This window comes from Brienomyrus brachyistius, unplaced genomic scaffold (genome assembly GCF_023856365.1).
Source record: "Brienomyrus brachyistius isolate T26 unplaced genomic scaffold, BBRACH_0.4 scaffold35, whole genome shotgun sequence".
NCBI lineage: Eukaryota > Metazoa > Chordata > Actinopteri > Osteoglossiformes > Mormyridae > Brienomyrus > Brienomyrus brachyistius.
This window is the reverse complement of record NW_026042310.1, coordinates 1,360,438-1,431,001: the sequence shown is the minus strand read 5'-3', so window position 1 is coordinate 1,431,001 and position 70,564 is coordinate 1,360,438. Positions and strand designations below refer to the sequence as shown.

The window sequence follows — 70,564 nt, the reverse complement described above, 5'->3', positions numbered from 1 at the left end:
GCTGCACTGCCCCGTTGCTGTGCATGCATCCTACTGGTCATGCTATGCGTCATCTGATTTCTGCGTTCATGCAGAAACAGCAAAAAGTGCCTCATCACAGTTTAGATAAGCATCTCAGCAGCGTGCTCATGTTCCTTCTGTGGTGGATTCAGTCTGACGACTTATTTGTTTAGGGCCGAGCTGTCAGTTCTCGCCAGTGAGGTCCGGTAAGTCCCACAGGGACCAGAGCGTGGTAGGACTAGGCTATTATCAGACCCAGCAGAACCGTGAATACCCCCGTCTCAGCCTGCTGGTCTTGGTCAGGTCACCCACTCAAAAGCTGTGAAGTCCAGTGGCCTTAATCAGCTTCTGTTAGCTTTGACAGTCAAGTGCCTCGTAGTGGTTGAAATGATCTGCCTCGAACCCGGGATTAGAGCATGGAAATCTTTCTTGCAAGGCTCAAACGCAACTGCTTGACATTCATGTAGCAAAAATAAGTGTGCGTGATTGGGGTGCTTGTGTTTTGATATCATTATCTTATCCATAAAGTTCTGTTAAGAATTCTAAAATATATTAAAGATGTATTTCCTAAACAAGCTTTTACCGAATACATTTTAGTGTAGATCTGTAAAGCCAAAACTTAGCATTACCGTACAGCAGTACTAGATAACGGTTCAGCGCTAATGCTAATATTTCCAATTTTGTCGCATCTAAAAGCAGTGAACTGTTTGATCTTACCGGCATTCACAGGTTGGATTTGGCCGCTGAATCCTCACCACTATTGACCGCGGTCCATTTAAGGCACTCATGATTCATTGTACCGTTAATGTAAAGAGCCAGGAGACCATTGAACAAACCATTTAATTTAGCTCAAGAAGGTCCTGGTTAGCTGGCCCTGAGGTCCAGCTGTATAAAATATAAGGGCATGTCACGTGCAGTGCACTTCACACCCGGTCATCACATATACTTGTGGGGTCTTTTAAAAAAAAAAACAAAAAAAAACTGTTGAAATGTTGTTTGAGGACATTCCTGTTGACTGTAACAGCATACAACACGTTACTGGGGAAGATCTGCGATTTTGAAGTCACTCATGCACAGAAGTGGATAGGGCAGCTCATGAAGTCGTGTTTTTTTTTTTTTTTTTTTTGGTAAATTATTACTCATTAAGGTCCGGTTATCTCTGGAGTCCAGTTTAATATTTAAGCTTGCCTGGCTGAGTCTTTTGGAGGTTTCTGAGAGTCTGTGAATATTTGTGTGTTACGTGTGTTCAGTGATCTGGTCGCTCATCTCAAGGCATGAGGGCCAATGTGATACCTGACACCTGGTGCTTGGCCAGTTTGGGGTGCCTAAAACTGATCTGGGTTCAGCTAGTCCTGGCATGTGCTTCACACCGCAGTGCTTAAAGACCATAGCTAGACCTGATTAGTCAAACTCAGAATCGGTTCCAAACGCTTTTAATGCTTATAGACGGCTCTGCTGAGTCGCTGTTCCCATCATCTTAAGAGATTTGAAGACAGTCGCTCGTCATTAGGCCTGAATGTTTATTGCAGCAAATAGTGCTAAATGCGAACCATTTTCTTTATCTCGTTTAACGTATAACTGTTTTTCCCCAGTTGTGGCGTTTTCGATTTTCATTTCATAATTGAGTTTTATATATCGTCACCTTCAATGCCGGCTTGTGACGTCTGACGCTTCAGGCACCCAAGAAAATGGTCGTCAAGAAGGAGTCGAAGGAGAAGCGAGAGAGTGAGGAGTGCAAGGAGAACCAGAAGGCAAAATCCGACGACTCCGGAGAAGAGAAGAATGGAGACGAGGACTCTCAGAAGAATGGGCAGAAGAAGAAAGGTGAGCCCCCTCCTGGCTGGTGACCTCCTGCAGGCCATAAGCACCATGCTAAACCTTTCCCCGGGACTAGTCCTCTGGAGGGGCTAAACCTTTCCCCGGGACTAGTCCTCTGGAGGGACTAAACCTTTCCCCGGGACTAGTCCTCTGGAGGGGCTAAACCTTTCCCCGGGACTAGTCCTCTGGAGGGGCTAAACCTTTCCCCGGGACTAGTCCTCTGGAGGGGCTAAACCTTTCCCTGGGACTAGTCCTCTGGAGGGGCTAAACCTTTCCCCGGGACTAGTCCTCTGGAGGGGCTAAACCTTTCCCCGGGACTAGTCCTCTGGAGGGGCTAAACCTTTCCCCGGGACTAGTCCTCTGGAGGGGGCAGCGTGTGACTCAGTGGGCTAAGCCCTTGTTCCTCTGGTTGCTGGTTCAATCCTGGCCTCAGCATGTCTGTGAGCCCTTGAGCAAGACCTTCAACCCCTAGTTCCCTGGCACTACAGCAAGTGGCTGCCCTTTGTGACCATGGTTGCTGTTATAGAGAGCAAGATGGGGTAGGTGAAGATTATTTCCCCACGGGGATCAATAGCGGTATCTATTATTATTATTTGTCTGAACCTTTACCTGGCACTAGTCCTCTGGAATGCTCACACTGCTCTCTGCATAGTTGAGCTTTAAACCCTTCATAAAGGCGCAAACAGTAGTTGCTTTGTGCCCCCTCTGACGCTTTTTGGTTGTGTCCGGGGCAAGGGAAGCTCCTCTTTAGATACCCGAGGTTTGTGGAGATTGGTGTGTCCTGCCTTTGTGAATAGCAGCAAGATGACCCACTGCTCTTTAGCGGTGGGGAGTTCGTGGAATGGCTGTAACCGGCAATAAATCGGAGATCGTGATCAGCAAGCGAGACTCTGACCCAAGTTCTCGTGGTGTACCTGTGCTCAGCGCCACGTCATTGCTAACTCTGGTCCCATGTACACCCCCGTTTGCATTTAGAGGACTACTGAGACACCCTAGAGGCCGCTGCAGGAATAGCACCTCTGCGGTCTGAGTGTCAAAAGCTGACAGGCGCCCTCCCGTTCCAGGAAACAAACACAAGTGGGTGCCGCTGATGATCGAGGTGAAGTCGGAGGGCCCCAGGGAGCGCTCGGCGTCTCGGAACAACACGCGGCAGAACGAGGTCCCCCGGGTGCCCCCCAGCAGCCGGAACGACCTGAAAGGTGAGTTGAGGGGGAGGTAGCAGGTCGAGTCCCACCACCTCAGCCTGAGGGTTTCTTAATTCATTTTACTTGTCCTTCGCTTCGGATTTTTTTCCCCTTTTCAAACGAGTGAATGCATTTATATTAATATTTTTATGAACTATGGTTGTTGAACACTTTTCCTTTCACGGCGAGTTATCGTCTGACTGTATACCTCACATGTGATGTATAAAAATCCTTGAATTCGTGTTTCTGTCTCCCGGCAGACTGGAACAGCGGCCGGTACGAGCGGGAGTGGCGGGACGACCACGACGAGGTGTCCAGCGTGAAGAGCGAGGGCGCCCCCTTTCGGGGTGGCTACAGGGGCCGCGGCCGGGGCCGAGGGAGGGGCCGGGGTCGAGGCAGGGGCGCTGGGCGAGGTATGTGGCTGCTTTTTCCATTCTCGCATTTTCTCTTAACAAAGCTCGACCAAACGTGATCCCTGTCACTGTGTGGCTTCGCTTCGTCCTTCTGCTGTCCCTAATCCCACAATCCCTTGCTCAATTTTCCCCCGCTGTGGGCAGACCTGAAAGAAATGACCTCTGTGTGCGTTTCTCTCTCTCTCTTCTGGATGAACCCGTCGGCTGTCTGACATTCGCAAGCCAAAGTTTGTACCCGGCTTGTTTACCAAAGCTGACCTCTTTTGTGAAATCGCAGTGCTGCAATCGGGGTTCCTGTGGGCCGTTGGCTTTTGGAGAAGAATCACTGGTCTAACCACTTGTTGGCTGGTGTCTGTTTTGTAGTTACCCTGTGGGGTCCTCAGTCGCTTAGAGTGAGCGATGGCTAAATCCAGAATGGTATTAAACATCCACAGGATGTTGGGGTTCTCACCTGGTGTTGCACTATGATCCAGGGACATTTGTTTGCTTTGCTTGCCCCAGTCATCCAAGGTGGAGTCACCCCTGGACTCCTGTTACGAAAATTTCGCTGGGCATGGAGACGGTTCTGAGTCTTGCATCATTGCCTCAAAGGATTTTACTTGACCTGCAGTCGGTGCTTTGGAAGGCGGAAACCGCAGACAGACTAAACGTTCCTGGGGACTCGCTGTCCCCATCCCGAGGAGGTGGTGGTGTGAGTCACAGTCTATGTGGTCTGGGAAGCCATTGCAGCATGCCTTGTTCGAGCCAGTCCCCATGGAAATGAATGGGAGGAGCCCGGACTGGTTTCCACAGGAACTCTGGAATCTAGAGCAAGGGGGTGGAAGCTTGTCACCCCTGACCCCAGATCAGGTGTCGGTTTCGCTTTGGAGCCATTCACGCAGTTGTTACTTTTCCTGTGAAAACTGCCAACCAAGTGATATGAGAGTCCATACTAGGGAGGAGGATTCCTGTATAGTTTCAGTCATGTCTGTGTCTTAGGTCTCTGTCCTGTCTATTCTTGAACTTTATGCATATATGTTGCCCTGTGGTCCTGGGAACGTTATGTCACATCTCCATGTGACTGAGTATGCCCCCCCCTTTCTTTTTAGGACATTACGATTACCACTATGGCTACAAGGCCTACGACCCTAAGGACGGGGCATACGGTCACAAGTTTGGTACCGTCACGTACTACTACGACAACCTGAGCAGCAACGACCTGTACACCGTCGACCAAGAGCTGCTGAAGGACTACATCAAGCGCCAAATGTGAGCAGAACGTCTCCTTCCTCTGCGTTAAACTTCTTGGAGGCAAAGTGCTCATCGAGGCTGTCTGTTTCTTGGCATCGGGGGCAAAGACACTTAGCTAGATTATCCATTGCGACCTGCTGTCGTTCTTGTTCTGCAGCGAGTACTACTTCAGCATCGACAACTTGGAGCGGGACTTCTTCTTGCGCAGGAAGATGGACCAGGAGGGCTTCCTGCCCGTGGCCCTGATCGCCAGCTTCCACCGGGTCCAGGCCCTGTCCACCGACATCAATCTCATACTGGAGGTGAGGCTTCCAGACTAGCGCTCTTTGACTGTACCTCTTATGATCAGTCTATGATATTCAATTAAGGGGCTTTAAAAAGCATCTGTTAAATAAATGGAATTTAAATGTACTAAAATTGGAAAAGGTGATTGATGCCACACTAGAAATGAGATTTGATGCATTGGTAAATGTGTACGAAATTTCGTGGATTATTGCAGCGGGGAATTACGAGCTGCTATATCTAGAGTGTTTGTTAAAGTCCCACGACTTCCGACAACCTCCTCCTCCTGTCTGTCTGGGCTGCCGCTCACCGGAAATGTGATTTCAGGCGCTGAAGGACAGCAAGGAGGTGGAGCTGATCGACCAGAAGATCCGCAGGAAGGTGGACCCCGAGAAGTGGCCTCTGCCTGGCCTGGCCATGCCCGATCACTCACAGACCGACTTCTCGCAGCTCGTTCACTGCCCCGAGTTTGTGCCCCGGCAGGCTTCGGAGAAGCAGTCAGGTCAGTTTGGCTGCGGAGTAGCTGTTTTGATGTAACGAATCCTCTTTGTCATTCAGAAGTTTGTTTTTTTTTTTTTTTTTTAATACATGGTTCAGTATCTTGACATGGTTTGATCTGAATGCATCTGTTGTTCTCCTGGTTTTACTCTCGCCCTTCCGGCCACTTAATGGTCTTTATTTCCGGAAATATCAAATTCCCGTTGCACGATGAGGATGCTGCGGATGGTGGCAGTTTCTCGATTTCTGCCGGATCCATGTGACCGGCCCAGTGGGCTTGGCCGCGACTGCGAACGATCCTGCTGGCCCACGTAGGCCGGAGCTTTTCCCACATCTGTGGCTTTCTAATGGACAGGGTCAGCCCCGGGTTCCCCGAGGTCCTCCACGCCCATGCAGACCAAGGCAGAAGATGTCACCAATCTTAAGACGATGCCCAAGGGGCTCTCTGCCAGCCTGCCGGACCTTGACTCTGAATCCTGGATTGAGGTGAAAAAGAGGTCCAGGCAGTCACCCTCCAGGTCAAAGGTGAGTCGGCGCTTCCAAAACTGCACGTTCCAGCTTTTATTGATATTGCTCCACCCACTCGGCAAAGCACCTCCATATATGTGTACATCAGACTTCAAAGAGCTGTTATTGGCCGGTCACCTTGACCCTATCTTTGCTCGGCCAATGACGGTCATGTGCCTCATCACAGAAGACGGAGGAGGTCCGCTCGCCGGTGCAGCCGGGCCCCCCCGCGCGAGAGGAGCAGGACGAGCCCGAGGAGCTGGACTTCATGTTCGACGAGGAGATGGAGCAGATTGACGGCCGGCGGAACACGTTCACAGACTGGTCGGACGAGGACTCGGACTGCGAAATCGATGACCGCGACGTCAACAAGATCCTAATCGTCACGCAGACGCCGCCATACCTGCGCAAGCACCCTGGGGGCGACCGCACGGGTCACCACACATCCCGCTCCAAGCTGACCAGCGAGCTGGCCAAAGTCATCAATGACGGCCTCTACTACTACGAGCAGGACCTGTGGGATGACACATACGAACCGGAGTATGCCACCATAAAGGTGAGAACGGACCGTACCCGTCTTCTCCAACCTCTTGGGGTTGGGGCTTTGCAGCGCCACCTATTGTAATTGTTAGGTAGTGATGGTCAGATTCCAGAATCTTTTCATTATTACGTAATTGCTCACTGAATCTTTTGAAAGTAACTTAAGCGGTTTATTCTCCCGGCTTCTAACGCTGAGACTATTTTTAGAATGTCACCCAAGCCCCCCCCCCAAGGCCAGCTGAAATGTAGTCTTTTTGTTGAGGCTGTCTGGATTTGTCAGGACATTCGGAGCGTGTGTTGTTGGGTCTCCCATTGTGGGCTGTTCCCTTTGAGTCACCCACGTGCCACAAGCGTAGCTGTGCATTCTGGGTAAATAAATGGCTTTGGGGAGATTGGGCCCAGGGACGGATTACAGACCGGGCCAGCGGGGCCGCTGCCCAGGGGCCCTTGGGGTGCAAGTTTGACATTTGTCTATTTTAGAGGGCCTACATTCTTTTGATCCTCTGTCTACAAGGGCCCCTGACCCTATAGGGAGGGCGTTTGGCTGCCAAGGGCCCTTGAATTGTGGTGGTGGTGGTGGTGGTGGTGCTGGTGGTGGTGGGGGGGGCCCTCATGAACGTTTTGCCCAGGGGCCCACACAACCCATAATCCGTCCCTGATTGGGCCCAAGGGACTGTGGGCTGGTTCTGAACTGAGTATGGATCTCCATGGATGTCGGGTCATCCTTCTCGCGATAGCTAAATTTCCCCCTTGCGGGGGTTTAAATACAATCATAATTACCCTGGTTATCCGGAAGCTTTCCATGGGGTGATAATTGATTTTTATGTTATTTTTAAGCCTATGCTACGGACTTTGATCTGGCTTGAGTCTGATTTGTTCTCTTTTGTGTTTATTCCTGACCTGTGCTTCTTTCCCATTGTCTTCTGAATAGAATTCCACCAAATTTACAGTCCTGGTATGTTTGTCTACAGCCAATGTCCTGAAGCTTTTTGTTGGCTTACTCCTTCACAGCAAGAGGTGGAGAACTTCAAGAAGGTTCACCTCATCAGTCGAGAGCAGTTCGACTGCCTCACCCCCGAACCCCCCGTCGATCCCAATCAGGAAGTTCCACCCGGCCCCCCCACGACCCCAGCAGAGTAAGCAGCATCTCGCGTTGTACGGGTTTAGCGAGTGACCATTTACCACATTGGGAACAGGGTATCCCTTTCTCTGCTATTTATTGTTACTTTTGGTGGGAGGTGGCTTTTCTGACGGCCTCTTAAGCTGAAATGGAAATTAATGAAATGAAATTAAATTGAATTGGAAATGAAATGATGAAATGGAAGCAAAGCTCCCCTAAAAGTTAGACGTGTGTTCAGGGCTGTTTCTCGCTTAAAATTCGACGTAACTTGAGGTTCCTCACAGCCACTGGGTGCATGTGATGTTTCTCCCTCCCCCACCCCACCCCATCCACAGTCCCTACAGACGCATTAGCCAATAAGCTGTTCGGCGCCCCTGAGCCGTCGGCAGTTGCCCGCTCCCTACCCACCACCGTGCCCGACTCGCCCAACTACCGTAGTGCCCGAACCCCGCGGACGCCCCGCACGCCGAGGCTAAAAGACCCCACGCAGACGCCCCGCTTCTACCCCGTGGTGAAGGAGGGCCGACCTGTCGACGCCAAGGTTAGAACACTGTGTCTGTGATCGGAAGGTTGTGGGTTCGAATCCCTGGGTTGGCTGAGTGATTTCAGCATTGGGCCCTTGAACAAGGCCCTTAATCCCTAATTGAACCTGGGACTGTCTGACCCAACCCACAAACACGTGCGTTGCTTTGGATAAGTGTCTGCTACATAAAATGTTTTTTCCCCCCTCCCTTCAGACCCCCCGCAAGAGGAAGACCCGACATAGTTCGAACCCCCCCATGGAGTGCCATGTGGGCTGGGTGATGGACTCCCGCGAGCATCGCTCCCGTACCGCCTCCGTCAGGTGAGGGCGCTGTCATGCCAGAAACATCTGATCCTCCCCCCAAGGTCACATGACACCCATCTATTTCAGGACAAATGCGTGAAAAAAGTACGAAAAAAAAAATGTACCTTTGGCAGGATTAAAGAATATATCCCTGGGCCCTTTAAAGTGTGTTTTATCTTTAGGGTCTTTAGGGACATAACTTTTTCTTCAGCTGCTTTTATGTAGCCGCTTGGATGTTTCCTTAGCGTTGCTTTGTTCGGGTTTGTAGGTATAAAGGGATTCGTACTCCATGTTGATTGTAAATATGAAATGTTAGTGCTGTGTTCAAGCACAGGGTTAGTCCTTCTGCCCCAGGTGCCATGAAATGTTCAGCTTATTGTCTTGGAGTGAATCCTGTGCCCCTCGGTCCAATCCGTCTCCGCTCTCCTACCACAGTTCCAACGCCAGCCCCTCAGAAGGCACCCCGGCTCTGGGCAACTTCGGCTGCACGCCTCAGTCCCTGCCCAAGTTCCAGCACCCTTCGCACGAGCTGCTCAAGGAAAATGGCTTCACGCAGCATGTTTACCACAAGTACCCGCCGGCGTTGCCTGAACGGTACGTGAGGAGGCTGGGGTCGTGCTGATCTGGAGCATATTTGCATATATGGAATTAGCAATGTAAAGATCTAGGATCTATGCCCAGAAGGTTGTGGGGTCAAACCCCGTGGTCTGTATAATTGTCATATTTATACTTTATTTTTCAAGCAGACATTTTTATTTTATTATACTAAATTGATGTGAATCAATGGTTAGACAATTCCTGGAGCAACTGCAGTTAAGGGCCTTACTCAAGGGTGACGTTACTCTGGCCTTGCAGGGATTTGAACCAGCAACCTTCAGATCCCAGGCTCTCTGATCTCTTTCCTCACTTGAATGTTGCTTTGGACAAAGGCATCTGCTAAATAAATGTGATGTGATGTGTATTCCCCTAAAGAAGTTCTCTTGTGTGTATACCCACGTAGGGTTGGTAACCTTCATCTGTTTGGCTCCCTCACAGAACGCAAGCGGCTGGGTATCGGGCAGTCGCAGGAGATGAACACGCTCTTCCGCTTCTGGTCCTTCTTCCTGCGGGACCACTTCAACAGGAAGATGTACGAAGAGTTCAGGCAGCTGGCGGTGGAGGACGGAAAGGAGGGATACAGGTGTGACCCGCCCCCCGCCCGCTCTTGCGGTGGTCTTCATTGGTTAATGTATAATATTGACACGACTATAACCAATCACAGGCTAGCAATGGCCAGTGTTTAGTCTGGAGGCAATGCTTGCTTAGGGAAGTACAGCAGCTGGGCTGGTTATTGTGTAGTATAGGTCATTGTTGACGAGTTTAACACTTTCTTTGGAACCGCTACCTCCCACGGTCCTCCAGAAGTTTAATCTCCTGGATAGGACTGTCGACACAGTTCTTACCCTTGTCTGCTGTGTCCGCTTAGGTACGGCCTGGAGTGCCTCTTCAGGTATTACAGCTACGGCCTTGAGAGGAAGTTCAGACCGGACATATTCAAAGACTTTCAGGAGGAGACCGTCAAGGACTACGAAGCTGGTGAGATGTACCGTCTTGCACACGCTGAACAGACTTTCGGGAGCCTTTTGGTAGTTTCCCTGATTTAAAAAAAAAAATAAATAATTTTCCCCCTGTCTCTTCTCCTGAATTCCCATTTCATTAGGCCAACTATACGGGCTCGAAAAGTTCTGGGCCTTCCTGAAATATTCCAAAGCGAAAACCTTGGAAATCGACCCAAAGCTACAAGAGTACCTGAGCAAGTTCAGACGCCTCGAGGACTTCAGAGTCGACGTGAGTATGATGGATGCCTCTTATCTCTAGGGTCCAACAGCAGCGCCCCAACCTTTGTACCAGCAGCTCTTGGGTTTTGAGTTCTCAATCGTGGTTCAGCTTAAGCTTCCAGGTGGTCAGCAGGAAGATGTTCCTAGTCTGCTTTGCTCCTCCAGGTCACCTGGGACACTAACACTAACACCGTAACACTGCACTGTAGGGCTGCAACTATCGAATATTTTCATGTTCGGATATTCAGTTTGTTGCGTTGCCGTACCCATTAATCATAACCACGTTTCGAAAACGCTTCCACATTTTTGGAGCTGTTTAGACTCTGTGAACTAGCTAGCTAACTCGTACTCGACATCTTTTTCCACTTGTTGTGTATAATGTGTGTTGTTTGCGTAAAGAGTTCTCATGGCGCCACTCTACACTTAGAATATGAACTGCATTTTCCAGTGCTACAGTAAACAAGGTGTTCGTCAGATATTTACTGGTTATTAACCAGTTCTTCAAATGCAGATATTTCTCAAATGCTTTATGGTTTTTAATTTCGATTTGCTCCACCACTTACATCAAGGTTAATATCTTTAACAAAAATTCAAGTTCACGAAATGTATAGGTTAAGTTACGAGAATAAAAAAAACAAAACAAAAAAACTAATGAATATTGTTTCCGAAACTACCTTATATAACAAATATGAAATACTTTACCATTTTTAAAAATACTGTTTAGCTAAAGTAATGCTTTCTTTAATCACTGTTAATGCCTTGTACATACCACATATTATAGAATTAAATAAGAACTGTAATAGAGCGATTACACACCAGTGACCCGTATTACGAAGCCAGATTTTTCTGCTTAGCCCAGATAAATTGTCGGATACAAGGTACCCCAGTTGAAATGGACTTTATCTCCATTCGCTTGCATTTTAGCCCAGGCTGCCTTAAATCCAGCAAGTTATCCGGCTGAGAAATTCTGCTTGGTGGTACGGGTCCCAGTGTCTCCGGTTTTACCGGCCCCTTGCTCGCAGTGTTCGTGACTCTCGAGCTGTCTGTTTCAGCCCCCGATCGAGGAAGGCGGCAGGAAGAGGCACGCGTCGAGTAGAGAATCCCAGGGCCGACATCGGCACTCATCGCAGACCGGCGGCCAGTCCAGCGCAAGCCCCGCCCAGCCCCAGCAGGGGGCGCCGAGCGACGATGCCAAACCCCCGAGCCAGCGCGCCGCGCCGTCGGACGCCAAGCCACCAAAGTAGCCTTGGCGGGACCGCTAGCTGTTTAACTTAACGCCGTTATACGCCACCACCACCACCCCGATTGTTTTCGTTTCTCGCCACAAGGAGATCTGGAAATTGACGTGAGCACGACGGAGAAGATTTTAAGGAGTGGCCTGTGACTATGGGGCTGACTTTTACGCGTTATCCTTTCGCCCGTTTTTGTTTTGGATTTTAATCCAGATTAGACCCGAGGGACTGCTAGGAGAGAGCTTTTAGCTGTTTTCAGTTTAAAAGGAAACACGTTTTATTCACCCACAGGACGGCTGCGGATTTCAGCGCCAAACGTCTTGTGGGGGGTTTTTTTTTCGTCCCCGTTTTTTTTTAATTTCTATTTAATTTTTACCTTCAGCTTCTCCAACTGACACCGTAACTCTGGCTCGAAGATGTCACGCAATTCCTTACTACGCATTTGGAATTTAATTATTTACCTTTATTTTATTTTTTTTTATTTTTAATTCTCTTTTTTTTTCTTCTTCTTTGGGTGGAGCGGTATTCTGGAGACTTGTGCTTTTGACCGTTAATTACTTGACTGGGTTTGAGGGCTGGGGAAAAAAGATGAGGAGGAACAGAACTTAAAAAAAAATAATAAAAAACCAAAAGGGGGGAGATGGGGGGGGGGGGGGGGGGGAGAAACGGACGTTGTGCTGATCCCTTGTGATGCGCTGGACCTCTTACAGTTGCCTTATTTTAATGGGGTTTCCCCTCCCCCCTCGTTGCTTGTACCCCACCTTCCCTCACGCTAGTCGATTGTACATCATCCTGACTGCGTTAGAATAACGCGTCATGGCCGCACGGCCCCCCCCCCCCCCCCCCCCCCCCCCCCCCCCCGTCCTTTCTACCTTTTTGATGGTCTTCCACAGTGTCTGTTACAGCTGCTCCCCCCCCCCCCACTACGTATCGTGTTTGCAGTTTGTGGCTAATTTTGTGCTCAAGCTTCACCGGGGGGAGGGCTAATCAGCTTTCTGCAGCCCGCACTGCCCCGGCCCCCACCCACCCAACCCCCCCCCCCCCCCCCCCACACCGCAGCTCTTGTCTCTGGAGGAGAGTGAACGCCTTCTCCTCTCACCGTCGCCGGGATCCCAAGCGGACTTGAACCACCAACTCCGAATACTTGAAAAAAAAAAAAAAAAAAGAGTACATGAGTGAAACACAAACTGTATAAAGGTTATCACAGAGTACCTTAATGGTGCGGGGGGGGCCTTGGCGGAAGGAGGTGATAAGATCTCTGCCCACCCCCACACACGATGCAAGATGCATGAAGAGGAAAAAATAAAACAAACTGCTAGCAATCATCTTCTGGGAGATGCACGAACCCTTCCAGTTCCCAGTGTTTTAAAGTCACACCCACATACGGCCAAAGAACACAAGCCCCCCCCCCCCCCCCCCCATTTTGGGTCCTGCTTCGAGACCTCATCCTGGTACACAGCCTCTCCATCATCGCAGTCCCCGATCTGCATGGACGGAGCCCGGTTCCCCTCTTCACGCCGCCATCATCCGTCATGGCTCCCGAGCAGGGTTTTAAAGTTAACCGCATCGAATTGAATTACTGTAAATGTGAATTTACAGCGACGAACCAAGATTACAGCTCCCAGATGCTTAACCCTATATACATTTGCCTTATATGTGTAAATGCTTATTTTTTTTTTAATGGTCTCATAATCTTTTAGTGATTTAAGTTTAATTTGCTGTGTTCTAGTCTGCCAGAGAGATGGGTATGATGGGTGCTGAGTTTGTTAGCTATAATACCTCTGAACTTTCGCACGTGGGAACGCAGTTCGCGTAAGAGGGGAGCTGGACTTTTAAGGAACAAATTCATGCAATTGGAATTAGAAATGGGAAAAGTCAAGAAAGCAGGTTTCTTTAAAAATACAAAAGAAAATCCTTTCTGTTTACAAACTGCATGCCACAGTGGAACAATGGGATTGATGAAGACCTTCGACGGCGGCCATCTGCGTGGCTTTGGTTCTATGGGGTTCCATAGACGGCCCCTGGACACTCTTAGGGTCTCGATGCTCACAGGCTCCCTCTGCTGGTGACTGAAGTGATTTTCAGCGAAGTTATTTAAGCATACGTTTCCATCTCAGAAATTCTACATTGTCATTTGTTTCTTTTTTTTTTGCATCTTTCAGATTATGTAAGGACGCCTGACTTACACCCCCTTTCCCCCCCCCCCTGCATTTTCTTAAAGGATGAAAGTAGCTGTAGTTCTTCGAATTGATGCATCACCCAACAATCCGTAGCTCCAAACTGTTTTGAAGCCCGAACTCTTAAGATGACAAGGGGGATGAGGCGCATGAACTCTTTGGCCAGCAGGGGGTGCCCTTCCTCACGAATAGCTGCACATTTCCCATGTCATTCGATGAGCTGTATCTCTGGGATTAAGTGCCCCGTGTTTCATAGGTCTGCTTTGTCACATCACGGTGAAGCCCCCGCTACGTGCAGCTGGCGTTATGGTTTGAGGTGTGCCACATTTTTATTATTGTGGTGGTTTTTTTTTCTCCCTGCAGTGGGGGGCGCTGTTGCCTCGGTCAAAAACCAAGGCTTGGACGTACATGGCTATGATGTAGAGGGACAGAAAAGGACAAAAAATTCCATTAAGCCATATAAATTAAATAGCTGTATATGATCCATTATGTTAATAGTTCATAACATTACAAAATCCTTGACTTATCACAGATTAAAAAAAGGTAACTAAAAAGAAACAAAAAAAAAAATATATAAAATGAGAAAATGTAAAATACTTGAATGAGGTCTTGTATTATATCATTGAATATTCATAATATCTGCTTTGTAGGCTCATGTGATTTGCTATTAGTGTCATTTGTAATTTGTAGTAATTATGCTTTTCCTTAATAAATAAATAAAAAAAAAACTACAAAATGGACAAAAAAAACAAACACCAAAAATCAGGTTGCTGTGTCTTTGTTCGTGTTGGACGGGTCAGTGCTTAGAGCTGAATTAATCATGTCAGGTTTGTGCCTCTTGGTGGGGAAAAGTGACCTCTGCTGGCCTAAGTGAGGTATTGCACTGTCTCGTCTCGTGTTCGTATGACCTGCGCATCGTTCCTTTTTATTATACTCAAGCTGCATTTTCCCATAGCACTGGAGAATCCTTTATTAGATTGAAACGTTGCAGGAGAACAGTGTACCACAAAAAAAAAGAGAAACTAGCATGGCTACATTAGTTTGTATGACCGTGCAAGCAGTGGAATGTTAAGCGTATGCCGTCAAATCACTATTGGGAATACTTGTTTTGCAAACCATTGTACATAGATTAACATGATTTTGATGGTGATTCTTAATGTCTGATCAAGTCTATAAACAGAAAATACCACATGGTTGTAGGAGAATAATTAAAATGTAAGGGATCTTTTAAAATGTATAATACTTTATATTGAAGTATTTAAATTAAAATATATATATATATATATGGTACGTCCAGGGACCACTTCTTTGTAATAAAAGGTTTTAAGGTTTGGACAATACTAAAAAGTGCTACAAAAACAACAATTAAGGCCATTTTCCCTGGAGCACAAACATCAGTAAAGTTGTTTGTTGAACCGAAGCTTTATGTAGGAGTCCTGTTCATAAGTGCTGGTCCTCCCCATTCAGGTCATCTGGTAGATTTGTGGACGGCGCCTCCCTCTCTGCCGGAGAGTCTGGCCAGGGGGTCAAAGGGCAAAGGTCACTCTCTCTTCTTGGGTTCGTCGGGAATGCTCTCGGTCAGAGGGGTCAGGCCCAGCAGCAGCACATGCCGGTCGTAGGCCTTCGTCCGCCGGAACGCTGAGTCGGTGCCGTGCAGTCGGTCGAGGACGCCGAGTACGCCGTAGCACTGGTTGAACCTTCGGGGAACAGGTAGCGGAGTCTCATCTTCAGCGCCATGTATGCATGGCCGATAGCCTGCCTCTGTCTAGTTTGAACCGGTTGCCATGTTGTGGGCTCGGAAGCCAATTTAAAAACACCGATCCGGTCCACGTTGGTTTTTGCTGACGAGTTACATGATGGCATTAGCATGTTGTTAAGCTTTCAGCTGCACCTTACATATCATCCCACCCCAAAAAGCTTTTTTGCTCGTCGGTCTGCCTGGGTGACCCTCTCATGGCAGAGCATGACAACTGGCAAACGACTCTAGCTCCTAAGGCGGTAGATCAGTATGGAACACCCAATGAGAGCTGGGTGAAGCTAATTTAAATATTTTGTGCTTAAATGTTTGAAATTTTTTTATCTTAACTGGGGGGGTGTGCCACAAAGCAGGGTTTACTTAAGATTTAGGTCATGATAAGAGTCCAATAAGAGTTCAGGTAAGGAGCATTCCTATTGGTAATGATGGCCAAATGAAGCTTCATGAACCAATTACTGTATTTTCTGGCACCACTAGATGGTGCTTTCTGTTCAAAAATGGGCTCAATCCATGTCCCAAAGTAAATCCAAGAGTGCCATCTAGTGGGGGTCAAAAAATGCAGAAAATGGTTTATGAAGCTTCATTTGGGCGTCACTGCCTACTGGACAATCATGACTTCTAGCTTAAGTTAACCCAAGCTAACCTAGCTTAAGTTAAGCCAACTGAGAAATCTTGTTTCGTGGAACACCGCCCAGGTTTTAACAGTTTGTTGATATACTGCTCAGTGACTCAGTGTTTTTCTGTCATTTAATGTAGACTTGGCTGTGATGGAGGCAGGATCTTATTGCTTCTGCCGGTATGTGTTACGTCGCCTGGTTTTATTTGGAGTTCCTTCGGTCATAAGAACAGCTGACCGCTGTAACCACAGAACTTACTTGAGGTGATGGAAGTCGTGAAATTCGGGCGATGGCAGGAAGGGGAGGTGGTACCCGCAGTGGGAGATGGTGGTGACAAGCAGGGCGATGGTGAACCACAGGGACGTGGTGGTCAGGTGGGAGCCAAGGAGAATCGGGCCAATCAGGGCAGGCAGCATGTTGGACAACTGGGGACCAATCAGAGCAGGAATGACACTGTAGATCTAGGGCCCAGTCGGATGTTTTACGTATTGGCGTAGTCTCTCGATGGCGTGTACGGGACTGAACGTCAAACGGGTTCCCAGCTCACCACATGCTCCACTGGATGGGCATAGAGGGACACCACCCCAATGGGTGCGGTCCACTCGTGATGAATCTTGTGTATGTGCTTGTAAAAGGCTGGTTGATGGAAGAGCCTGAGGAAGCAAAAGAACGCTTTAGTGAGAAGAACCATTCAAGGACGGACAACTCTGAGGGGAAGGCTCATTAATATTCATAAGGAAGCGCTACGACAGTGATTCACCAATCAGATAGTGCTTTCTGTGAATACTAATGAGCCTCTCCCTGCCATCCAGTTCAGTCAGGTTATGCTAACTTTACGTATATTATTGAGAATTCCTCTGCCATCCTATTCGCCAGCCAAGCAGGTAATGCTACCTTTATGAATATTAATGAGCTATCCCACTGACCAGCCACTCAGGTAAAGCGTTCTTCATGAATATTAATTTTTCATCCCCTGCCATCCTACTGATCAGCCAATCAGGTAGCACATCACTTATGAATATTAATGAGCTCTCCCCTACTATCCTGTTATGGCCGTTTATGAGAAGGGCCCTTGCCTGTGTGAGTAGTAGAAGAGGATCTCCTCCAGGAGGCCGCAGACAGCCAGCTCCAGCATAACCCAGTGGAACGTGGGCAGCTCCAGGCTACAGGGGGTCCCTCGCCACTGCATCACCGCGTAGGTGACCAGCACCATGGGCACGGACAGGAACAGCTGGTTCCCCAAAACCTTCTTGATGGCCTGACGTAACCTCACCGGGTCCACCTGCAGGCGAGCATCCACAAAGCCAGTGGACTGGGTGAGGAGCCCGAATCAGCCACAAGGCGTGAATATTTTCATATGTCATCATCGAACCATGCGCTGATGATAGGGCATGTAAAAAAAATTCAGAAATGACTTCATTCTCAAGCATGCATCATTTCCCATTTCAGTGTTGGCCTGGCTGCAGTACTGTCCCACGCGACCTTTGCTCCTGGGGGGTGGTAAAGCCATTACTAGACTTTGACCTCTCACCCCCTCTCCCCCTTGGGAGCTCTCGTGGTTCAGATAACAATTTTCCAAGAAAAATCAAAAATGGTAAACATGACCGTGACAGAAAGCCACAGTCTAACTAAACATCTGATTTCCTTTATCACTTTCAGCCCTTTTACAGGCTGTAGGCAATGGCACGGGAGAGTGTTTGATCGTGGGGGGGGGACACCACTGAATAATTTACATACAAGGATTGATTTACATGGGGGGAGGATGAATGAAGCCAAATTAAATATTGGGGGGTACACATCCCCTGATTCCTATACCACTGGCTGCATACCCTTCTCTGTCTGCTATAGGCAAAACCAGATATATTTATATAGCACGATTCATACACATGGATAATTAAACGTGCTTTACAGAAGGTAAAAACAATTAAGAAAATTAAAACTCTAAACTCTTTTCCTTTGTGTGCAGTTATAGGTCTTGTACCAATGCGTTCCCGAATCGTGCTTTAACTGAAGTGCATCTCTGCTTATTTAACTTTCCGCTCGTGAGCGGATACTGCTTATGCGGGCAGAATTCCTGTGGCGAACACACCGGCCAGTAATCTACACCAGCAGATCTGCGCTATTTCGTCAACTGCTCGGGCGTAGGCCAATGATAGATTTATCATTCTGTCGGCCACTATCTAATCAGCTCTGTGGAGGGATACAGTTTGAACTGTAGTGCCCTTTATATATGGTACTCTAGTAACCTTTGCGATGGTCTTCCAGATGATCATCCTACTGACGATAAATTGGCTGGGCCGTCGGATGGCGGCCTGACCTGACCCTACCGGATTGTTCTTGTCCTGCTGGATCCTGTAGCGGGTGATGAAGCTGGGCTTCCCTGTGGCGTCGGCGATGAGGAACAGGGCGTTGAGTAGCCAGAAGGACACAGTGGGCACCAACATGGTCCCTGAGCAGCAGAGGCACGAGGCTACGTCAGGCTAACAGCTACGTCAGGCTAACAGCTACGTCAGTCCCTCCACATCTGTCGTAAAACAGCTACTGCTAATTCCATTATCCCCTGTTCTACAGTTGCTTTTACCTGGAGAAACCTCCTGAGCCCTAAGTCTCACCCACCCATACGGACAATGCCGGTCAATCCAATAGACAACATAGGCAGGCACTTAGTGTGCCAGTCAATTTCATTATGTCGCAGGCAGGGGGCGCCAGTGGTGAAGCTCGCCTAGGACACCACATGGGCCTCGACCGGTACTGCATACAGACTGGATTTCATTTCAGCTGGTGGGTTCCTTCACTGTTGGGTGCAACAGTGATATATTCCCAGAGTTACGCGAGCTGTAGACTTTCAACAAGAAGTCTGGTTTTCTAATTTCTACATCAGTCACGTCCTCCTATGCAGAAGACGCACATGCACGTTTGCCTGACGTTCAGCAAGGAACGAACGATCGACTGGACCAAATTTTCACCGGTTTGCGGAGGTTAAGGCCATCTTAGTAATGAAGTCACATGTGTTGCCACCTCAGATATGGTGCCTTTTATGCGTTAAGCTTACTTTTATTTATTAGGTTTGGTTTTAAAAACATAGCTGGCGCAGTTTTGTTGAGGCAGGAGGTAGAACAGAGACCTCAGAAGCGTAAGGTGTCTGGAGCCTTCGGGATCGGCTCAAATTTCAGCGCGTGCAGACGCTCCTCTACTTACGAACAAGTCACGTTCGTAACTTGAAGTGTTCGGAAGTCGTGATTCAACATCATTTTAAGGGTATATGCAAGTACAAGGAACTAGGATGCTGGGAGTACGCACGCTACGCTACGGGAGTAGCGGCCAGAAGTCGTACTAGGCGGAATTGGCGCTCTTCATTCGTATGTCTGAAAGTTCGTAAGTAGAGGAGCGTCTGTACATGTATACTGTAATACTAAAATATGAAGTAAATTGAAACTTCTTGAGTTCCGTACCTTTTCTCCCATCCAATGGGAGAACTTTGAATTGAACGTTGAGGGACTTAAGGTCGTGATTAATTGGTTGGGGGGGGGGGGGTTTGTATTGGCCAGTTTTGATTATTAGGCCCCATCCCATCCATAACCTACACCTATGCTGTTGTTCTATACATAAATACACCACATCTCTCCTTGGTCTGTATGTCTATCTTCTGGTGCCGGCTGAGCTTCACTCACCCACGAAGAACAAGGCCCACTCCCGTCCACCGAACAGTGCGTGAACTTTAGTCCACTGCATCTGCCAAAAGTCTCCAGACGCCCCCCAGAACCTCTGCAGATGCCTTGTATGCGAGACAGAGAAGTAAATTAAGCCATTTTCACATCAACACTGCTGGTACATCTACATACAAGCCCTCATGGTGAGGAGCATTACTGAATTCCCACAAAAACAGAAAAAAAAAAAATCGCTCTCCGGGAATTGATTACACAGAAATGGTAAAAGCCTTCGCATGTTCGGCCCAAATTCACATCCCGCCCGCTGGCTCCCTCCGTACCATGTGATGGAGTTCCGGAACGCGGCCAGGAAGAAGAGGCTGGATCCTATGACGAAGGCGGCCTTCCTCACGGAGTCCCAGAGCCCCGTGGAATGTTCCTGAAGGCCAGTACATGGAAGTTAGTGGCTCTGCCATGTCTCCTACAGGACTGCAACTGCCGAGTCCACGTAAAAGGCTGTGGGAGCACGACCTGCGTTTACAGCTGCAGTCACATAACTCCATCCAAAAACCAGTCACGGTAACAGGCGGATTAGTTAAACTGATCTACGAAAGTACATATTCCATAAGTACTGCTGTGTGATGTGCCAACAATAGGCCTGTTTTAAACAGTGCCGTACAGCAACATGTTGGGAGAAACAGCACAGTGTTGGTATGCTAGATATTTTGGAACCCCAACCCAGACCGATCCAATTAGTTCAAAATTTTTTCGCCCCCCGAATCCTCCTAGGGGCCCTTGGATTTGCCCGGACTTCCCCTGACTAGTGGAGCTCAAAGCTGAACATCTAAATGTAGTCCAGCAGTTGATCATCACTACTCCGCTGTGTGGGTTACCCATGATCCTTCACACTGTCTAGACAGTCACATGACCAACAGGTTCCCAAAAAAAAAAAAAAAAAGATATTATTTTTATTTTCACCTTCAGGTATGTAGGAATTGATTATCACATGTCCAGTCTTGCCTTCCTCTGAGTAACAAACGTACAGAGGAGAGTGCAGCTTGGGGCTCGAAACTTCTAACCCTCTGAGTAACAAACGTACAGAGGAGAGTGCAGCTTGGGGCTCGAAACTGCTAACCCTCTGGCCACTGGAATCGTTACCACCGCCAATTAAATTAAACTATGGCTACAACCTGCGCTTTAAACAATTTCTCAATTTTTCTTTTATCTTTCATATACATTTTATAGATTTCCACATTTTCAATACTTATTTCGTTAACATTGTTAACCTTGTCATCCTTCTTGCCTGAGGTTAGTGCCAGTTTCATGTCACTGCTGGCCACTACATGCATGTATGTGACAAATCAAAGTCTCAGATCTGGCATGCCCCCAGCACAGGAGGGTAAAGGCCTCGCTTGAGGGCAAACAGTGATATGATCATTCTGCCAGCCACCGTATTTGCACAGGCAGGGGCCCAAAAGGGACTGTCACATCCTGACGAGGACAGGGGTTTCTTTAGGTGTCGCGAGGCTCCTGCAGGTACATGCATGCACACGTTGCTCAACCCTGGCATTTTTGCTCCCCCTGAATTAACTCCTGGCACAGTCACATGACAATTGAAGCACGGGTGAGTTGCCAGTTTCTCCCAGATTTATGTGGCGTCTTAGTGGAGAGAAAAAAAAAATCCCGCCACGCAAGTCTGACGCGAAACCCGAAGCTAACAAGTGAGCGTGATAAATGCCCTAACCGCAGCAGCAAGCGGCATCGCGGTGGCAGCCTGTCGGGTGTCAATCCCACAATGCCCGACGCCACACTCCAGCATGTTGTTGTTGTTGTTCTGGGACATATGAGCTGTTGTGTGCAATATATAAACAAAACATAATGCCTTACCGCTCTGTGAGTCCTCTGGCCATCCAAGGAACCAGCCATGTTTTGTGTCTCTGTATCTGTGAAAAAATTACTAAATCAATCCCTTCACAACAGCGATCGTGAACTACAATCCTGGCACAATTCAGTTCTTGCAAGCCGTTAGTCTAGCTGAGCAGGTATGTCACTACTTTAACCAGACTAATGTAGATGTCCCTTTCAGCGATGAGGGTGTCTGCACTATGAATACACTGAGAGCTTAACCAACGCTTTATATGAAGGGTCAAATTCCCGCATGGATTTTAATCGGTGCTCGATTTAGCTCTGAAAACGTGACGTGGTCCTCTATCTGAATATCGCATCAGAAAGGCAATTAAGAGCAGAGGTTGAGCAGGAACTGTGTACCTGTTAGCCCGTGCCAAGAGATGAACAGCTCGCACGCTTCACCCTACGCACGCTTAAAATGTAAAGCGCTTTGAGTACTCGTAGGAGTAGAAAAGCGCCATATAAACACAGTCCATTTACCATTTCACCTAAAGAATTTTCTTGGCCATTTCCAGATGTGAAACAATTAAGCGTCATAGTATAAAATATAAATATAAAGAACCTCAAGTAACACAAATTCGATAAATAATAATAGTTGAATACTATTTTCTTATTAAACATTATTATTATTAAATATGAAGCAGTACGTGTAATGGTGAGCATGACTAATGGATGAAGTTCAATGAAGTCTGAATAATTAATGATTCATGTAAGAACCAACATAACGGCAGCGTTCAGCATCTGATATTTTGATTGTTTTCTAGAATGAGGTCAGCTGGAGTCTTTTAGTTTGACTGGAAACCAGCAAATAAGAAAGTGAAAAATATTTCTACTATTACTCGCAAATGCACCGTTTGATTTACTTTAAAATACGATATTTTATTGCTATTGTTATTGTGATGTTTTATTCAGCGCGACTGTCAAAGCCGTGCGGTATCAGTTGATATAGGCCTAGCTGAATGTCTGGTAAAGCTGGTCAGGTTACATAGGGTATAAGGGTTCAACCGAAGTGCGCGATAAGTTTTCTTGTTCACGGGTTACCTAGCAGAGAGTCCGTAGGTCCCACTTTCCGGGACCACTGTCATTTGATGCACCTGTAATGAATTAAGCACGACTGAGCTGTACACTGAATCTTGAACCTTAAGTATCCCGCAATTTGCTTTCATACACTGTAAACAATAATAACAGGCATCTTTTGATCTCAGGTTTGCGATTACGATCAGTTAAGTTTATGCCGATGTGCTACGTTATTTATAAGTCCAGATCCCATCAATAATAAGCTTCAAACACGCACGGGCTTTCATCTGGATAACAGAAGACCAGCCCCGAATAATAATGAGATTATTTATTCATTCTTAACTCTGCTTACGGCAATAATGAAAGTTATCAGCATTTTTCCGGGTCCGCTATGACAAGAGGTACATCGTTCAGTTTAACCGGAGAAGAAAGGAACCATCTGTTACTAAAGGCGTCTGTCTTTTCTTACTTTTTAAAGACGCACTTTTTTAGGAAACTTCCAAAGAAGAAAAGCGCATCATACCCAGCAAGCAACTGGCAACACTCGCTTAATTAAACTTCGAATTTAATAATAGCCATCGCGGATTTAAGATTATCGCAGTTACAGGATGCCATCACTAATTATTTTCCCTGACAAACACCGATGTATTATCCTCACATGAACCATTGCGTTTATTTTCCCACACACGTCGCCTGCATTCCTGTCACCGAGCACAACGTTTAAAAACCTGCGACATGCTTGCAGTCGTGCGTACAAGTGATATAGCCCTCAATAAAGCGGCACAAAGAGCGTACATGTTTTCTTTGCGTTTAGCGTTTGCATGTACATGTCCAGTGTTTGCATTAGACCCAGTGAAAACATCCTTATCGTTAACTTCGCCCTGCTCCTCATACACAAAACGTTAATTATTAACGCCGAGATATGGTGTATAGATTAGTGATAAAGCAAGAACGCGAAGGGCTGTTCTTACCGTCCTCTGGCGATCAGCCCCTAACACTTGGTCCTGGTTGGAACTGTTGATCTCTTAACTATATGAAATTATGAATACCGGATAGTTGGACATCGGACACGCCGCCTTCAGCTTTCCATTCGTTGTGCAACGGTCAGCTGACAACAAGGCAAACTCCCTTTGTGTTTATGCCCTTTCACCACAAACTGAGAATCGATCTAAAAATGAAGTAAATAAATAAAAAAAACAGTCGTGTCTTTTTGCATTGTAATTTAACTTCTTCAACCGCATTCACGGAATATTTTCTCTGCCCTTAAGAGAGACGTCCGTAACAAAACCACGAGTTACGTAAGTGCTTGGGCGCTTGAGATTGTACATCGTAGGAAAAAGGAAACCAGGGGGGGGGGAGGATTAACAGCAGTTATCCACACATCTAACATGGTCGGTAATTTAATGTTTAGTTACCATTTCTGGTCACCATTCGTGTAATTGGAACCGTTTATTTAATGATATCACATGTGAGAAATATATGAAAAGTATAGGGGAAAACTGTTGAATATATAAGGATACGTAGTCTTCTTACTAATTGTTAATTAAAATAATTATTAGATAGAAACAAGTGGAACATGCGTTATCAGTTTTACATTAGGACTTACATTTTTTACCTTTTAAGTTCCGCATGTAACATGTAAACAAACTGTTGTTCTGTATTATTTGCCGCTGCTGGGATAAAGGGAGCAACAGTGTCCTCTAGTGTTATAATATTGCCACTACAAAGCATTTCGAAGAATAGCGAGTTCATACTAGGATACTTCGCGCTAACGCTGTCGTCTGGCATGTGTGTAGGGGGACGGGGGAAACGTGCACCACCCAATATTGGATTAGGTTTTATTTGCCCCCCCCCCCCCTCCGATAATTTGGAGCTCTAGCGAAAGAAATACTCGCTGAAATGTTTCTGTAATCTTAAACTTGACTTTCCTCTTCAAGGTTTGTATTTAAAATAAAATTTCGCCTTATTCAACCTCAAACTTATTGGTTCAAAATAATTTATTTTGTGCCAATTGTCGTAAATCAATTTACAAATAGCAAATATCTGCGATAGGCACGGGAAAATATGTAAATTACGCTCAGCTGAATTCTGCTTTATTAAATGCGTTGTTGGCGCGAAAGGCAGATACGAGGTTTGAGTGCTGGTAAACTGGTATGAATGGTTCTGCACACCAGCCGGCTGGTTGCCTCATGAAGAGGAAGCCCTGAAACAGTCTCGAGCATAAGTCTTAAAATGCTTTTGTGGCAGCTAAAAACAGGCTTTTTATTTTTAAATCGTAGGTATTAAAGCGCTACGAAAGAAAACAAAATCATTTTGTTCTGTCCTTGAGGGTTTTAATCTTCCTTTTACTCTAAATAGAGCCACTATTTACTTTTTCTTTATCTCATGTGAAAAGATATTATGGTACAAATTATTTAATAGTGTTCTTTCCTTCTGGGGTGCAGATCCACAACAGCAGGCGGTCAGGCTACTATTTACCACGTTGAACAGGTGGTTATGCATGCAAAAACGTTACAGATGTCTATATTATTAGTCCATATTACTATAAGTCTATATTATTCACCTACTACTTGCTAATTAATTTAAGAATGCAGTAGATAGGTTTGCACAATGTATGACTTTTTGAAAAGTGCAATTTTTGACAATTTCACGAGCCCTAGCCTAAGCGTACGCGTATTAATATTATAGGAAATGGATTTTAATGTAGGAAACGGCACATTATTAAGAGGACGCGTACTACTCGGTGGTCGCCTGAAAAAAAGAAAACGGCGTGCGCAGCGGATGGTGATCTCCGGCATGCACGGCCATCGGGATGTGATGGTCATGCTGAAAATAAAGACATAGTTTTTGCATTTCTGCGTCCGTACGCGGCCCCGGACAGCCATATGCCCCGGCGCGGCTGGCGCATGGCTCGGTGACTGCGCTCGCTGTGGATTGTGGGAGTCGGAGACACTGCCCAGGCTCGCTATATTGGAGCTGACAGAAGACAGTAGACATATTGCCGTGCTCAGTCCTGTAAGTAATTGACGGCGTTTGACACTCATTTACACGCGTTAGGCAGCGGGGAAGAGCGGCTCCGCCTGAGCGCGTCTTCCGCGTCCGTTTCCTTAATAATCGCAGGCGGAGGCCGTACGGATTGTAAAATGTATATATCCGGCTAGGCTAGTTAGCTTCGTGACGTTATGATGGCAACACCGCTGCATAAAACAAAAACAGAAAACGCATAATCCAGAGAGACTATCACTGCCATCGGCAAAAATGCCACGCTTATAAATTAAATAAAGCAGGCATGTCTTGCTTTTTACAACACTGTCCTGCATCGGTAACCTTTAACATTGTGTTTTTCTTAACACAACGAAATAATCAGTGTACGGCACCAGAATAACTTAAATGGTATTTTTTTTATTTGAGGGAAGTGATACGTTGCGTTTGCTGGGCTGAAGGAAACGCAGTGGGATCTGAGACGTTTTACGCCGCTAAGGTTAAATGTTTAATGTTTAATCATTTAGATGCTAGGAGATTCTGTGTCTAAGCCGGGCGATCAGACCTGTGTTTCAAAGCTGTCGCGACAGCCGGGTTTATCAGTATTAAATGCGAATTAAAAAATCACGCCGTGGACGAGGAGAGCGCCTCGGTGACAGTGTCGCACAGGACGGGGGACGGTCACCAACGCCGAAGACGTCTTCTGTGCAGTAAATAAAAGGGAAAAGAAGTGAAATAAATGAAATCCAGATTGACACTGCCGCGGGCATCCATTCCAGAAAGGCCAACAGTAGTTTTAAAGGGCGTATAATTAATTATGAACTGAAATGAAGAGGCACGGTTGTATCTTTGTCATTGTATTATTATAATATAATATATAATATAATATAATATAATATAACATATAATTATATATGATAATTAATTATTGGGTAACTCTTCCCAAGTTTATGAATGACATTTAATCCCAATTCTGTACATTCACCGGTATATATATCGGTTCTTAATGCCGCGACAGTTTTTGCGCATTAAACCAAATTAATTAGAACTTTTTAAGAAGGGTTAAGCTGTGGGTTATAATATATTAAAAGTACACGTTTAAATGCCTTAGGACATATGATTTACTATTTTAAATGGTAATAATTGGTAGGAATAATAAGACGTGTTTTGGGTGATTTCTCATATATTATTCCGTGCCCTCTATTCCGTCTGGTCGTCGTATTAACCTAAGCTGCCGTAGTCTAAAGAGAGACCCTTCATCCAGGCTGACCACGTGACGCGCCTCTGTTCTCTCCCGCATCGGACCGGCAGCGTCACCATGTCCAGCAGAGGAGGGAAGAAGAAGACCACAAAGACGTCGCGGTCCACCAAGGCCGGCGTCATCTTTCCCGTGGGCCGTATGCTGCGCTACATCCGGAAAGGCCTCCCGAAGTACCGCATCGGCGTGGGGGCTCCCGTCTACATGGCAGCCGTGCTGGAGTACCTCACAGGTGACTGATCGCTTACTTTCATACGTGAATCAGAGTGATTATTAATTTTGGTTATCCTCACGTGTGCATTATACTGTAAATACACTATTATGTCAAGGATCGGTTTGTTATTTCTGTCCCCCCTCCTTAAAAAGTGACTTTGCCCCCAGATATTTCAATAACAAAATAAATAATTAGCACATAGAATCATATGGTCATAGTTAGCGAGCTGGTTAGTGGAGCATGCTAGCTTCAGCGCCTCCCAAATAACGAAGATTAGCTTTAATATTTATTGTAGTGACTGTTTGTGGTCAACAGGGGGCTCCGTGCTTTGCGGCCCCATACAGTTTACCAGAGTGCTGGTAAACGGGTATGAATGGTTCCGCACACCAGCCGGCTGTTTGGTCTCAAGCATAAGTCTTAAAATGCTTTTGTGGCAGCTAAAAACAGGCTTTTTATTTTCAAATCGTAGGTATTAAAGGGCTACGAAAGAAAACACAAAATGATTTTGTTCTGTCCTTGAGTTTTAATCTTCCTTTTACTCTAAATAGAGCTACTATTTACTTTTTCTTTATCTCATGTGAAAAGATGTTATGGTACAAATTATTTAATAGTGTTCTTTCCTTCTGGGGTGCAAATCCACAACAGCAGGCGGTCAGGTGACGTCATTCATTTGCTATTAAATGGGTTTTAATCCTGCCACTCCTGTCTTTTCAGCCGAAATCCTAGAGCTGGCAGGCAACGCGGCGCGGGACAATAAGAAGGGCCGTGTCACACCAAGACACATCCTGTTGGCCATCGCCAACGATGAGGAACTCAACCAGGTGTGAGTCCACCTTCGGGTCCTGTGTGCTGCTTTAGCTGGCCTCCGTGAATGCCTGTTTGAAATCCTAATATTTTTTCCTAAGAATTAACTAAAAGCTTACAGCAGAGTAACATGCTGTGTCAGGTAAATTCGTACGGTGTCCGAACTGTCCTCTGAACTTAGTCGCTAAGGGGGCCCCAAACAATCCCCTATCGTCTTAATCATAAAAGAGGTCTGACAAACCGTGGGTTGAGCAAACTGCTTTCATAGTTTTTGCCCCGATTCCGGGGACCGGCCCCTGAGCACTGTGAGCCAGAGAGTAAGAATAGACTTAAGCAAACGAGCACCAATCCGCTCGTTCACGTGTGCACCTGGCCCGGGCATCCATGAAAACTGCTCACTGAGCCATGTTTCACCCCTGACCCCGAAAACAGCTGCTGAAGGGTGTGACCATTGCGGCAGGGGGTGTCCTGCCCAACATTCACCCAGAGCTGCTGGCCAAGAAGAGGGGCTCTAAAGGGAAGCTGGAGGCCATCATCACCCCCCCACCCGCCAAGAAGTCCAAGGCGTCAACCGCAAAGAAATCAGCCCCCAAGAAAGCTGGTGGTAGAAAGGGCGCCGGCAGGAAGGTAGGGGGGGGGCGGGAAAATCGAAAACTGCTCTGGTATATTCAGCTAATATACGCTCATGGAAATTTTACTTCAAAGCATGTCTTGGTCCCACCTCCTCTACAATCTGATTGGTTCTCTCTCCGAACCAATCGTATTTCGTCCTGCCCTCAGAACAACACACAGATATGTAGAAGAATGGGTGCTGGGGCAGTGCTAGGATTTTTTTTTAAAGTGGGAGGTGGGGCATAACGGGGGCCGTAATTTATACAGACGTTGTCGGCCATCTTTTCTGTTTCAGGTAGGTGAGTGACAGGTGAGGGGCACTTTGGGGGCCAATAAGCTTTCAGCTGAGGCCAGTGCCCCTGAAGTCCCGCCCTTGTATATACCCCCTGGATAGAGAGCAAAGTTCTCAGTTTTTCTGAATATGAGCACATAGACTGTAGATTTTCTAAGATGACAGGTGTGACCTTTCCCAGGCTTTCGCCTCCACTTTGCTTTGTAATACACTCTAACAGCTGTACTCGCTTATTCCCAAAAGCCGACTCTTGTAGTGGTCGCAGGTTTCGCTTGTGGAAACCCAGCCACAGAAATAGCACCGCGGGCTGTTGTGCCAGTCCGCTGTGGGAGGGGGCGTGGCTGGTAGGGCGTTGGTACCGCCTTAGGCGCTCAGCCATTGGTCGTGCCCTCTGTCTGTCCCTCGCAGAAGAAGCAGGGAGAGACGAGCAAAACGGCCAGTGCGGACAGCACCACAGAGGGAACACCGGCCAACGGCTTCACCATCCTGTCCACCAAGAGCCTCTTCCTGGGGCAGAAGGTACTGCCGGACTTGCCTGCTAGGGCCGTGTTACGGTGGCTGCTGGTTCGAGGACGCGAGGGCTACAAGTGGAGCGTGACCAGAGTCTGCTTCACAGCCATTGGAGGCTGGAGGCCTCATCCCAGGAGACGCTGTTTGGGCTAAAATGCTTCTGTAATGAACAGAATTAAATTTGCCCCCCCCCCCTACAACTTAGCCCACACATATGTCTGGCCTTGGTTGATCCCTATCGGTGTTGCAAAGGCACCATCCTGCTCTATGAACATCAGGGCTCAAATTGTGTGTCCAGTTAAAGGAGCAGTAGCTTCATTGAGTGCATATCGCGTGCGTATCGTCCATACGCTTCATAAGCTCTGGTTCTCCTTGTAGCGTCGGCTGGTTCTTCACGCCACGTGACGTTAAGTGAAGCGTTACCTCAGCGCTAAGACCGCGAGCGCGGTACGGCTGTCCGATGGGAGCTGGAAGGGCGCCATCTGTTCGCCGTAGGCGTAAGCGCTATATGATAGTCAGAAATGGCGTATCGTTCCAAAGACCCAATCTGCTGGTCCCGCTGCAGTTTCTCCTCCGTTAATGCCAAAAAATACAATGTGTAAGTGTTATTCACTGGAGTTCGTCTATAAACGCCACCCCCCCCCCCCTAACACTTTGCTGTCCAAGGCGTATGTTTAGGGCTGGGGGAGAATGTTCCGTCCTGTTAGTCATGTTGCAGTTCAGTCCAATTAAATTATATTTGTACAATGGATTTTCACAACATTACACTGTCTCAGTGTGCTTTACATTATCCTAGTCCAAAGCCCCCAGTGATCAAGCCGGAGGTGACACTGGCAAGAAAATACTCCCTAGAAGGAAGAAACCTTGGGAGGAAGCAGAATCGAAGGGGGAGCTCAACCTCCCTGGACCAGCAGAGGAAGTCTAACAAAGTCCAAACTGTTAAAGTCTGAGTGTAAATGCAAAATGTCCAGAGGAGTTTTCACTGCTGATGTCAGGGCAGGAGGGTGATGGTGCTGCTTCCGATGGCAGGATGACCTGTGGCGTGGTCCAGACCTCACAGCTTGGCGTCACTGTGGCCTGGTAGGGAATGTATGGAAGTCAGAGTGGATGTGATTGATAAGGGGAGGGGGCATGGCCACACAGCACACATGACACTAACAGCAGCATGGGGGAAAATTGGTGTAGCTGCAGCAATGCATTAGGGGAAAGTGGTAGGGCATTGCATTGTGGGAAATGGTGTTTTTTTTAAGTTGTTGTGTACTTAAAATGGGCATAGAGGGTTCAGGCCACAGTGACGGTGCTTTAATTCACAAGAAGCAGGCAAGGTTACACTGCTTGGGAAACATTTTCCCCTGATTTGATCTAACGACCTTCTGTTCTTTCCTTTGAAGGCAGGATCAACGTGTCCTGTGGTGCTTTTTTTTAATCTTCTCAACATCTCCGCTTTTCAGAAACCTCAGATCCCAGTGCAAGCAGGTCCCAGTTTTTCCTGACCCGTTTTGACGACTGGTCAGAGTGCCGAAGTCCGAGCCCCTTTCTTGAGGGATGTGATTGCGAGCTTTGAAAATGTCCGAATGTTGTACAATGTGTTCAAGGCCAACCGCAAAATCGTGACGATCACATCATGTGGTGGCCATTTTCAGGTTCTTAATGCATCTTCCTTGCAGGATTTTGGCCGAGCTTGGAGATAAGGAAAGAGTCAAAGTCCAGATTCATGGTGATCGGATGACAGATTAACAACTTCACACATGCACTCTCTCTCCCTCTCTCTCTCTAATCTCCACCTCCTGACATTTACAGTCAAACTTCTATAAACGTGTCCTCATGTATAGCTACGCTTTGTATTGGCTGAGAAATGACCTTGAGAGCTTAATGCTCCTTCTCAGTTTCTTTAGAGTGGGTCTGGTTTGCCATCATTTTGGGGGGGGGGGGCACATGTGGCTCATTGGGTTAAGACTCGTGATCGGAAGGTCGCTGGTTCAAATCCCAGAGCCAGCAGTCCGATGCCGCCATTGGGCCCCCGAGCAAGGCGCTTAACCCCCAGACCCGGGAGCACTGCACGCTGGCCGACCCTGCACTGTGACCCCCCCCCAAGCTTTATCTGTATATGTGTCTGAGTGTTTTATGGAGAGCGAGATAGGGTAGGCGAAAAGAGAAATTAATCAAGTATCACTGTTCTGTTCTATTATGCTATAGCTAGGTTTTACGAACTGTGATTTCTTCAAGCCTATTAGAGAGGTAGACATTAATGAATGTCTGACTCCAGTGGGTGTGTGACGGATGGCTATCGGCTACCGTTCAGGTTCACGGTTAAGGGGCTGTAGGTTAAACGGCTGCCGGAATGGGGGCTGCTTTGCGGGGCTAAGACCCAGTCCAACCCGGGCTGCATGGCGACTCGTCCCCTGACATCACGTGACTCCCCACATGGGCATGGTTTATTCACCCAATCCCGTCCACAGGTCTAGATCATCCGCAGGTACGACAGAAGCGGATGGACTGCGACCTCCGCTAGGGGTCAAAGGTCACGACATAGGGAGCCTTAACACGACCCCGCCAGGGCTGCCATGCATGGGCTCATGCTCTCCGTACCTTCTAACTCGAATCAGCTCCTGCGTGGTGATTTTTCTAATCGCTCTGCTTCCTGCCCCCCCCACCCCCCCCCTGCCCCACTGCATGCTCTCTTTCCAGCTGAACCTCATTCACAGTGAGATCAGTAACTTGGCTGGCTTTGACGTGGAGGGTGTAATCAATCCCACCAATGCTGACATTGACCTTAAAGATGATCTAGGTGAGGCCCTCAGTCACGCCGCAAAGGTTTGAAAATGAACGAAACGGAACAAAACAAAAAAAAAATCCTTGAAAACTAACCAGGAGGTCTTGGGTTTGTCACCCACTAGTTTGAAAGCGAACTAAACAAATAGAATCCCTGAAAACCAACCAGGAGGTACTGGCTTCACGACTCGTGAAAGCAGTGTTGTGATTGGAGTCGCAAAACGTTTAATTTGCATCGAAAGACTAAATAAAGGCAGTGTGATTCGCAGTATGCATCTGTCTCAAGGGTAAAGTCAGTCTCAGATTTCAAGGATTTTCCTCAAACCTCTGTGGACCGTTTTCCTGCCTGTCAGCATTTCATTGACACCAGTGTCCGTTCGATCACCCTGAGTTACCACCTTCCATCAGGTTAACTGGTCTATCGCCTGCCCCCAGATCCCTCCCTCTGCGCTTTCTAAAGGAAGCATCCCCCCGCCCCTCCTCCTGTTGTCGTCGTCGTCGTGCCCCCACCCCATCCTCTGCGCTCTCTCTCTCTCTCTCTCCCCCACAGTGTTTGATGCCATGTTTGTTTGCCTGTCATTGTCGTTTGTAGTTGCAAGTTGTGCAGGCTGACATTGCCACCATCGACAGCGACGCTGTAGTTCACCCGACCAATTCCACCTACCACACGGGTGGTGAAGTAGGTAAATGGAGCCTTTGTCACGGTGGGGGTTCTGTGTGCCCTGCGCGGGCTTCCCATGATGCATTTTCGCCCCACTCCGCCTGCTGCCCATGCTTCCTCAGGCCCGCTAACTCCAGCTGGTAGCAGAGATGCAAACAGGGGCGGGGCTACAGGGGTAGCCCCTCCCCTGTAACTCACCGACCAATAACGTATCACTGGCTAACGATAAGGTCAGAATCCTTCTATCAGCCCTGGCTGTGAGTCTGCGAGGCTCTGTGGGTTTCATGGTCTTCCCATGCATTTGATTTCCTTTCCGGGGGGGGGGTCGGGAGAATATGCATCAATGCTTGACGTCCCACTGACTCAGAAAGAAGGCAGGAGCACCATTTTAACATGCAGTCACCCAGCTTTCTGCGTGCCCTCTCACTGGGCAAGCTCCGCCCCTCTGCATGTCCCCTCTCTCTCTCCCCTCTCTGGACGTTAGTTTGCGTCTTCTAAGACAGCTTATTGAAAGGCTAAGACTCAATTGGCCTCCATTTCATACCCCGTCCGAACGCTAAGACTCGATTGGCCTCCATTTCATACCCCGTCCGAACGCTAAGACCCGATTGGCCTCCATTTGATACTCCATAAATGGTATACCAAGGACCAGTAAGGCCGGGAAGGTGTCGTGTCCATGGCATAGGCACTTCCTGCGTGACCCCCGACCCCAGACGGAGAGCCGTCCAGAGAGGCCTGAGAAACACAAGTAGCCCCACCCGCTGTAGAGCCGTGCTCCCGACATGGGGGCTGCTTTCGCAGTCTGCTCGCCAACAGCCCCACGGTGCCCTGCCCCGCCCCCAAGCTAATGGCCCAGGAATGCCCTCTTCACAGGGAGTGCCCTGGAGAAGAAGGGCGGCAAGGAGTTTGGGGAGGCGGTCCAGGAGTTACGCAAGAAGAATGGCCCCCTGGAGGTGGCAGGAGGTAATTATGAGGAGCGGAATGTGGGGGCCCTGGTTTTGCATGTTTTCCTAATAGTGCCAACAATATTAGTCCTTCGGTGACAGTGACTAGTGCCGAACACCGACAAAATGGATGAGACTATGAATGACAGTAAGGGGACTGGAATCACATCTTTGGTGTAGACCTGTCTCTTCTGTGGAGTAGGCTCCAGGACTAGGAGGGTGTCTACAGGGGCGGGGCCTCATCTGATTGGTTCCTTGAGTGCCCGCTCCCTTGTCCACTCAGCCATTCAAAACATGTCATTGGCTAACGATAAGATTGGCCCCTCTGTATGAATTATGGTCCCTCTTATGCACCCCCACCTTAAAAAAATCCTAAAATCGCCTCTATCCAGGCCCTTGGCCCCATCGTCCCTATCACTCTATACTGGAGAAGTGGTTGGAGGACAATAGGATGGATGGGTGGATGGTTGGATGTTATACATGAGTATTGATAGACGGTGTCGAATTCCCACATCCCATCCTCAGCGGCGCTTACCTCTGGCTGTGGCCTTCCGGCCAAGTTCGTCATCCACTGTAACAGTCCGGGCTGGGGCTCCGACAAATGCGAGGAGCTGCTAGACAAAACGGTGAAGAACTGCCTGGCACTGGCGGACGAGAAGAAGCTAAAGTCTGTGGCATTCCCCTCTATTGGCAGCGGCAGGTAGGGAGAGGACGGCATCTGGGATCTAGTGTGGTCTCTATCAAGACCATAGATGTCCCCCATCGCACAGAGATCTGGGCTCCTGGGGAGTTGGCCAACAAGAAACATAACCCAGAGTTTTGTTTTTTTTATGGAGTTGGCCAATAAGAAACATAACCCAGAGTTTTGTTTTTTCTTTGCTTTTAATGGAGTTGGACAATAAACATAACCCGGAGTTATTTTTAATGGAGTTAAATGGTGTTTCTCAATACCAAGAACGGAAAGATCGTACTTGTGGTCTTGGCAAGAGCCGTCTTGCTAACTTGTCTCCCAAGAACGAACTTGGGGTGCAATGAATCATGGGATTGGCCCTCGTTTGGCGAGGAGGCAACCTGTGTATTTGGGACGCAGCTAGAATGACATTTTTACCAACCTCTGTACTTCTGTTTCTGAGTATTGGACCTGGTCTTTGACGATGGAAGATGACATAATAAGGGTACGCGAGAACACAAGTAGGGTCACGTATGCATATTGAGAAACACCCCCGGATTTTGCATCAATGGAGTTGGCCAATAAGAAACATAAGCCTGAGTTTTTTGTTTATATAAAGTTGGCCAATTAGGAATTTAACCGAGTTCTTTTATTTTATTTTTTTTAAGAAACGGCTTCCCAAAGCAGACGGCCGCCCAGGTCATCCTGAAGGCCATCTCCAGCTACTTCATGGCAACGATGTCCTCCTCGATCAAGACGGTCTACTTCGTTCTTTTCGACAGCGAGAGCATAGGCATCTATGTGCAGGAAATGGCTAAACTTGACGGCAACTGAATCCCTCACACCCCCCGAAAACCCTTGATTTGTAAGCTCCAAATTATTATTATTTTTTTTCTGATTTACGTTACTGTCAATTTTGACGCTGACTTCTGTTCTTACTTGCACTGTTTCGCAGGTGGTCCATGAATAGTTTTCATGTAGACGGTATTTCTTAAAAAATAAAAAATAATATTTTTTACTGAAGGAGCTTTTGCACTACAGCGTGTTGTTTGGTGTGCAAGGGCCGTGCCGGACGCATTTTTGTATCTGTGCTGTGCAATTATGTGTTACCTCCTGTAGATCTTTTTCTCTTTTGTTTTTTTTTTTTGTGTATTAAAATGTTGGAAGTTAAGTGTATTAAATGTTTCAGTAAATATTTCAATGTGAAAATCCATTGGCATTCCTTTCCTTATACCTCTCTCTGTTTCCAGTTTATTGTCTCTTGTTGAGGGTGCTTCTCCACTGCACCAGCTACTGAACTTTTGGAACCTGTAATTTCCTTTTCTCATTGATTTCCGGTTCAGTACAAGTACCGAAGAACTAAACCAGGTGAGGTACTCCGTTGGTACTCCGGGCGGGATTTGTAAATGTGTTCGTCCTTGATTTTGGTTATGCAAATAACCTGCCTCTGAAACACAAAAGGGAACCACTATCCTGAAAAAGCTCAGTGGTACACGAAGTAAAAAAAAATAATAATAAAATGTAATAATAATGGATGAGTGAACAAAATGTAGAGCTGCACGATCTGGTCAGAATCTAAAATGGAACATACATTCATTGTGAAACTTGCTGGAGATTTCAAAATAGCAGAACTGTACTACAAGATAAGATTGTTTTTAGAAATACTGTACACTTCCGTATAATGTTCAGACATACGAAGGTATGAAAAAGCCCGATCTCAACCGAACTGAGTACCGCAGTCCTTGTGATGTGAGAATTGCATGTGTGTAACATGCGATGTTGATATTAATACTGTCTCGCGTTGTGGTCATATCTTTCTGCGCTGGTACCAATTTTTCACACCAGTGGAAAACGCACACGAGACGTTGAAAAATTCGCTACCTGCCGCTGTGGAAAAGCGCCCGCGCTTTACGTACAAAATGTGGGGAAGACACTATCCCTTTAAGACTGCAGAAACAAACAGGCACGGTTCTTTGTATTGCCACCAGGTGTCACTATTGATTCACATATGTTTTTTTGGGGTTTTTTTTGCGGGGGGACACAATTGCTGTTTTAAATTTGTGAACGGAATAACTGGGACCCCTTAAATTTCTGCGGTGAACGAGCTACAAATGCAGGATTTTGTAAATGCGGTTAAACATATTGTGTATACGCATGGGACGTAAACAACAGCTGCATTTGGGGCGTATAGAAGAACTAGGCTCTCTTTCCAGGCTTTTTGGACCTACAGTCATATCGAGTCAACCAAGTTTAATAATCAGAAAATTCTGGCACAGAAAAGGATTTTAACTTTGTTCGGAGTGGGGTACCACCAGGTGAGGCCCGAGAGTGAGGAAGGCTGCTTCTGGTGGTAAGGCCATGCTCTCAGCCTGGGCCTAAACTGAGGGGCACCCTGAGGACCAGGAGTCAGGCTGGGGTCACTTTCCCAGCGCGAGAGGGGGGCCGGGATGGAGGGACCCCGCTGCTCCCCTCTCAGAGAAAGCCCTGTAAATTCGAAGCATGTGTGAGCACCAATCCCGCCCCACTGCGGCCTGCTTTCCCTGAGCCCCTCGTACGGATCCATATTCCTCACATAAAAGGAATTAAAACAGCGAAAGAAAAAAAAAAAACACAATAAAGCAAAAACAAACACTGGCGGAGATCAAGGGGGATAAGAAGCTGACCAGAGATCCCAGCGACCTACAGGAGGAATGCGATCTGTCCTTCATTATGCTTGAGGGCCTGAGTGAACCACCTCCCTGTTACAAGCCAGACCAACGATCACACAGAACAATTACACAGGAATTACCATTCTTTCTACTAGGCCTTAAATTAAGCCAGTGAGCTTATTCCCGCATTGATATACTTCCCGGCCGTTGGTCGAGACCCCGTAGTGCAAGGGTTCATTCATCAACCACACTATCTACCGTTCCTGTGACCACTCTGAGCCCTCATTCCTCCTTAGCTTGATTCTATTTCGTTAGTGATTCTCATTTACAATTTATCAGACGAATATGGAGGTGTATTTTGGACGTGTGTGAGGACGCGCACGAAGCTGCGATACACAGGAATCCCGTTCACGGAATACGCTTCCTTGTGTCACATAATTCTGTTGACTCCACACTGGAGATGTAGTCAGGGATTTGACCCCAACCCCTACCCTACTTTTAACCCTTTTTTGCAATTCTACTCCTATTTCATACCACGATCCAGTCCAAGGGACCCGTCACAGAACACCCAAAGTGGCACTTCAATCTCACCTGTGATTACGCTGATGAGCGAACAGTGACCGTCCTCTTCCTGCCCCCCCCACAACATCTGCATCAAAGCGTTCGGACACTCAGACCGTACAGTAATGAAACGCAAACACGCGCATCGCCACAGAGGTAAGGTCGACCGCTGCCGTCGCCGAACGAGATTCCCACGGATAGGAACTGGAAACCTGATCGCTTTCTTCCTTTGGACGGCTTAGGAGAGTAAATTGAACTCAATTCCAGGTAAATCTGCTTTTGAGGGACTAGCTGCGAGGAGTTTCTTTAGATGGGATGGGAAGGAAGAGTGTGATAAAATCACACATATATATAAATGTAAATATAAAACATTCACTCCTGAACATAAGGAGCCGTCAGTCAAACTGTCACCCAAAGCTGCCAGACACTGGCTGGATTGACAGAGATAATGACAGATTTTCCGTCAAGCCTCTGGTAGTGTCTGTGAGGCTCACAGAATCCCCTGATTCCCCGCGTCATTTATCAGCCCGACATTATTAACTTTGGCTAACGTGAGCGACATACGCTTAAAATCTGACCTCGCCTAACAAAACAGATGCAATCTGAAACATTTAATTCAACATATCTTCAGAGGCCGGAAGACAGATGCCTGGCTTTAATTAATGAGGAATGAAAGTCCCCTGTCCCCCCCCCCCCCCCGCCCCCCGCCCCTCGTTAACAGCTTATAGTAAATAATCCACACATTCAGAACAGCATCCAGCTTTTTAACATTACAGTCCGATCGACGCATCGCCAGGTAGGCACTAAATTGTTTTCTGTTTGACTTTTATTGGGGCTGCATGCAGGGTTACGCCGAGGTTTCTAACAGACCCACGACTTCCTGTTTCCAGCAGCCTTTGTTTTCAGGGTTAATCTCGACGCGAGATCAAAGAGTCTGACCTGCAGATAAACTGGAAGCAGTGAAGCCTGCTTCATACCTGCAGGCCATTAACCCAAAAAGTGATTCACTGCAGCCCGGACTCCCCGAGCAGAACGTCTCTCCATCCCACGTAATGGTGGCTTATTTTGGCCCGTCCATCTGACCCACACGCTCACAGGGATACACACATACACCCCCCCCCCGGCCACGATCTCGGGGTCAGAAAGATAGCGGGCGCCACAGATTCCGGTACCAAAAAAACACACAAGAATCACCATGGACCTCAAACGGCAGATTTGACGCGAACGCAGCAGGCGTGTCGTTGGGGAGGTAAGCCGAGCGTGCTCAGTGAGCGAGTGCGAACGCTCACGCTGGCCTGATTTACAGCGCTGGGGGGTGGCAGAGCAGACAACCTTAATGATGGGTAGCAAAGTGTATGAGGTCATCGTGAGAAAACACCGCCTCCTCGCACAGTTCCCCTAAACTCACTATAGGATCCATTAGCAGGGCCCCCCACTTTACCAACAGGGGCCCTGATTTGGCCCCTACAGTGGCATCAATGTCAAGCTGAATCTAGCCGTTGAATGGGACATGCGTCTCGATGGAAGTATCTCGCACGAATCAAGTCCGCTGGGATTCAGCCCTGGCATAACCACGGTAACCAGTAACCTCCGTGCGCCTACCTCTCTGCTTCCTGTAATACTGGTGTGTGCGTGGGGGGGCGGGGCTTGATGATGTCACTTCCTCTTCCAATCCCAGCATCGTGACTTAGTTTAAATTTGAAGGCTTCTTAGCTCCCATGAAGCTTCCAGCGTTCGCCGGCCGCCACCACAATCAGCTTCGGTTTTCGTGCCCGAGATCGGCCCCCTCATTTCTTCGTCGAATCGGTGATGCCTTTTTCTCTGCTTAAACATGCCCGTGTACCTACCAGGCCGCTCCTAATGATACATGTGCGGAGATGAGGCGTGTAATCACTCACAACACGGCAAAGGGGCAGGTCGGCTGAAAAGACAGATTACCTTAAGGGGGGGGGGGGGGGGGGGGGGCCCGTACAGAGGAATGGACAGGTGTGGCTAAGTTGGTGGTCCAAAAAAATGAGGGGGGTGGGATGAAAACATAGACAGAGCGAGGACAGGGGAGACGTGGGCGGGGGGGGGGGGTGGCGTTCAACCTGGGCCAACGGCTCACCTCAACAAAGGGACTGGGGCTTTACACTGCCAGCAGAGTCCACAGACAGCTCAGGTGCCGGTCCGAGTCACGAGGTTCAAAGTCCGAGAGCACAATAAGAGGCAATTAGGGGCTTAGGGAGACTCACAGCTGTCAGGCTGCTGATGGGAGCCCAGGGAGGCGTCTGGAGCAGTGCCCGATCGGACCGTGCGTGTTTCTATGCAGCCAGGGTTGAAGGGACGGTAGCAACATGCCACTGAATGTATCACCCGGTGATAATTAATTAGCTTAATTGGCACCAATGAAATGCTGCTGGCTTTAAACAATCACACCTCCTACCAATTAAAATTATGTACCACAAGCTTAAATCCCAGTGTGTGTATATATATATATATATATATATATATATATATATATATATATCCATCCATCCATTTTCCAAACCACTTATCCTACTGGGTTGCGGGGGGTCCAGATATATATATATATATGACCCTCCCACCTGACTCAGACGCTATTTCTTAATGTTACGTTACTCATTCAATTGTACCGTGTATTTAAATACAATTTCTACGTATGATGCACTCAGAGCCGATTACGTCATTTTTTCGTGCATGTGCACGAAGACGATAAGGCTGCCTTTGACTTTAATCGGTCAAGAGAATTTACCATTAATTTACCGTTCGCCGGGTCTAGCTGAACCCTGCAACGTTGCACTAAATGCGGACTGAAATTCAGCGGCACTGAAGTAATATTAAAAATTCATCTTAAAAGCCAGTCTATCTAAATGGGACTTAACAGAAGACAAGCACGCAGCTTCAAACGCTACACAAGCCAAACCTGCGAAGCTGTTGCATTCTTTGCATTCATCTGACTCATGCGCGCTGCGGTAACGCGACATAAAAGTCCCCGCGCATGAGAGCAAAGGCGGCATTTTCGCGATAAAATTAAAAGTCCTCAAACGAAAATAGAAAAGCAGACAGGAGGTCGAGACGTTCAGCGTCATACCATCCCATTCCCAAAAAAAATGTCGACTGTGGACGGGTACGTGCCACGACCTCCGACCCGGCAATCGGTGAGGAACACGGAGCTGTCATCCCTTGGACGAGTTCCTTGTCTCAGCTGTCGTGGGATCCTTTTTGCAGGGTTTAGAGTTTCAGCTACCGGACAGTCTTATGCAAACCCTGAACTCCTGTCTGGGAACACAGACCTGGGAGAACGTCACATTACTACTGTCCCCCAGTGCCGAAATCGGCCTCCCTTTTGTCTGCGATTAATGTAAGGGGAACCTCTACTAGACTGAGTGGCTACTGCCCCTAATCCTGTCCGATATCCCGTCCAATCAATCTGAAACCCTAGAGGTGCGACTCGGGACAGGAGTGAGGCACCGGCAGCTCCGTCAGACAAAAGGCTTCACGTTCAGCGAGATTAGACCGGTCTCAGATGTCCAGCATGTCCGAGAGAAAAGGGCAGCCACTCCAGGCACCGTTGTCTTATGGGCGACATTGGTGAATGGGCCAGGTCAAGGGCAGCTTGCGTCTTCGACATTAAAACCTCTCACATTCGTCGCAAAAAATGACATCTCAGTGAAGCAGTTTGACACCAGAAGCTAGTAAGATCACAGGCTTTACTATGGATCTCTACTCTATTTAAATAAATATAACATTAAAAGTAAAAGTGTGGACATCCTAAGATCAAGGGTACGAAAATAAACATCCATACTGATATTTACATTAACGTCTAATAGTACATAAATTAATTAAAGGTCTGCGCTGAAAATAAACTAATCTGTCTAATCTGAGGTGGACATTTGCTTGTCCAGATTGGACGTTTACGGAACACGCCAAACACCCTCAGCCGACTTCATGAGGCATAACCATGTTTCATGTTAACATACATCTCATCGCTGTCCGATAAAAATGGCGTATGTCCAGTATTTCCACATTTGTCACTTGTCACTATATATGACCAATGAAATAATGTTTTATGAAGTTTTCTCTTACTAGCTAAACTAAAACCCTAAACCCTAACTAAAATGTCTTGCTGTTAGAAGTTACCAGTAACAGTACTAGTTTAACATTTACATTAGTGATTATCATTCGTATGGATTACCTAGTATCGCTAATTTTAACCGCTTAATGCCGATAGCTAGGCAGCTATTGTGAATATACAGTGAGATTAGCTTGAATCTAGTTGACTATGATATTTGTCACGCTGACAACAATCCACGTAAGTCCATTTAAAGCAGGAATCCCTTCACTGACGGCTGGCAGACAATGGGTTTCTATTGCTGTTGCTAAAGGTCTTTTTCTCATGCGCCTGAAATAACAGATACTTCAAGATTCCTGTTTTTCATGGGAAACCGACCAGCTGAATGACATCGCCACTGCTAAATGGCCTAACTTGTGAGGCGTCGCATGAGACACTGTGTCCCACCCCCCCCCCCACGCCCCCCACTCACAGAGGGGACTCTAACTTTCCGAACGACCTAATTAGGAAGATCTGCTCCGCATTCAGAGATTCAGGCCCTACTGGCTTTGAGCGTACACACTGTTAGTTTGTCACCCTGCCCAATGTTACACCATCTGCTTTCCATAAGCTAGCAATAGTAACCGGCTGTTGATGGTACCAGTAAACATATCATCAGCGATGTCTGTTTCCACGACAAAACAGGACGATAAATCAGTCAGTCGGATCCGCTTGTGTATATGTCGTCTGATTGTGATGTCATCATGCCTGTTCTGCATGAAAGTAAATGAAATCTATTGCTTGTTCATTTAATGATAAACAGGCCTAACCGCATCCATCAAATCCGCCGCTGAATATACCCTACCTCCCCCCCCCCCCCCCCCCCCAAACCAACAACATGCACTGAAATGTCACGGATGTCATCAAGCAAGCAGCACTGTCTCTATCTGCAGATGCAGGCTGCAAGGATGGGAACAGCGGACCCAATTGAAACCGAGCACAAACGTAGAAGACATAGAGAATGGAATTGTGGGTAATTCTGCAAATGAGTCTCTGTTGCCGTGGGTGAACCAGCAGAGGCGTGAATACTCATCTTCCTCTCCGGTTTCCAGTATTCTGTGGGAGGGTGCAGGTGCTGAGGCTGACCACTGGGGGTGACAGCGAGGTTCCTTCAAGTAGGCAGGCTCCCCTTTTGCTGCAAGGCCAGACGGTGACGTGACATATGACAGCGGTCCATTGGAGTTGTGTGTTAATGGCCCATTGACATGTCCTGTCCGGTGGTCTCAGTCGGATCCATAGGAATCAAACTTTCGGGAGTGGTCTGCCGGCCCCCCTCCCACCCTGAAAACAGGAAAATCAATCACACATCATCCTATCTCACTGGAAATTGGACTGTTTGCAATTAACGCTCAATTAAAGCAGACATGTCCCAAGTAAATCCCGGTAAGGTAATGGATTAGGCACCCCAGCTGGTCCAAATTCATGTGGCGATGCAGCATATTGTATTACCTTGTTAAGGTGGATAACCTCAATGACAGTATTTATATAAATTGTTTGCCCCCCCCCTCCCAATGAACGACAAAGAAGCTAAATGGAGGTTAAAGATGTAATAACACGGCTGTAAGTGAGACTTCTGATTACTGTCTAGCAATCACACTCTGAAGAAAGAAATTTCTATAGCCCCCTTCCCCCCCCCCCCCATTCCCTAGGGGGGGTGAATCCATTCAAGTATGTATGAAATGTTTATTGACACCACATGGTGAGGGGGGGGGGGGGGCGCACATCCTCGTATGGCCTGGAGAGGGCGCCACTTCTCACTTGTGAAGCCAAAGACATTGTGACTCCAAACAAGGGATGTGCGGGGGGGTCAATTTTCCCCAGAATATCTTTAAATCATTGATAATTATGGTATATTTGCCCGCAATCTAATCTAGATTTTCAAAAGCAAATGATTTCTAAAGCCTTTTCCTTAACCAGCATGTTAGCTACGTGACGATTTTAATGACCCTCTTCCTATACCATCCCCTCTTTCCCCCGATTTATCCGGTTTACGGAAGAACTATAGACACCTGGAGTGTCAGAAAGCCCCAGTCAGGTGACTAAGGTCATTAGAATCATCCAGCCAATCGGGCGATGGGTCACAAAAAAGTCCGCATTCATTCTATTAGCTCAGCAGCTATTTGTCGAGAGCTAACAGGACTTGCACTTCTGCAGCTGGATTTGGACAGAAGCGACCCCACTCAGGTCACGGCGACCCCAATTCCAACCACCTTCGAAACACCCCAGCTACACACTGCTGCCGCAAACGGACACCACTATGTCTCACTTTCTGATACCGCGGCTTCTGACGGAGCCCTAAAACTTGTAGCCATTTAGCGATATCTGTGCATCCCACCTGTGCATCCATCCATCTATCCCTCCATCCATCTATCCCTCCGTCCATCTTCCTGGTGAACATGGATGCTGTCCCAGGATGAACAGGGCGAGGGATAATGTGGACTCAGTGTCGATTATACACTCACACAGGCAAGGCACAGCACATCCGGCCATTTCGAATACCACTTAAAACGTAATTATTTTGCGATTTTATTACTACCCCTGTGATCATCAAAATTCCCTCCAAGCTCACAGAGACCATGAAACTGATAGAAAAAAAAATGTGCATGGAGGTGTAAACACTGAACCCAGAGGGGTTATTCTCTTCCCCTCCACGTCTTAAGTAAGACGGCAAACACATTAATCTATAACAAGATGTTTCCCTTATCAGATAAACACTTTTACAAAACACCTTGTTAAGCTCTTAGGGTTCAGGCTGAATCTGTACCGGTTTTCACTCAGTGTTGTGTCAAAGTGAATAAATATTTGATATATGTTTATTTGGAGACAACGTTTCTCTGAAAGGGTTAAGGTTTGGATATGCCAGAGGCAGGTGATTAATACACTCAGACTGCCCGGAGAACTACTTTTTATTATTATTATTTAAGTTGAATATCTCTAGGTTTAAGATAACTCCAAGTGCTAAGTGCCACATGCCCATTTTTTAACAGTTTAAGGCTTGTTAGAAAGGACAAGATAAATGAACGCTGCCCTTTTGGCTCTCTAGCGATACCTGACTTATTTATGCTACTATGACAGAAGACTGGTATCTATCTCTCAGTCTGTACAACTCATTAGTGGGGAATTTGTTTACTCTCAGTTTAGAGGGATGACCCTAAATGTACCAGGAAGGCTCCAACGCAACAACAACTTACCCAGGGGCAGCTGCGTGATTGAGGCAGGCCAGTCATTCCTAGATAAGACGGCCAGGCTACTCAAGCAGTGACTCGTGATGAAGCAACCGTCCAAGCCTGGAGAATAATCACCCGATTTGCGTGTCAGCATCCCGTCTGCGAGGGCTGGAACTTAAGGCGACTATCGCTCTTGAACATCATCAGCGGATGAATGAAACTTGCAATATCTGTGCATCTACCAAGAATAAGAAGAGTCTCTCACATATGTTGAGTGATCAAACAGAATTTAACACTGCTGTACTCAATGCCCTATACCACCAAAAAGTTTGGAATTTACGTGATTATTTTGTTACTTAGTCTTTTACTTGGAAAAAAAAGATAAGAATCCAAATAAGGGCGTGATGCATGGCTCAGCAGGTTGGGATGTGGTGTCTATTGCCAGTGACCAGAATGTTGCTGGTTCAAATCCCAAGATCAGCAGAATTTTACAACTGTGCCTCTGAACTAGACTCTAATCCTAGACTATCTAATCCTGCTTCCTCAAAAAAATTGTATATGACTTTGGATCTGTCCAATAAATACAATGTAAATGAATATGCAAATAAGTTTCCACTACACAAAGTGTCATTATGGGCACTTGAAGCAACACATTTTAGGTTAACTGCCCTCGTGTTATCCTAGTGCCGGTGAGGAAACACCGTGAAACATAATTACGCCGTGATTTTCGGACGCGGCGCCGCGCAGCGCCCCGGCGATCGAGGCGCATGATCCCACTCCTGCGGTGGAGCGCAGGATACACACTGCCGAGATCCTGACGCTGCGCTGTAACAACAGACCAGCCCTGCATGCCGTGAGGAGAGCAAACACGGGCCTGTTTGATGACTGGGAGTTTCTGCTCGGCGGTTCCGCATGGTGAACACCTTTAGTCATGCTAGCGCAACAAAAATGTAAAAACTACGGCGTGTGCAAACACCCCTCCGCCCCCAAAAAAAGGCTGGGGCGATTGTCTTTCGTAACGTTACGAAGATGAGCTGGCTGTTCGATCCGCGCCCAACCGCGGGCAAACAGGGAGGACCCGACACAAATATTTGCGTTTCATCTATTATTCACAATCTGGAAATGTCATTTGCAAAACGGTGAAAAGGCACCTTGACGGTCACGGGGCTCCAAGGAATGTTTCATAAAACCAGTCAATTTATTATTATTATTTTTTTTTTTGGGGGGGGGGGGGGTAGCTGGAAAGGGAAGTGGGCAGATCGAATATAGTTTGCATGTGTTATGACATTAAACCTGACAGCGACGCTCATAGACGTTCGCCGAGCTCCGCCGAATCATTTCACACGTTTCACACGTTTTTTTCTCTGCGATGGATGTGCAGAGAAAAAAACGTGTGAAATTCTGGCGAAAAAATGTCGGAAAAAGAATGGACATTCACACAAAAAAAAAACTGTTTCAGCGTAATGGAAGTTATACAGATACTCCTAAAACCTCATAAAAGTTTATAGCCTGCATTATTTATTAACTATATTTCAATAGTCATTATTCCTAATCATATAGTGCATTTAAATTTTAGCGCAAAATAGCAATTAGTCTGCGACGTGTTTGTTTTAACTTTAGGTCAATTGCTTTATTTAATTCCTAGGCTACTTGAAATGGGCCTTGGTCCTTCTACAACAGCTAATGGGTTTTGGATATCTGGTGAATGGTGTGCATGTTTACAGGCATTATTTACAAACAGGATGATTAAGCATAACCTGCTTTAACAGGAACGCTTTCTTGAACTCGTTGGCACATGACCTCCGGCTAGACTACCCGGGCGCAATGTAATTAAAGAGAGTGCTGTGTATTGCTCGGGGAATGATGTCCATCTCACCGGCCTAGGTGATTTTGATGTGACTCACTAAAGCAGGTATACAGCTGACAGTTTGCAGACACGCGGGCTGGGACTGCACACGTGTTTATGAGTCTTGGAGAAACTTCTGCTGCCCTGATTGGAGGTGCGCCTTGCCCTCTTTCAGCCTGTCCGCCTCGGGCGGCCTGCAATCTTCTGACAAACGCTGGGCGTAGTTCCGGGGGGTGCTCCACGGACAGATCGCACTTCTGCTGCGTCAGGGCCAGCCGTTTGCAGAGGGGTGTGTGTGTGTGAGAGAGAGAGAGCCTGTAACGCGTCATGCCGGTGCAGCCCCTTAAGTGAAGGGCACATGAGGCAAACAGTGGGGGGCATGTGCCTGCAGGACACTACTCGCAGCGTGCATGTATCACGTTTGCATACTGGAACACGCTCCAGATGAACCGCGACGTGACATCAGGACGCCCTCGCTTTCAATGCCGTTTGCGGATCCCACCTGGCGGCTCCGTAACTTAACCTTTATGCCTCAGGTTGGCCTTCGAGTTTACAGCATCTTTACTATTCATTCGTGTGGACTACATCTACCCGAAAACATATATGTGTACCCTATATCTTAATAAAGTTTTATTAAAGGTTCATTCTCTTCATCTTCTTCTTCTCATTGTTATTATTATTATTATCATTATTAGTGTCAATATATGGCAATAATAATAAATTGTAATTTTATTTTAAGTCATTTTGCGGGCACCATTTCAGAAGTCTGAAAGAAATTACCTTTTGGGCTTCGGTACCAAAATTATATGTATTTTTTTTTCTTTCCATTTTCTTTTCTCTTTTCCGAATGTAAACGCTATATATCTTTTATAAACATATCAAATACATGAAACGTTTGAGGATCTTTAGAGCCGGAGGGGCTCTCGTTCTGCCAAGAAAATCATTTCTGATTAAATTTAAAAACCTAGTTAAGAAAACACCAATTCATTTCTTTTGGGACATCGCTCGCTATTTAATGACTCCGCTAAAAAGAAAAACTCTCTGGTTAATTACATAATGCAGATACCCGAGCCCAACCGGAGGCATCGGATGTGATTGTTTGAGGAAAGCAGTGGTTACAGTTGCACCTTGTGAATGTTAATTCCCGTAATTGACTACTGTGTTTATTATGGGTGTAACCATGGACGCTGCTCCAATGTCTCAATTCATAGGCTGTTGTTTATCATGCTGGTATTGTTCTCGTTGCCGACGCGTCTAATCTTTCTCCAGAGAGGCATGCAGACACAAGTCGGCCGGCCTCCACACAGTGAATCTGCAAAAGCAGAGTGGATTGCGTGAGGAGCACCGCTAACAATACACCGTTCGCTTCATTTTATTATTGATATATAGGACTTTGCGATGCAAAGGGGGGGAACGATATTAACGAACTAACGAATTATAACTTAACAAAAACTAAAGTCGGGGAAAGTTTAGTTTAACAAAAATGACAGACGGAGAGGACATCCTTCCCAACTTTTTGGCCCAAACGTGCAGGAGAAAGAGGTTTTGACTTAAACGGCGGTCTGAAGTGCAGGAAGGCTTTGATGTGGAACTCTAATACGGCTTGTAAAAATGGGGGGGACGATACACTTTGATGTGCGCCCTGATGCTGTGCAGGCGCAGCCCCGGCGGCGCGAGCGCCACTTGTCCCGTCCTCGTGGCTGACCCGGTTGTAAAGTCACTGTAAACAGCGTGAGGCATCACGTCGCCGCATATAGTGCGACACAAAAGTAGTAGTAGGTCCTGTCCGCTTAAATGTCCAGTTAATACATCACCCCAAAAAAGAACAAACTTTATCTATATCATGCCATGACATTTACATGAATTGTTAATTTATTATATTATTATTATTATTATTATTATTATTACTCAAGAGATTTTTGCACTGAACTGTCTCTCCCCGGAATTGATGTTTCTGTGAAAATAAACACATCAAATGCATTATTCACAGACTGAAAAAGGTGCTTTTTGGGAGTCATGGTAAAGGGGGGGGGGGGGGGTAATATATTATCCTGTAAGTAAAGGTCAGACACGGAGCTCCCAATTCTCCCCCTGCTTGTAACGGATGGCGGTGCGATCTCATCGATTGGCCTCTCTATAACTCCATGCTGCTGCTAGGCCCTAATGCATTCTCTTTGACCCTGGGGGCATGAATCAAAAATCTGCCCTCTGCTCCAGCCCCCGTTTGAGATGGGGCATCTGTGAAGGAGACTGTCTCTCTGCACGTGTCTATGTCTGTGTGTGTGTGTGTGTTTATACGTGCATTTTCATTCTTCTGAGGAATTAACAGGCAAACCGATAATCCAGTTATAATATACTTCTGCAAAATATTGTCTGGAGCCAATAAAAAAACAATTTAGAACATTTTATGGCTGCTCTAAGGGGCTATTTTACTCTTTTTTTAACTGATATCGATTTAACCGACCATCAGAGTCACCCAGAATTATTATTTCAAGATTTTTAACAAAACAATATTTAGGGGAATGAATCTAAGTTTTTTTTTTCCAGACTGGATGCCTGCAGCGTTTGGTTCGTTTTTGTGTTTGCCTACCGTTACGCAGCGTCGTTCCCAGGTGGTAAAGTTAAGTGACAGAAGAGGAACGGACAAAAAAGAACCATTTGCGTAAACTGTAAGTCAAAGGTAAGGGCAAACACCTCCGGCATTAGATTGAGCACCTCTCCCCCCCGCCCCTATCTATTTGGGGGGGAACACCGTGGTATGTGGGTGTGCCTAAATAAAATACATCATCGAGTTTAACTGGTCTGGCAGTCTTATAATTGAAAAGCATAGGTTTACCTAAACATTTCAGCCGTGAAGTTATTTTAAAGGCGCTTCCATTTTGGCTCCCGGCAGCGTCTCCAGCGGCGGGACACCTGGTGGCGCGTTTGCATCGGTGACGCACAGGGTCCGAGTGACTGAGCCGACCTGCATGTACACACCACCTCCATCTTCTTCAGCTCGAAGCCCCAGCGAACAAGAATAAAGATCGATACTTGTGGCTAAGTTACAAAAATGAAATCAGTCACATGGAACTCAGCGCTTCCAACGGATGCGTCTTGCCTCGACCTGCACACTTATATAGCTTTTTGTTTCACCATATTTATAAAATAAAAACAAATATATTCCAGTAGTCATTTCACTTTTTAATGAAAGGCAACGTAAGAGAACCTATGAAATCACGAGTCTTACATGACGCAGTTATGTAACATGATACAGGACGACCTATAGAACCTATGGCATTGATTTGTTTCCACTGACGTTTGCGTAGCTTATTATCGGGCATTAGCCATTGTAGAGATGGCCTGTCTTTTCCTTGGCAGTACTGTTGATGGCCAACAGGGGGCAGTAGCTTGCCTTTTCTGAAAACCACATCTACACGGCCTTATTGCGGTCCTGACACTGACTGACACACAACCATCACTGCACTGGGCTATTTTAATTTCTTTTCATTTAATGACTGACTAATATCGATAAGTAATGCATTGATTTATTGTAATACGCGAAAATATTTTCATTTACGACTTGCTTGTGATATGAGAAGCAATGACGTGCATTTATTTCTTAGTGTTCCATGTTTCTAGGGAATCGTTTTTTGGGTGCACAATCAAGAAAACAAAATATCCAGCTGTATCTCCAACATACTGACCTTCATTTGCCTTCATTACACTGTCTTATATTTAGCATGACGCGCCAACGGAATCGTTCACATAGCACAAGCAGGCATAATGTAAACAAATCACTTTTATTACGGCAAGTTATTAAAAACAAGGCTAATACACGTACTTCTCAATGAAAACAGTATTCTTCAATTTTGGACAGAGCGTGATAGTGCTTTATTCTCCCTGCTCTCTCCTCTTTCTCACAGGACGGACAGTAATGACTTCTGCCTCTTTGAAGACGGGCCGGATTTGCAGACAGCTACCGCCTGTGCGCATACTGCCAAGCGCAACATTTTCCCTCCTTCTGCTACTTGGGTCCGCATATATACACGTAATCCGCCGAACCTGACAGATCAAAACTTATAACACAAGAAAACGGTTTAAAAATAGCGGGGACAAAGGTCAAATCTACACAGGGATTTAGAGTCTTATCTTTATCACGGAACGGCCCGTCGGGTTCGGGAAGGTGGCGGGGTTGTGGAATTCCAACAACTAGCTAGAGCGACAGAGTTCTGTCCTTTATGGATTAGTACACAGCTGGCTTATGGTAAAAAAAAATACACGGATAATTTTGTGGGAAATACGTGCACAGATAAACAATGTGACCTATCTGGAAAAAGCAAGGGACGCTCTGGAAGCTTCTACTGATAACGACGTTAAAGGGAGTGCATCAAGAATGCTGGACGCAGTCTATACGACTCGGTGAATATTCTCACGTAAGTATACAGAGGACAGAGAGCGCAAGAGTCAAATTTCTGATTGCTCTGTCCCATGTTCCACAGATTAAAATGAGTTAAAAGCAAGATTATGCTCCTTGCACTGACTCACACTTTGGTCGAGATCTTATCGTTATTCCGCTCCAGCCTCAGTTGGATCTAAAACATAGATCTCTGTAGGATCTTGGAAAATCTCCTGTTTCATCTCCACTGTATGACATCTTAAATGGGGTTAAAACGAGATCCCAACTGCTTCTCCTTTCCGACCCAGGATATATTATCTCAAACCGAGTCCTTATTTCTCACGCGGCGACCATTAATTTATTTTTTGCGCCATTTATTTTTCCGCATGTGGTTTTGTGAGAAGCGGCACAAACAGCATGACGTTTTGCGTAACTTGACTTAAAATCAAATAGGCACTCTTTTAATTTTCTAATAAATAAAACATTTTAGAGCAATAAGATATTCCTACCTGTCCACCACTTTGATACTTGATAATTAGTCATACCTATATCATACATACTAGTTCACTTTAATTCATTTTAAAATATAAAGACTATTTGTGTTGAAGGGTCACAAGATTGTTCTCATTGTATCTGAATCCTGTTTTGTCATGGGGAAAAAAGTAGCAATTAATCAGTTATGCTTTTAAAAACTGGTTCCTGAATGTTTGCTAAAGGGTTTTCTGTTTATTACACCCCATTATAGGGTAATGAAACCTACAATAATATATACATTCCTTTCACAGGGAAATAGGCATTTATTTATAGCAGTCAAATAAATATCTAGTCCTTCACCATTCACAGTTGTTTCATTGTATTTAAATTAGTGATATAAAAGAATTTATTTGGAATCAAGAGAACTCAAAGAAATATATTAAAAAAAATAATAATAATCTTGGTTAATTTATGGAGAATCATATCCTGTTTTTTTTTTGCGAGCTTTTGGCTGTGAACCAGGCAGAGCTGAAAGGTTTTTCGGTACAAACTCAAAGCTGACCTTTGTTGTTCTATGGAAAACAGACCTTTTGGCACGTCGGCGAGGCAGAGAGGGCTCAGCGTGTGAAAGGGAACTGGTCGAAAATTTACTGTAGAGGACATTCCTGCAGGAGAGAAAAACCATGAAACAGAGAATTAAGAGAAGGAATCAGAGAAGAGCGGTATGCAGTGGAAAAAAGCATTCTCCTTCTGTATATTAACCTGTCAGAGATCTTCAGGCATGACCTCAACCGGGGGACGAAATGGCTCTTTTCGAAACAGTTATTCAGAGTTTGTCCTCTTCATCCTGTCTTTCTCTAACCCACGACTGTTTACGCTTGTTTGTTTGTCAAAGTTTTTTATTTTTGCTGCCGGATTTTCATACCCAGAGACACCAGAGAGTACTCTGTCGTGAGTCTACGTTACCGTAAGTCATCAGGAACCAGCCATAACCGTCGATGATAGTTAAGCTTTTGCGTTTATATCTGTCGGGCCAGGTGCTGTAAGCCATGCATACATGATATGACACTGTTTTACAGTAATTAACCTGGTTATTGACCATTAATCACTATGTTAAATACAACGTTATCATTTTACAAACACAGTGCACGACATTTTATAAGGTTATGGAATATTCTTACTGAGCCATTTTAGAATTAAGGCCACGTTCTCTGTTTACAGGCAAGAATTTGAATTTAGTAGGAACAGATGTAAGTCGTATCCCCTACACAAAGAAGTAAACCCTACATTTTTTAAATAACTATTTTCTATTAAGGAGAGTCCGACTCTAATATGACCGTCTATGTTCGTGGCCGGGAAAACCAATAACCGGCAGAACTCTCAACGTTTTCCGTTCCAGATAAATAATCCTTCTTTTTAACAGGACGTGAATATGGCTACATTCACGGACATAAAACTTAATGGACATTTAACGTGGACTTTGTTAAAATCACAAAATACCTCCCTGTTATTAGACAGCAGCAACAGAAAGAAAACAAAAGACTACAATAAAAAAAAAAAATAGAAGCAGAAATGAGAGGAGCCTGTTTTTAATGCATTTTTACAACAGACAAACATCTGTCTTTTTTGCTGAAAAAAAATAATCAAATTGCATGTGGTTACATCCAATACAATGCGGATCTGGGGCAACTTGAATCCAAAAATCTTAGACAACTTAAAAAATATAATTAAATTCAGAATATATTATGTTGTACAATGTTTTTTTTTTTTATTAATATATTGCTGTCAACAGGTGGAACAATTAATAAAAAGGCACTCCACAATAAAAATGAAAATTCAGAACCCTAATTGCATAACTGATCAATGAACTGCACACTACACTAATTTTCACATGATGAACTGATGCTTCCGGAAAGCTTGTTTACCAGACGAGCTGCGGCAATTGACGACCAGCCACCCACGCTTACGGGGCAAAAGGACGCGGCCTCGAGGGCACGTAGTCTTCGACCACACTTTTTTTATTTACATATTTAGGTGGCAAGGATTTTTTTTATCGTTAAATGTTAGCGCACATGGCTAACTGAATAGCTACAGCCGTAGAAAACACCCTAACAAATGGCAGCAGCATTGAACGTTTACACAGTTAAAGGTTTGTTTTTCTGGGTTATATCTTGACAGCTAAATATTTCAAAATTATATTTATAAGCTCACTATTTATTCAAATAACTTAAAGCATGCAAATTAATGACACTGGAGAAAATTGCATTTTATGTAAATCTGACTATATTACATAGCAATTAATAAAATTTTATGATACAATTAGATGACAAAAATTCTATATACATAAAAATGATGCTTCCAGAATCCTAACGATATGTATGAAACTGAAAAACGAGGAATGTGACTGATCTGTCACACATCTTGCACCCAGGCCAGATAAATAACTAACTTTTCAGGTGAAATCCCCCTACGATAGAGCTACGTAAAGCAGATACGGACTCCTAGAGCACCAGGAGAGCCTGCGGGGTGAGCTGAGCGCCACGGGGCCCCGGAGGCGTTACGGGACCGGTACAATGGTGGGGTACAATTACAGCTCCCAGTAAGTTTTCTAAAAGCCCAAATGCCATCAGTTTAAACTAATCTGCTGATTAACCATTGTTCTCTAGAGATAACATAATCACTAAGTGGCCTCTCAATTAGGAGACAGATTTGGGGAGGGGGTGGGGGGGGCGCTAGGTTGCGCCCTAACTAATGGGGTGGCTTGTATGTGTTTTAGGACTATTGTCATGCGGGCGTTTACATAATTGCCTCAATTACAAGACAAGATCTACAGAATCAATGCCTGTCCCCCCCCCCTTAGAATTTACCTCTGTTTTGGAGAAAACAGCATTTTTGTTGTAAGGGGGGGGGAATGGTCACAAAGCTCTACTCCCAGCTGCACACATGGCAGATGTGACAGTAGAGACAGATGTGACAGTATAGATGTGACAGTAGAGACATGTGACAGTATAGATGTGACAGTAGAGACATGTGACAGTATAGATGTGACAGTAGAGACATGTGACAGTATAGATGTGACAGTAGAGACAGATGTGACAGTAGAGACAGATGTGACAGGGACAGATGTGACAGTAGAGACATGTGACAGTATAGATGTGACAGTAGAGACAGATGTGACAGTAGAGACAGATGTGACAGTATAGATGTGACAGTAGAGACAGATGTGACAGTATAGATGTGACAGTAGAAACAGATGAGACAGTATAGATGTGACAGTAGAGAAAGATGTGACAGTAGAGACAGATGTGACAGTGTAGATGTGACAGTAGAGACAGATGTGACAGTGTAGATGTGACAGTAGAGACAGATGTGACAGTGTAGATGTGACAGTAGAGACAGATGTGACAGTTGTGCCCTACTTTTATTCACCCTCGTGCCAGTTGTCAGTCACTGAAAGGTTACGTCGATCCATAGTGTACATTGTCTCGTAACTCCTTTTCTTAATTTTATATCTTAGTTAAGTCTTTAGGCTTAGGGCTGAGTCAGAGTATTAAGAACGACATTGAACCCCAGAAGTGTAAAGAGAAATCAGCTACTGTGTTTTCATAAGCGCTGCAACTTCACAAGCACGAGACGTAATCACTAAATCAAGCACGGGACAAATTAACATAAGGTGCATGCATTTACATTTGTTTTACAAGTTCAAGTGAGGCACGTAGCACATTACAAACATACGGCTGTCAAGGAGTCGACAAGGCAGCTGGGCTGAGCTTCCAATGAAGGTCCAGGTATGAGCGTAAGTGTTACTGGAGCAGGAGCTACACACCATCTAACAAATCAAGAAGCTAATAAGACAACCATTAAAATCACATGGAACGTGGCATGGCTTCGGCTGCGTGCTAGTGAATCCACTCCAAAGCATAATCACATCGTACCGTAACTCGTTTAACAAAATGTGGCCGGTCGATTGCTGGAAATGAAGAGCGATCTCTTTGGGGTTTGCTTCAGAGGCAGCTGAGGATTACAGCGTCAGCTGTGAAAATGGCGGCGATCTTGTCTGAGAGTCGAGATCGGCGGGTCGCCATTCGCCGTTTATGTAAGAATCATTATGTCACTGGCACCTTTTTGAAGTGCTTGGCTGCTATTTCTGGGGTCCCAGGCAAAAATTCACTTTGGGGCCCCTTGGCCCCGCCGGTGTAGTAACAGTTTGTGGCCATCAGGGGGCCCCGTGCATGTATGCAGCTTGAGCGGTGGTAAACACTGCTTCTGTTCTTAGCCTAAGTAATGCACGGAGGGGAAAGGCGTTGAATAAAAAGGTGAGAGATTCCCTGCGTATCACCCTGTGCTGGGCGTTTACGATAACGCTTATTAAAAAAAAAAAAAACGTAACATGTTTTCTTTTCTCACATTGCGGTTGTGGTTCTGCAGGAGCTACAAAGCGCAGGGCCCGAGGCCTGTGCAAAACCCAGCAGCCAATCCCAGGCCTTCATCCTGATCACACCGGCCAATCGCATTTTAGAACCCGGTGTCACTTAAATCCAATCTCCGAAACGAGTGCAAGGGCTGACGCATATAAATACTGTGGAAGGGCTTGTGCGTGATGAGTTTCCAGTGCATGACCTTGAAGCTGACGTCCGTCTGACCTTTATTGCGCACCAGCAACGTCAGCAAGGGCCAATCCTTTCGCTTTGTCTTGACATTTTCAATGACCGGGCTTATGCTAAAGTTTTACAGAGATTCGTTCGCAGGGTAACACATCAGAACGATCACATCGGCGATGATTTTTTATTCCTTTTTCTGAACGGTGACATTTTCCAAATACGGCAGCATCTCTCGACTTGACACCTCGTCACGAATCAGGCTGCCCCGGACGGAGCCTTTGTGTCTATTGTTATATAATATATATTTTTGAAGATTGCGTCGCCTAAACATCCTTATAATTCATCTTAAAGCACAGAAAATATTGTGCATTAATGAGTTTTTACATTAAAAATGTATCATGGAAAACAGTCATAGTTCAACTGTTGGTTATGGAATTAAGTATTTTGGATTTGTGGCTTGCTCCGTCCTGATTGGCTGTATGGTGTTTATCGGCTCTCTTCTGGCTTGCCAGTGATGCCAGTGTGCTGCATTCCAAACAGCACACTGAGCTACATATTTATAGATGCTATTTTTTTCCATAAAACTAGCTGTCTGCACCGTGCGGCCAAGTGCTAACTAGAGTTCCGATACCCACAAATAATAAGAAATGGTTTTGAGTCCGCCGGGCCCGGGGGGGGGGGGGGGGGGGGGGTGCAGTGAAGGCGGCCTTGTTTGGGCTTAGGCGCGGCTGGGTACAGGTTTGTAAACTCAGCCCTCAGACGTCCCTGCAGTCTGTGCACATCATTAGAATCGTAGGCTTTCATTTTATTTTCAGGGCTGGGGAGGGCACTAGACATGTAGCCAAATTGCAGGAGGGATTACGGTAATTCTCGATCAAAAAAAAAAACAAAAAAAATCTCCCCCATTCAATCTTGGCGTGCAAAATTCCCATGTTGCGTTTACAGTGAAATGGATAGGACAAGTATTCACATATTAAAGAATAAAAACCTCAATAAAAACACACTCCGAAAACACGGGGAGAAGCAAAGCATTGTGGGTTGTATAATTAAGGGTATCGTCCCGGCTGCGGAGTTGGTTTCCAAACCAACACAAACGCAGCTGGGGCCTGCCAATCCCTCCGAATGAATGTACTAAAGAGCGAAACGGCCAGCGGCCTGGAACGGAGTACACAGGGCCCCACCCCCCCAACCCCCGGCTCTCATCTCTGTACACACTCCTAAATGGCCAGCATCTGTTTGTTTATACCAATACGCAAAGCTACCTGGCAAACAAGGGGCTTGAGTGAGGGGCTGTGGGGGGGGGGATTACCTAGGACAGACAGACAGACAGACAGACAGATAGATAGATAGATAGATAGATAGATAGATAGATAGATAGATAAACGAATAAATGAAAAATAGATAGACTAATAAGTAATCAAGCAACAAACAAACAAATAAATAAATAGGTAGTTAGATAAATAGAGACGGTGGTGGCTTAAGCTTCTGTAACCCCGGGGGCAAATCCCAGGGCAGGGTGCTTCTGAGGATAGGCCTAATTAGGGCGTCTGTGGCCCCCACTGCAGCCTTCCTGGGAGGTCCGCCTGCGGATCAGGGGAAGGACCCGAGCCAGGAGTCCCCCCCCCACTGCTGAGGAGCCCCGTGTCGCTGCGGAGACACGTCCCAGTGTGCTCCGACACGCACGGGAGCCGGGAACCGAAGGGGAAAAGAGGGGGAACGTAAACAGAGCAGGGTGGAGAGAGAGAGCGACGGGCTTCGCCTCGTTTGAGGAGCGCCTGAACTCCCGGACGGAGATCTCGGGCGCTGCCTTACTGTAAACATCAGACGCTCACCTCTGGTGCGTTAGCGTTGCCGCCATGGTTTGCCGTTTTTAATCCGACACAGATTATGTGGCTTACGCGGGGAAAAAAAAACAAAAAAAAAACGCACGTGTTCACACAGCTGGACGTGTTCCTGGTGAAATTCAGGTGAGTCACCTGAAGAGGGCAGCGTTAAGCACTCGAATTAACCGTAATGGCACTCGAACCTAGGGCCGCCCCCTCGGCGGCCACACCTCGCGCTGCCTGATCCCAGATCAGTAATAGGGAAGGCGGTTCCAGGGCAGTTAATCATGCCATGCAGGGTGTGACACAACCACAACTGATCCCAGCGATTCTTTTAGCTGGCAGAGTGGCAGACTGGCGTGCAGGCCCTCTCCGGAGATGCCAAACAGGATACGATGGCACCCGGCCAAGCTGACCCTGGCATATACGGCCCGTTGGCAGGAAAGGTGGCCTCTCAAGTGCGGATGGCGGATTTGAATCCCGGGTGATTTCATTCCATCTCTCAGGCGGCACCATCGAGGGGAAAATACAGGCATTGTATAAATGTGCGTATTCGTCAACAATTAATCCATCCATCCATTTACCAAACTGCTTATCAGGTTCTACGCCCCCCATTTCCACAACGAAAATATTGCAAGTTTTCCTGTGGGCATCCACTCCGCCCCCCCCCCCCCCCCATCAATTACAGGGGTCAGCAAATAAAGGGCAATTGCACGTGACTCATTACTTCCATATTAGGCAATAGATTAGGGATATTAGGCTATATGCTAACAAACACATAGATGTGGAGCCTGAGATAATTAGCTTGTTTCTGAGGGAAAATATCAAGCTTGCCTATAGAGTTTTATTGTGTTGTTAAGCTACAGTTTTGGCGATTTTTGGCGTGTAATACTGGAGCAATTAAGGGTAAATTCCCGCCAAAAGGGTATAACAGCCGAACCCCTACTGGGATTCGGACTGCATGCCCCCGGGTTCAACACACTGGGCAATTGTTTATAAAGTCAGATAAGATTAGCTAGGCTGCGTCTGGCCATGCCGAACAATCGAGTTCGACAGCTGCATTTCGCTACTTGCTAATGTCACAGCACACTAGCATCTAGGAAATATCTCCACAGGATATAAGATAACAGTAACGGCTCTTTCTTACATGTCGATGTACATAATGCCATTGCTCTGCTAAGAAAGAGTCTAAGACAACTCTACAGAGTCTAAGACAATCATGCTAAGAAGGAGTCTGACAATTCTACCAAGTCTACGAGAGATTCTAAGACATTTAAACCAGGTCTATGAGAGAGGTCTATATTGATATACTCAATTATATGAAGTCTACAAGAAAGTCTAAGACAATTATGTCAAGTCTAAGAGGGAGTTTAAGTCAATTATGGCAGGAATATGAGAGAGTCTTGAACTTGTTCATGTCCAGAGGTAGATCCGTTTTACGTGAAGCTATAAGTACACCTGGATATGAAGACCCCAAATGTACAGATAAATATTGTGAAATTTCTGCACCTGACATTAAATCCTGTGTGGTTTATATGTGAGACACATGATGTATGTCCGATCTGACATCTATCAGTAATTTACGTGATATATTTTCTGCAGGACGTAAGACGATTGTCCAATCGTCAATGTGCACGCATGTTTTCTATGTGAGAGGGGCTGATGACCTCACCGGTTTAAGATGGAACAGCTAGGGGGGGGGTGTGGGACAAGGCACCCACTCCTGTACGTGAGAGCTGGATGAGGCTGGGAGCCGCCATTGAATTCAAGTGAATTGAGAAATCGGTTTTTCAGAGCTCAGCTAGAAATCCTGGAAGGGCAGGCACACCGCCGGGCGATGCTCACGGCCGACAGAAGCTTCCAGTCTGAGGGAGAAAAAAAACGAAACAGCGAATGAATAGGTGGAAGGGGGTTGCAGCAGGGGGCTTTGCAGCGTGTCAATTAGGGCGGTGTGCACATCTCGAGCACGCCCGGTGACTCCAGTGTGCGGGGGCCGTCAAGCTGAGGGGAGCCTGGAATTGGTTTCTCAGAGAGGATTAACCTGTCTGCCTCCAGCCTGCTGCCCCCCCCCAAACACCAGACACCTCTGTCGCCTAGCAACCCTGGCTGAGCCGTTTCCCTGAGCCCCTGGCTCAGACAATAAACTCGTCAAGTAATTCTTTTCGTCCGCCCCCCTCCTCCTTCCGAGCAGTCAGCCTTAGCCTGGAGGTGTGACCGTAGAGTGTTATTCTTACTTTTGCCGGAGGTTTTCTCCTCACTCTCGCGCTCGACCCCCCCCCCCAATTCGTCGGGATGCTACAATTAGGGCGACACCTACTCTAAACTAGGGGCTGTAATCGAGTCAATGGCCCCTAAAATTGCCGAGCTCACATCGTGCGCGTCTTTAACCCGTCGACTTCGTTTGCATCTGAAGTGGGGAAAAAAAACGATTCCTACTCTGGAATATTCCCAGAATATCGAAGCACTTTCGTTAATGATATTTAAACGCACTCAGCTACGCTTTACCTGATATATCTGGGGTTTAAAATGTGGTCAGCTGTAAAGACTGCAGGTAAAGTCGGACGGGGTTTTCTAACGGACACCTATAAATGTTAGGATATCGTCATTCCATCAAGCACATTTAATACTTAATAAACGCAACCGACTCCGCTCTCAGCTGAGTGATGGCGGGCAGGTCCAATGTAACGCCTTTTTCCTGGCCGTCCCAGGTCCTCGTTCTGCAGTTTGAGCAGTGACAGGACATGCAATGTTCCCCCAAGCGCCTCCCCAATTTCCCGAAGGTTCCGAGCCCATCTCTCCCTCACCACGTGGCAAGAAAATTCTGCGTCAGCTCACCGTGCTGCATCCTACGACTGCAAGCAGGGACAGGTCCACCGCTGAAGAGGCCCGCGTGCAACCCCAGACAGCTCCCACGCAGCCGCCACCCCCCCCCCCCCCACCCAAAAAGGGGCACACCCTGATAGGCTACCTACATGGCGAGGGGGTGCGAGATGAGGAGGAGGCCCCACTGAGACGCCAGCATGGGGTGGCTAAGCACCCCACCAGAGGGTCGGCGCTTCAAGCGCCTGCACTGAGAAATGATATATACAATATGTGCGTCCCCACCCCCAACAAAAAGCTTCCAGGACTTAATTCTGCTCTCTAACCAGCAGCCATAACACCGTGTAACTGATTATCGAATCAATCTGTACCAGCAACAGGCCAAATTCCTCAATACTTTTATATTTACGCAGCAGATGTCTTTAGCCAAAGCAACACACATTTCATTTTACGGAAGCACGATCGGACAGTCTCATTAGCGGGGGGGGGGGGGGGGTAAGGGCCTCACTGAGGGGCCCAAAACCTAAACTATTCTGCTGACCCGGGGATTCAAACCAGCAACCTTCCGATCACAGACAGAACAGTCTAACTCACTGAGCCATACATCATTCCTATGAATAAAAGGTGATTGCTGTCATTTCAGTAATTTGGGAAATTATGTGGTTATGTGACCTCATTGCGTCTTTGTCGACTTGACATGTTTTAGTCCACAAGTTTGGGACTCGCCCCCTTCCCCAGCCTTTGGACCCCTGGTACGCGCCCTGCCCCACAGCCCTAGTTACAGAATCAGCAGGAAAGGAGCACATGCCACGCCCCATTTCTGGAGCGCTGTCATAAACAGTACGGTTCATCTTTTTGGGGGACGCAAAGACCGCTGGATTCATCATCGGCTTATGCGTCACCTGTCCATCTCGCCATCTGGACTTAACCGGCGATGAGCGAAACGACGTCCGCCAAACTCGCCAACGGCTTGGCCAGAGGCGAGCCGCAGACAGGCAGGGTGCGGTCGCGGCCCGCAGACGGCTTGCGGTCCGCCCATGCGGATACATTACTGGCACGGCGGAGCACTCCCCACTTGGCAGCCCGCTGGCATGCGTTCGCGTCTCGGCACCCGGGGCACGTTTTGTTTGGCCGCGCCCCGCGATCGCAATTACGGGCCCTGATCCGGCATGCGCAGACGGAGGCAGCCAGTGCAGCCAGAGGACTCGCTGTCTTAGCAAACGAAATCCTACACTCGTTAGATTTTGTTGTTGTTTTGGTTTTGTTCCATCGTGCTTTGTCGACCCCACCGAGTGAAACATACAGCTGGAGTGGGGTGTAATCCACAATATTCTACACGCATCGGGGGGGGGGGGGGGGGGTGTCTTCCGATCGTCAGAGCGTCCGCTCTGCTACGCTCGATTAATGATCCTTTGTTCCTTTAAAGTTCCCGCTGCCGCCAGCAACAACCTGAGATGTTTTGTGTGTGTGTTTTCTTAAAGCATGAGAAATCCAAACAGATTTTTTTTCTATTATACTAGAAAATAAAATAGAAACTAAATAAGAGCTTAATAATAACAGGTCATAACGAGCGAAGAAACTTTTTCGGGTTTTCCTGAATGTCTCTGTCTGCACCGCGTTTGACCCCGGATGCGTGTGCTCAGAGGGGGCGCTCTTGCCGAGTCGCTTTTCACGTGAATGATGAGTGACAGTCCTGTCATCTGTTTACTACATGTTTACCGCCATCTCGCCCGTAAGTGAGCGGCTAATATGGCAATTACCGTGTGACTGTTTTCACTACCTATGAAAACACATGCGTGCCTGTTACCAACATGCTATTGCTCCAATACGCAGTTTGTATAGTGAAAATCTACAGAATAACCATGATCTCTTCTGACATAATGTGCATTTTAATAAAAGCAGCTACTGGACCAAATCCATTTTAGTGACTTTTTACTTGATCACACGGAACAAACATCACAAGTGCAACAACTTGACGTTCCCTAAGCAGCATAGTCGAACCAATCGGTTTGTTAGGGTTTAACTGCCTAGTCATTCATTTTTATCGGGAATGACTTGAATTTGTACCCATAATGCAACTGGCCACTGCACTGAAGCAGGTGACGCATGGGTAAAAGAGCCAGAGCCTTCTGGGGAAGGAATCACGGGGCTAGCTGCTGTCCTGGTCAGCGCCAGCACCTTGATTAAAGCACGTTCGCATGAAGGGATCGTCGTACCCAGAGCGAAAGGTTCTGACAACGTGACGTGACGTCAAGCGAGAAGAGAGTGTCAGCACTGATGCTTTGACAGCAGAATTGAACTTAATTTGTGGTTTTTTTTTCTTCTTTAGCCGTCACAATTGCTGGGGCAGCTCAGGTTCAAGGGGGGGGGTGCGATTTTAAGTAGCTGCTTTATGAAGTGCTGCTTCACTTCGGCGATAGTTCTCACCCCCGTAGTGAAGGAACGTTTCAGGCCACATGGAGTACAGAATGGGACCAGGCCATGAATGTAACACAAAGGATGGATTTTGGACAATGGAACAAGGATGCGCATTCATATGATAAGATATCGGCGCTGGGGGCTGGAGGACCCCCGCCCACTAGCGACGGCCACCATGCCGCTAGCCTAATTTGCCCCTCACCTGTTTCCCACCGAGTTCTGGTTGAGGACCCCCGTTCCGCCGTGCTGCTCGCCCGCTAATTGCAGCAGCGACGACGCCCTCGGCCCACATTCAGGTCATGTTGTGACTCATGAATGCAGCCCCAGGCTCCACGCTCCCCCCTGCAGGCCATTACCATAATTACGGCGCCACCACTGCCGCCGGCTGCCCGACGTTTTCTTCCCTGTGACTCAGAAAGCAGGTGACCTGTGGGGGATGCATTCAAAGGTACAACAGCCTGTCCCTATGATAATCCCTTTGCACTATGCTGTACATATAGGTGGCATATTTAGGGTCCAATGGATATAAATGAATTTGGACGTTCCAAGCAGTACAGACTACGGGTTTGGGGTATACCCTTGGATGTGTTGCCAGTTCATCACAGGACACGAACACTCACAATCACACATTGTGGTCAATTTAGGGGGGCAGTAATAACTGCAGTCTTCCCTGATATCTGATTGTTGATTCAGCTGCTAAAACATACTATAATCATAACACTGTAACCGAAATTCAGCTCATTTGGTTTCATTGCCCATTTGCAGTTGCATTTTTTTAACAGTATTTTTTTTATTATAATTTTATCTCTTATCCTCATGTATCAATATGACATTTTTAAATGTCCTTCACATGACCCATGACTCATCAAGATGGCAATAAAGATACTTCTGACTGTCTGTTCATAAACTTTCACAAGGTTTCCACCTGTGTAGCCTGCTGACTATTGAGACCACTCTGCTACTTCCTCTCCTCACATCTCCAGACCTGTCATAATAATTTTTTATTTTTTTTGACTGACTCATTCAGGTCTCTTCTTGCCATTTAGCTATTAATTGCTATTATAGTCCCTGGCTGCCAAAAGGGATACTAAACCCGAATGTTTGGCGTTTCATGTTATTGTGATTAAAAAGCTCCCAGTGAGACTGTTTGGCAACGAACTTTTAACTCAGGACTCAAGCTCTTCCAGAACTGTAATTTCTGTATCAATTCATTAGTTTTTGAAATTAATATTTTACTGAAATTGCTAAAATATATATTTTTTTGTAAACGAATAAAATAATGATTTTTGTTAAAAATATAAGCATATTTGCAATATTTTTACCGAATTAAGGAAGCATCCCAAGACCTTCTGTGAGTGTTGCATGTGGATGCTCTCTGCTATCCACAGAGGAGGGCTACAGGCATCTGTAACGTCAAGGTCCCCTGTCGACTAAACTGCCCGGAACGTTCCGTCATTTTAAATCAGGTGAGGCAGTGGAAATTACTTCGGTGGCTCCTGCTCGTCTGGTAAAAAGTGCTTTTCCCCCTGCCTGTATCTGAATACCATATACATAAATATACAAATACATAAATGCATACATTCATAACCGAAGCTACCCTTTTAGATTAATCGGTCAGGACGTAGGTCCTTCCGGAATACAACCCAAAGCCTTGTCATCCTCAGCCCTCCGGCCTTGTGGGGCACCACCCCCCCCCCCCCCAAGCACATGGAGGTTGCATGTAGATGTAGATTAAGCACCTCCCCTGGGGGGCAGAGGGGTCTGGAAAAATGAGAGGTCTAGTGTGTTCCAATTACCCGCACGTCAGGACTGCAAACCCGGACGGACCTTCATGGATATGTATGCCAGACAGGAGCGGAATTTCCCAGGGCAGCTGCTGCCGCATTCAGGCATCTGTAAATACCTGGGACGCCCCGGCCACCAGCCATGCAGCAGTCTGAGCGGGCTGGTCACCGCAGGCCATGTGCATGCAGCTCCACCAGGCCGGGCTCCGCCCTCCCAAAACGAGGCGTCCGATCACATGCTGCACTAAAGACCAGCTATTAAATTCATTTGGCTGCTGAGTGGAGAGTCCAAAGCACTTAAAGAGATCCAGCCTAATTATTCCACCCCGGCGTAGTAGAAAAGTTTGACCTCTTCCGGGATTTCGACGATTCCAGACTCTCAGCCATAGAGCTACCCGATGATGACAGACTCGCGCGGAGACCGGTCGGCTCTCGGATTCTCGGCATCTGCGCTTCCCAAAAGAACGTGGGAGCAGATTTGTGTCCCCCCCCCCACTCACTCCTCGACCCCTGACCCTCTCTGTCACCCTGTCCTGGTCACGCACACTTTCCAGGTCACCTTGACCTGGTCACGCGGTCCCTATGACCCATTTCGCTCAGGCGTTACAAATCTGAATCCAGGTTTAAAGGAGTGGGCCGCAACCGAATAGAGCGCACAGCGCCGTCACTGCGTTTTGGAGGGAAACATGTGAGCAGGTAAATAAAAGATAAAGAACCAACCCCTCCCCAAAATTAGGCCCTGGGAGGAAGAGGAGGCCTGTGCAACAAGACAGGCATAGGCAGCATCCCGGCAACGACCTGCCGCCTTCGTGAACAAATCCACCAGCCGCAACGGCAGCGCGAAGAAGGAATCTGGTCGAGCAGGAATGCATGGGAGGTGAGTTTACTTAAGCGCAGGAACAGCTCTGGGCTGTGTTCTCGGGCCTTTTGCTGAATGTCTGCGGAAGTAAATCTAATAATCTCCACAACAGGAGGAAAGCGATTGACCTGCACCGGCTCCACCCCCCCGCACCCCCCCCCCCCCCCAACCACCCTCTTAATCACCAACGAAAGGGGCACACCTTATGAACTCTCCCGTCTGGCTTTCAGACCGTGAGAAAAAACGTGAGAGAGGGGAAAAGAACAGCTATCAGTCATACCATAAAAATAACAAACAAAAAAAAAAAAAACATGCATATTCTTAGCTGGGCAGAAATGGCAGCTTTGATGTTGACTGGCAGCGGTTGGACAAGCAACTCTGGGGCAGAGTGACGAGCAGAGTCTCTCAGCTTCCCTGTCCTCCGAAATGAGGTCGGAAGACCTTTCTGGAATGAGGGCAGGCGGCCCCACTCTGGCTTTGGGGGTCGCCGTGGGACCAGGCAGAACACATTATACAGGAAGCCGCAGTGACATCAGAATGAACCACCAAAAGCGTCTTGTTAAAATGTCAAAAAAAGAGCACTATTAGGGCGCCCCTGCAGTAGCCTTTCCCTTGTGTCCATGACTGCTGTCCGTAAATTGGCAGCTGGGACTCTAGCGGACCCCCATGAATATGTATCGCAAATCCCTCCTGAGAGTGTCGGGGGGGGGGGGGGGGGGCAGAGCAGCACAGGTTTGGATAACAAATACAATTTGATTCAGCACTTGTGTAAAGGTTTTGTTTTGATTTTTTTTTTTTTTCTTTTTTTTCCTTCTGTTTTGTTCGAACCGCTACTGGTTCACTGGAAAAACCGATCGCCGGGGCCCACAGTCGCCACGCAGTCTTCCCCTCTATCTTTGGCTCCGTCCCACGGAAATGGAGAGACGCGGTAATTACTGAAGATAAGCATCCCGTTCAGGGATAAAGAGTTTCCTGAGTCTTTTTTTTTTTTTATTGAGTATGTCATACTAGCAAAAACAAAAGCTTAAAAGATTAAAAACGGAAAGTGTTACTAGAGCAACTGCCAGTGCACCAGTGCAAAGCCTGAAGACACGAGGCAGACTGTTCTGGAGAAATGCCTGTCTGCACCGTCGCCAGTACCACTCATGTGCCTCATTCCTTTTTCGTAAAAACAGTTACTGACATTCTACCCCAGCTCTCTTCGGTATCGATATTCTGACGCGGCTCAAAAAAACGTACTTTCTCGGCCCGAGAGCGCCGAATCATTTGCCCCAGCCACTTTTTAAGGCTCAGGCGTAATCGGGAGCACAGTTTTAACAGCGTAGCCACACCGTTTAACCGTCGTCGCCATCCTGTGAGGGACGTCCACACGCAGGTGCTGTATTAAACTGGGAGAGCACAGCCGTTGACAGGCGAGGGCCGGGGGATTTCATGAATGTGCGTACTGGAAGGTTTTTAATAGCTACTGCTCGCATCGGCACGTCAGCACTGCGATTCTCTATGCAAATCCGCAGCGGTTTGCCCTCTGAATAGATTGTCGTATAAATGTTAGATCAGAACTCCAAGGATTACTTACGCCTGGACAAACTACGTAAAATGATCCCAAATGGCGACAGTAACCGGCTGAAGAGGCACAACTTCCTCTTTGATATCCATGACATCCTGTCTCACAGCCAGTATGAACATTTAAGTTTTTCTCGCATGCAAACACCATTTTCTCTCCCTCTATCGGACACCCCTTCAGGGAGAGGAGTGCATTATTTACCTGCATTTTTGATATATACACACAGGTGCATGTTTGTCACAGTAGCCTCACACCTCCAGGATGAGGGTTCAAATCCCGCCCCCAGCCCTGTGCGTGTGACATTTCTCTGTCCGCCACCTGTTTGCGTGCCGTTTCCGAGGTGTGTAGGATCTCTGTTCCGTCTTGCCCCCTCGAGCTTCCTGCCGGTGTCTCCCTTCTAGTCCCCCTGTTTTTCTTTACATGTTTAATTTTCATTATAAAAACATGCAGTGCGACACCATGTGACAACCCGTGAATAAAAGCAGCAGTCTTGGCGAGAAATCATTCTACTCACTATTATTTACTCAGTTTATTTACATTCCTACCCATTGTGTCTTTTCAATTATTATCTTTGCACAGCATGAATAATGAATAGAGCGGGTGAATTAAAACAATGAAAATTCTGACTGAAATTGGCAGCAAGAGCATTCAGCGGGTAACAGCGAGGGGTGGGAGGGTCACAGCAGCAATGGGCAAGATGATCATTTTGTAAACGATTGCAGTGACAAAGCAGGAAGTCATACATGTCGGAGAATGGTGCAGCGCCTCGAAATAGGGCGTGAAAAATGAACAGGAGTGCCGACGTATGGAGTCACAGCTGGGCCACGAGGGCTGAGAACGGAGCTCTCGTGAGTGCAAAAATCACTGTCACCTCCACTGCCAGACAGCACAGTCCATCATGCACGGGCAGATTGTACAGTGGCCCTAATCCATCCTGTCCAAATGATGTCTTCTTTGTTGTTGCAAGCCGTGGAGTAATTCAAAGGGGCTTTGGTGCGAAATCCTGTCGATTGTCCCCCCTTCTGTTTGCAAACAAAGGTGACGGAACTCGTGGAACCGCTATGGTTACCGAGAGACGTAAATAGCATTGAAAAGACCGTGCCAGTGACAGGTTCACCTTAGTGAGTCACAAAGCGTAACCCCAGACTCCTCTATAGAGACGCGACCTCAGCGAATCAGTCGGACAAGTTTGGAAGTGTCACTTTTTTTTGGTTTGTTTATTTTTCAAATTGTTTTTTTTTTTTTTTTTTGATATTCCATAATCGTGGGCTGCTGACACTCGGACAAAGGAGAGCGTAGAGACGGCCGGGGGAGGGGGGGGGGGTGGCGGAAGGCCGGGCAGATGGGGGCAAGCATGGCGGCTCGGTATCGGGTACGGAGGCCGGGGGCTTCGAGCGAGTGGGCAGCGACCCTGGTGTCTGAAACGAGGAGGAGGGGCCTCCCGAGCGGGCGATGGCGTAGGCGGCCAGGCCGCCGTGAGTGACAGGGAGTCGGCTGTGAGCCGTCCTCATCCTTTCAGGTTATACCTGTCTGAGACACCTTAAACCCGGATGGGAGGGGCTTGCTCTTTTTTTACCTCTTTTTCTTTCCCTCTTGTTTTGACTTGGTTTTGTTGTATTTCCAAGAATATCCCCCACCCCACTCCCTTCCTGTGCTTCCTTCCATTAGAACAACCTCCCCCCCCCCGCCCACCTGAACGAGAGAAAGAGGGGCAAAGAAAAGCAGCGGCGGCCTTCGCTGCGCGCTCGCATGCGCCCGGGATGTCTGAGCTGGGTGTGTCCCCCCGCGCGTGCAAACAGGAGTGCGTGGCAGCCGTGATGGTGATGGACAGGTGACCCTCTGGCTAAGGCTAAGCGAGGGGCATTCTTTCATGCTGACATAACAGCCAGAACAAAGGTTCGTGAGACATGTATACTATGTATCTGCATGTGCGTATACGTTACTCAAATACAGATATATCTGTGGCATGACTGGCTAGCTGTATTACTTGAAGAACTAGCTGCATATTTTGTGCGATTGTTCTAGAAGTCCCCAGGATGGTCTAAGACGACGGAGGATCTTTCGATGGAATCGCCCTCGCCGTAGCTTCTAAATATGGACTAGAAGAGGAATGGGAGAGAGAGAGAGAGAGAGAGAGAGAGACCAAAATGTCTTCATAGACAGACAGACGACTTTATTAATCCTGCAGGGGGATTTCTGAATCACGTGCAGAAGAAATTCATAGAGTTTCAATAAATAATAAACGATAAACAGGAACGGTGCAAAAAAAAATAATAATAAATGTTTGACGAGAATTCCAGAACTCCACAGTAAATGCATAGAAATGTATCGTTTATGCATAGAAAAGTATGGCACGGTGAATGAGTGAGCGAGTGAATGTTCTGTGAGTGCCTAAGTGGTTCTGGTCTATTCAGGTAGCTGGTTGCCCCCCCATTGGATGACTCACTGTTAATGCAAATTCATAACACAAAGTTATAAATTGTATGATTAATAGCTTTTGGGGCTGAGCTGAAAGTGAGACAAGCTCTAACCCGGTGTTCATGCACCGTCGGGGGCCTGGTTCTTTAGTTTTTCAGTGTAGCTGGCTTCTTGACGCACGTGGCTAATTATGCTATCGCTACAATCTGGTTTTATTGCAGTGCCATGGGTGATTAATGACTCCCGTGATAGTTTCTGTCTTCCTTCCTGTGATGACAAGGCTCCAGGTAAAGACTCCCGCCTCTAATATTCTTGGAAGATGTACAGCATTCGCCAGAACTGTAAACATGGGTTTGTAAGTAATAATAATGTAAGTAATAATACAATTATGTATGACTGACTGTAGAGAAAGCAGACAGCGTCCCGAGCGCCTTACAAAACCAAGGAGTGCTGGCGCACTGCCAGACTGACACTTTATAGTTTTATGTTAGAATACACTGGGTCATGTTTATTTACATCCATACATCCTTTAACCAGCAATTTCCTAACAAGATGGAGACAGAGCTACATCACTGTCCCTCATTCCCTACAGCATGACGGAAACACACCGTCCCTCATTACCTACAGCAGGACGGAGACACACACTCCCTCATTACCTACAGTAAGAGGGAGACAGACTGTCCCTCATTACCTACAGCAGGATGGAGACACACACTCCCTCATTACCTACAGCAGGAGGGAAACACACTGTCCCTCATTACCTACAGTAAGAGGGAGACAG

The 70,564-nt window shown here is 46.8% G+C and overlaps 3 protein-coding genes and 1 long non-coding RNA gene across 12 annotated transcripts in view; 3 read left to right on the top strand and 1 right to left on the bottom strand.

Moving 5' to 3' along the window:
- Positions 1–12,486, top strand: part of larp1 (La ribonucleoprotein 1, translational regulator) — a 22,792-nt gene extending 10,306 nt beyond the window's left edge. Inside the window, 18 exon segments of the mRNA XM_048997618.1 lie at positions 1,677–1,824; positions 2,883–3,017; positions 3,263–3,415; positions 4,504–4,663; positions 4,803–4,947; positions 5,255–5,429; positions 5,781–5,950; positions 6,120–6,488; positions 7,484–7,588; positions 7,590–7,608; positions 7,928–8,133; positions 8,330–8,436; positions 8,854–8,992; positions 8,994–9,012; positions 9,454–9,598; positions 9,884–9,993; positions 10,118–10,245; positions 11,288–12,486. Of these exon segments, the coding sequence (XP_048853575.1) occupies positions 1,677–1,824; positions 2,883–3,017; positions 3,263–3,415; positions 4,504–4,663; positions 4,803–4,947; positions 5,255–5,429; positions 5,781–5,950; positions 6,120–6,488; positions 7,484–7,588; positions 7,590–7,608; positions 7,928–8,133; positions 8,330–8,436; positions 8,854–8,992; positions 8,994–9,012; positions 9,454–9,598; positions 9,884–9,993; positions 10,118–10,245; positions 11,288–11,479 (2,625 nt within the window). The 3' untranslated portion in view covers positions 11,480–12,486.
- Positions 12,487–14,588: 2,102 nt separating this feature from the next.
- faxdc2 (fatty acid hydroxylase domain containing 2) lies at positions 14,589–23,711 on the bottom strand. Of its 3 annotated transcripts, XM_048997639.1 has the most exons (10): positions 23,561–23,705; positions 22,614–22,666; positions 21,552–21,607; positions 20,006–20,103; positions 19,689–19,792; positions 18,345–18,466; positions 17,094–17,299; positions 16,565–16,670; positions 16,276–16,442; positions 14,589–15,341 (listed from the first exon to the last, which is right to left on the bottom strand). In XM_048997639.1, exons 3-10 carry the CDS (start codon positions 21,588–21,590, stop codon positions 15,185–15,187), a joined length of 999 nt encoding a protein of 332 aa, XP_048853596.1. In that variant the 5' UTR covers positions 21,591–21,607; positions 22,614–22,666; positions 23,561–23,705; the 3' UTR covers positions 14,589–15,184. The 3 variants fall into 3 exon arrangements, with proteins under 3 accessions (XP_048853596.1, XP_048853594.1, XP_048853595.1); XM_048997637.1 differs by lacking the exon at positions 22,614–22,666 and having other exon boundaries at positions 23,561–23,711; XM_048997638.1 differs by lacking the exons at positions 22,614–22,666; positions 23,561–23,705 and having other exon boundaries at positions 21,552–22,150.
- A 40-nt stretch (positions 23,712–23,751) lies between these two features.
- On the top strand, positions 23,752–35,521 carry LOC125721682 (core histone macro-H2A.1). Of its 7 annotated transcripts, none has more exons than XM_048997632.1 (9): positions 23,752–23,887; positions 26,883–27,061; positions 27,758–27,864; positions 28,280–28,474; positions 29,160–29,270; positions 31,950–32,049; positions 33,568–33,657; positions 34,164–34,338; positions 34,977–35,521. In XM_048997632.1, exons 2-9 carry the CDS (start codon positions 26,890–26,892, stop codon positions 35,140–35,142), a joined length of 1,116 nt encoding a protein of 371 aa, XP_048853589.1. In that variant the 5' UTR covers positions 23,752–23,887; positions 26,883–26,889; the 3' UTR covers positions 35,143–35,521. The 7 variants fall into 7 exon arrangements, 6 of the variants coding, with proteins under 6 accessions (XP_048853589.1, XP_048853592.1, XP_048853588.1 ...); XM_048997631.1 differs by lacking the exon at positions 23,752–23,887 and adding an exon at positions 25,394–25,604; XM_048997634.1 differs by lacking the exons at positions 23,752–23,887; positions 31,950–32,049 and adding exons at positions 25,399–25,604; positions 32,626–32,716.
- A 1,966-nt stretch (positions 35,522–37,487) lies between these two features.
- LOC125721694 (uncharacterized) lies at positions 37,488–49,700 on the top strand. The gene is made up of 3 exons (XR_007385921.1): positions 37,488–37,673; positions 49,192–49,324; positions 49,538–49,700. It is a non-coding gene; the product is annotated as an uncharacterized LOC125721694 (long non-coding RNA).
- Positions 49,701–70,564: the final 20,864 nt, after the last annotated feature.

Coding starts and splice junctions, on each gene's coding strand:
- faxdc2 (XM_048997637.1), bottom strand. CDS start 21,590: ATGGCTGGTTCCTTGGATGGCCAGAGGACTCACAGAGCG. Junction 16,443..16,564: donor CCCATCCAGTGGAGCATGTG/GTGAGCTGGGAA, acceptor ATTGGTCCCCAG/TTGTCCAACATGCTGCCTGC. Junction 15,342..16,275: donor CACGACTTCCATCACCTCAA/GTAAGTTCTGTG, acceptor TGTTCCCCGAAG/GTTCAACCAGTGCTACGGCG.
- LOC125721682 (XM_048997632.1), top strand. CDS start 26,890: ATGTCCAGCAGAGGAGGGAAGAAGAAGACCACAAAGACGTCGCGGTCC. Junction 32,050..33,567: donor TGACCTTAAAGATGATCTAG/GTGAGGCCCTCA, acceptor CCCTCTTCACAG/GGAGTGCCCTGGAGAAGAAG. Junction 34,339..34,976: donor CCCTCTATTGGCAGCGGCAG/GTAGGGAGAGGA, acceptor ATTTTTTTTAAG/AAACGGCTTCCCAAAGCAGA.